The sequence below is a fragment of the Adiantum capillus-veneris genome, chromosome 29 (assembly GCF_014529385.1).
Source record: "Adiantum capillus-veneris isolate H3 chromosome 29, ASM1452938v2, whole genome shotgun sequence".
Classification (NCBI taxonomy): Eukaryota; Viridiplantae; Streptophyta; class Polypodiopsida; order Polypodiales; family Pteridaceae; genus Adiantum; species Adiantum capillus-veneris.
Window position 1 is genome coordinate 20168281 of NC_140959.1, and position 72089 is coordinate 20240369.

The 72089-nt window shown below is 42.9% G+C and overlaps 1 protein-coding gene and 2 pseudogenes across 9 annotated transcripts; 1 reads left to right on the forward strand and 2 right to left on the reverse strand.

Annotated features, from left to right (window-relative positions):
* Positions 1-17949: 17949 nt before the first annotated feature.
* On the reverse strand, positions 17950-18584 carry LOC147418858 (outer envelope pore protein 16, chloroplastic pseudogene; annotated as a pseudogene).
* Positions 18585-28562: 9978 nt separating this feature from the next.
* On the reverse strand, positions 28563-29330 carry LOC147418859 (uncharacterized; annotated as a pseudogene).
* Positions 29331-36481: 7151 nt separating this feature from the next.
* On the forward strand, positions 36482-56583 carry LOC147418860 (phospho-N-acetylmuramoyl-pentapeptide-transferase homolog). 9 transcript variants are annotated; one of them, XR_015187190.1, is made up of 7 exons: positions 36482-37021; positions 54407-54589; positions 55219-55683; positions 55756-55820; positions 56123-56230; positions 56358-56411; positions 56480-56563. XR_015187190.1 is itself a non-coding variant. In XM_086506243.1 (6 exons), coding segments are annotated over exons 1-6 (894 nt in total). In that variant the 5' UTR covers positions 36483-36895; the 3' UTR covers positions 56481-56563. The 9 variants fall into 9 exon arrangements, 7 of the variants coding, with proteins under 7 accessions (XP_086362371.1, XP_086362370.1, XP_086362369.1 ...); XR_015187189.1 differs by having other exon boundaries at positions 56358-56497; XM_086506243.1 differs by lacking the exon at positions 56123-56230 and having other exon boundaries at positions 36483-37021.
* The last annotated feature ends 15506 nt before the right edge of the window (positions 56584-72089 follow it).

Consider the following 72089-nt stretch of genomic DNA (forward strand, 5'->3'; position numbering starts at 1 on the left):
CTACCTCTCCCTCTCCCAAAAACAGAATCACTCAAGGAGGGAGTCAAGAAAGAGGTGTAAGACGTAGATGGAGAGACAAGAGTGTTGGGGTGTTTTGAGACTTGAGATTCCTCATCATCAATATTAGGCTTGATTTGCCCAACCATGCTTTTGATTCCTTTGTATCCTCCATATGTGGTTAGTAGTGTGCCGCACTCATCAAAACCAAGTTCCTGGAGGGTGTCACACATAATTGATATGTGCTGAATAAAGGCGACTTGAGCTAATACCAGCTTTTTAGCTTGTCCACCAAGCCATGAGCAAAAGAGGGAGAGATGAAACTCTTCAGCTTTGTCAGGAAAGATACTAGGCAGATTGTTGAGGGCATACCAAATGGCATGGTCAAACCAAATGATGCTCGACTCGCAAGCAGCTTTAGGATCTAAAAATCTGCATGCACACTTAAGGTAAGGTCTAAACACATTCCATACTGTTTCAGTGTAATAGTCAGCATTATTTTTACTAAAGGTCATCACACCTTTGGTTCTTGCATATAGACCTATATTCGAACTGCATATTTTGTCATCAAGGAAATTCATATTGAACGGAGCTATAATCAGATCACCTTTATCCAAGAGCTGAATTCCTTTAAGAACTTTTAGTTTGCATTCTTCAATCGTGGTAGGTGCCAGGTTGGCAAGGAAGACCCGGGTTTTCATAGAAATGGGTGCAAGAAACCCTTTATTTGGGAACAGCCAAAGTTTGTGCTCTACACCCAAGGATTCTACTTCAATCTATCGTGATGGTAAAAAAGGAAAGGCCCTAGATACCTTTGGCACCATATCTAACAGGGAAGCTTTACTAAGTGAACATAGGTCCTTCTGAAATTCTTTTACAGCTTCCAAAGCAGCGACATCCCTACAAAAGAGGCTGTTTGGTGGAGGGACTATAGAAGTAGAGAGAGAAGTAATAAAGATGGGACTAAGCTCGCAAAATTTTCTGAGGAGATTGGATAATTCATAACCCTTATACGAGAAGGAAGCTAATTCCTGCAAATTGGATTTGGAAATACCTCCCAAATTAGAGGTAAATTCCAGAAGTAAGTTGATACCATCAGATTTATTGTTAACAAGGAGAGCCAGAACCTTCATCCATTGGTCAAAAGAGATAAGCTGGACAAGTGACAGACTAGAATCCTTCGAGGCATCAAAAATTAAGGTTGAAGCCTCGCTAGCTTGAATACACTTTAACACAAGTAACGAACCAATGAAAAGGGGTTCCATAGGAAGCGTGAGCCCTTGGGAAAGGGAAACAATCTGCATAGATATCAAGAACAGTAGTTAGATTACATCATTTTGGAAGGGCTAAGTAGACCTGAAAATCTTATACAGGGTGTAACTGTTTTTTCAATTTACAGCCCTATGCAAATAGGGCCGAATCCTAAGAGAGATATAAGGAAAGGTGCTTTCTCTTTCTTTAGCAAGTCGTAATTTCTCCAAAATCAGAGCTCTTTTGCCAGGGTCAAAATAGACCTTTATTTTCTTGCAGTGAGCTTTCCAGTAACCTGGTAGACAGAAGTAATAAACTATTGAAATGACAAGAACAAAAGGTAAAATTCTAGAAAGTGAGAGTATAGAGTGGAATGGTAGGGCTAGCAACCTTTAACCAATCAGGTCAAGGGGGACCATTGAAACTGTGTGATAGCACCCCTACCTATTAGCATATAAAAAATTATATAGTAATAGGCGCTTATAGCTAGAACTAAGGTCTGAGAGAGAAAGACACAAAAGGCAATCTCTCTTATGCGTTTATTGTGTGTGTAGCAGTTCTAAATATATACAAATATATACGCAAAAAAACTTTACCAGTTTACAGACCAATTCTAAACAAATACAATGGATTTATACTATAATTTTTTTGCAGTTTTGAAAATAAATTATGTACAAGGTAGTAAAGATAACAAGTAAAACTTGGGAAACAGTCATCCCAGACTCTGGCGTGAAGTTGCTTCAAGGTAAGCGAACTGCCACCAGTCATCTACCATAAAGAACAAAATGTTGTTATCAAAGAAGGTAGCCCTCACCTCCATCCATAGCCACAAGAAAATAGTTCGTTAGCACGTGGCTGTACACAGGTGATGCTGGGCATCCCAGTTGCTATCCATGTCACAATGAAAAAACAAACCGTTCTTCTAAATGTAAAAAAATAGAGTTATAAAAATTTCCCCTTTTTTTATTTAATCCAGGAGAGTGAACTTCCTCTCAAAGCTAATATATATTGATTTAGTACCAAAAAAAGATTTTTTAAAACAAACCAAACCTTTAGCCGTATCATCATCTGAATCTCTTCCTATGCCATAATTGACATATTCTTCCCAAAAGCTAGTATCACACATAGTCGCAAAAAAAGCTAGTATCACACATAGTCGCAAAATCACACATAATTGACATATTCTTCCCAAAAGCTAGTATCACACATAGACCATCAAAAGCTAAGTAAAAATGGACCAGCACATACTCTCGAGTATGCAAATTATATCATTGGTAATCCATTAAAGTTTTACATATTATGCTAGGGACATAATTTCTATATTCTTCCGTACATCATCATGCATGTGTGGAGTCATTCCCTTATGTACTGATACAGTAAGTGAAGGTAAGTTTTAGAAACATTCATGTTTAGGATTTTAAAGTTCGTGACCCAACATATTTAAAGGTAAGATGCATCAGTAATAACAAGTTATAAACTTTGAGAGGGGATCAATCTAGTAATAAACATTAGCAGGCAAAGCAACATTCTATTTTTTTCGTTTTTTAATCGACTCCCCGCTATCCAGATGCTCATAAAATTTCAACTAAGTTTCCAAAATCCGGCTGTCCCACAATAACCAACTGGTGAATTAGTTTCGAGATTTGGCATCTCTCAGCATCAGAAAAAAGTCCCTAAAAACCAGTTGAATTCACAACCACAGAACAATAGAGTTATTTTTTATAAAATATCTATCTAATTAACAAATTATCAATTTTAAGCCTCTTCTTTTTAGCCAAAACTTTCACCTTGTACTGTTTTCAAATCTTCCAGATAACCGAAACCATAATTACCCAATAGACAAGGAGATGAAGCAAACCAGTAGGCCAAGTCATAGGGAACCTAATATCCAAGCCTGTACGCGCCATAAAGAACAGAACCATGCTGACTCTTTTTTATGAGTAAACCATTTAAGTACGATATGAGTCAATCTAAGTAAGACCTGTAAGGAAGGTCTAATACCCGGAAACAACAACCCAGCCAAAGACACACACCGAGACATTCCTCAACTTAGTGAAAGTGATCTTAAAGCATGAGTAGAAACTTTACTATCAGTATTTTAACGAAAAACTACAAAGAATGCTGGAGAAACCATTTTATACTCTTCCATATAGCATTATGCAGGTATGCATCCGTACTCCAATGTAAAGATCGAAGGTTAAATTCAAAAAAAAGCATGCTTTAGGACTTCATACAGTAGGTGACCCATCACTTTTAAGGCAAAAAGAAATCAGCCACTTAAGCTACATCCTGTAAGTAAAAAACCAACCTAAAACAAGTCTGCAAAAATTGTTTTCAAATTTCAAGCATCTGAACAAAAATCTCCACTTTTACATGGATAAGAACAGCATCAACATCCATAGAAAATTTTATCATGCCTTGTAGAAACATGGTAATCACACAGAGACACCATATTTAAGTCTCGAGCTCTGGCAGCAATTGGCTATAGTCAAAGTACACCAATTTTATCAAGTATACCAGTCGATCTACTTCTCATGCCATAGATTAAATCCAAACTTTCCAACATATATTTTTTTCAAGACTTCAAGAAATTCAAAACAAAGTTAGCCAGTCGACTAGGTGATGACGCCAACCTATACGGTATGCCAGGTCAAATATACTTTGCTCAATAAAATCCACACTCGTACAAGCTAGAAAGACCATAGTTTTTCTGCCTCTTTTCCATGAGTAAGTCTTGAGTCCAACTTAGGAAGGTCTACTACCCAGGAACAGTTACTCAGCCAAGGACAAAAAACCCCATAAATCATCGAGACATTCATCGGCTTAGTGACAAGGTCCTCCACACATAATAATGAGTACATACTATACAATTAGAATTTCATTGACAGTCTTCATAGTAAGCCAGAGAACCATTTTATATTTTTCTACACAAGGACATGCATGTAAGCAATAATACCCCTATGCTTTCACCGAAGATAGTAGGTAAAGGGCACAATCAAAATAGCTAAGCTTAGGACTTCCTAAACTTGGTGACCAAACCTATACAAGCAATATGCCCACTGTAAGTAATAAACCTAAAAAATCTATGCTTTTAATTTTGAAGCTATTTAATAGAAGAACCCATTTTGTATAAACACGAATTGCACAAACAATATCAGAAAAATTCTCCCCAGTCTTGGCCATAAGATTTAACCAATTTGAGACATCATTTTATCATCTCGACATCTGGCATCCAATAGTCAAGTCAAGGTCCAAAATTTCTTCATGAATATCAATTTAACTATATTTCTCATAACCCTAGACATAGTCGAAAATCAGTCAAATTAATCAGTTTTTAATTACTGCAATTCATCTATTGAAATCCCCATCCACACATTAGCAAAAACTGTCCAGCTCACAAATTTGTTTAAAGATTCAAGAGAACATCAAATAACCTGTAGACTTGATGACGATGAACCCATCACTACTTTCTAAGTTTTTTTTGGCATGATGAGGAAACAACAGCAAACCAAAATTGAACGCACAATAGTGGTTACAGAACACAATGCCAAGTGAGCAAAAGTACTCACCTTCAAAGGTATTTATAGGTGATGATGCTACTCCCTAGCAGAAGGGGCCCGAAATCAGCCTCGTATACCTCCCATCGAGGTCAGCATTCAAGACCCTCTAACCGGGGATTATACACAGCACAAGATCCAGATGCGAGAGGTCAGCGCAGAGATCACATCGCACAGTTTTTGGTCGCTACTACTCTCATATTATGCAGAGGAAAACGTGCGACAGTAGCTTACACAGAATGCTTTGCAGCGGTTTTTATCAGACACTACATAATATAGGCATCAACGATTAGGGTGTACAAAGGATAATTTACCCCAATGTAAAATGAGGATAAAAAGCTAAATAATTTCAAAGGCGTACAAACCATTATTATGAGTCATATATGCTTTATTTAAAAAGTAAGAAGATAGCAAGGTATTCTTGAACGGTCGAAACTCGGCCGACATATTTACAAACACACTACTTCTCCCAGCATTGGGTGGAAAAAACCATCAGTACCTCATAATACCAATATTTCTCATGCGACTATAGTCAGAAAGCCATTTAAATTGGACAATTACGAGAGTAGACAATTTGCCAATCACTACCAAGTGAGATAATGTGAGGGAGTAAATTATTTTGGGAATTTCTAAGCAATAACCATTGAGTGCATGTATCAATGTAGGTCTATAAAAGACGGCCATTTTTTTTAAAAGTGAGTGCACAGAATCTGCCATAAGTAGCTTTCTAAGAGTTTTACATCCACCATCTAATATTGTTATCAGGTGTGTCATACATAATTATATGCTATGACTTCTAATGACGATCAGGTTTTAGCTATATCCATTGCACATCTTTAGCGGTCAAGTGAGTCTACTAAGAGAGCAACCCTACTCCGTTATGAACGTCATTTATTTCCGCAATTAGGAACATCAGTTACACAGACTAAGTGGTGGACATATAAGGATAGAGTGACGCGGGTGACTCTTTGGGGTCGAGAGCATTTTAAGAACAATATCTGTCTCGTGATGGTGGCAGAAGGCATGGGCTTAGGGGCACAATATTATTATGTAGAACATTCAATGAAGCGAGGTTTTTTAGAATGGTTATATTTACTGGCCCAGTTTCTTCCACCACAAAAGATTTTTTTGTATTGTAGTTATGGACAGCCACTCCGAAGGTATTTTAATTGCACTCCATGCACTATGGAGTATGGTGTGGTCTTGCCAACCTGTATCTTACCTCTGACTGAGCATCCAAACACCTGTTATTACTGTGATAGTTGTTTTTGCGATCATGTAATGGATGGTTTACTAGACATGTAAGGGTGAAGAAAGGAAGGGGTTTTACTTATAAAAATCATACTTTTTCAGTCTAATTAAAGTGGCAAAGTAAGAAAAAAGACACATGTAGTTGTGTGTGTGTGTGTGTGTGTGTGTGTGTGTGTGTGTGTGTGTGTGTGTGTGTGTGTGTGTGTGTGTGTGTGTGTGTGAGAGAGAGAGAGAGAGAGAGAGAGAGAGAGAGAGCTGCTTCAAAGAAAATTTTCTCATGATTCCCACGCCCCACATGCTTTGAGCTTCAACAATTAACATGAGAGATATGCTCCCCGCCTAGTACACTACATTTTGTTGCCAATGCATGTCAAAATTAATAAGTGAAACGCTCAGTCCTAGGCCGTGGTAGACCTAGGCTAGGTCGCACACAAACATGATTCTACATCGCGTGAGGACATCCAATCATGATCTAAATCAAGGGGAGGGTCAATTTTACACTTGCTTACACATCCATAAATTCAAAATCCAATTTTGGGTCATTAGGAAAACCCTGTAACAAAAAGTTGCATTTTTTTCTTGTTGCCAAAATGGAACCAAAATTAACCAGTAGCTTCCAAATAGCAAGACAATCATTTGGACTCACAAAGGGGCCCTTTAAGGAGTTTGACTTTACCTCTCTCTACCAAAACGGGCGCATGGATAAATTTTTGCAAACAAACTCCAAAGTTGGCGGAGGTTTGACAGTTAGAATGTCCTCTTCAAGCTCTATCTACTGATATATAGCACGCCATGAGATTCCTCATATTTTAGAAGATTCTTTTTTTGATTCACTATATAAGAATCTTCTAAAATATGAGGAATCTCATGGCGTGCTATATATCAGTAGATAGAGCTTGAAGAGGACATTCTAACTGTCAAACCTCCGCCAACTTTGGAGTTTGTTTGCAAAAATTTATCCATGCGCCCGTTTTGGTAGAGAGAGGTAAAGTCAAACTCCTTAAAGGGCCCCTTTGTGAGTCCAAATTTTGCCTAATGGAACTTTTGTGAAGGAACTTTTATAGGGTGGTTGATCAACAAGGGTTTTCAATGAAAAAACTTCCGTAATCCGGAAGTTTCTAAATCGTTTAAAATCAATAATGGGGTGGCAGAATGGGAGAAGAAATTGAAGACGGCTTCTTAAGACATTCCCAAATTAGTTGGCAATGATGCATTGAGCCACATGAGGGCAAATGATCAGTTACAGAGTCAAGAAATCCTTTTTGAGAACATAGTGGGCTTATGGTCTACTTGACTACAGGCTAAATGGTGTGATAGCCTAAAAATGTTTAAACAAGTGTATAAATGTGTATGAATCAATGCATGGTTGAGTGTGCTAGATAGGAATAAGTCGTGTTTTTCTCTCTCAAACATGCATCACTGAGTATTGTGTATTATGAATCTATCATTCATGTTTCCCTTGGAATGAAAAAAAAACCCTAGAGGAGATCCTATGATTGGGGAGTCACTACATCCCTCTATGGCAGTTATGAAAAGAAATATCTAGGCATCTCACTATTCAGTCAAAAACATCACAAACAATGTTTTCACTACTTGTTTAAAAGACCCAAAAACAAGATAGACATAGATAAAAGGAGTGGCATTCTTTTCTCAAAACACTGATCAAGGAATATTTATTGTGTTGATACTATTGAGGTTCAAAATCTTGTAGTTTTGCACACATTAGTGTACTCAATCTATTTATGGTTCTAGAAAAAACAAAATTTTGAATGGTTCTACTTGCATGAACTCAAGAGGATGAGAAGCTTCATATAGTTTTATAACATTGAATTCTCTTTTAGATTTCTCAAAATAATTTCACATTCAAAATAATAAATTATGGAGTTGTAATTTTCCTTGTTTGGTACAATGCCATATGCCTAATGAAAATATATTGAGCTCTCATACACCAAACCTTAGTGAGTACATATTTATAGCAAAATAGAAGTGATGGCATTTTTGTAGATGCCCCCTTATTGAATCTATTCCAAAAAAATCAAGCCACCTTGGTCAAGCCTTGCTAGTTTATCCTCTTATAACTTTGGTCCACAAGACTACATCAAGAGAGAAATCCTCTCTTGACGTTCAATCAAAGTAGAAAATTAGTAATTGCATGCATAAAGCATGTTCAAAAAAAGCATTGCATTTCAGTAAATGCCCTCTATCAAAATCCATTCAAAATAGTCAGTGGAGCCCTTCTAGAGATAGCCCTTGCTAGGTATATTTTTTTATAAGTTCAGTCTAATAGAATATCTTGCACAATCCATGCTGCATAAACTCGCCTCTGAATTGAATTCTAAAACTTGATCTCACTGCTCAACCATTTTGGTTGAACACTTTTCATATGACGTGCAGAGTGTAGCAGCTCCCACGTGCACCCATGCACAATCAATATGTGAGCCATGTAACCCATGCATTGTTGTTAAAGGCTATAAGCACATGGTTAGATTTCTCATAATGCCCACCTCACAAGAGAATGTTGATGGGTTCCTTATGTTTCTCAATCAATGCATTATGTTGATGAATGACTCTCTCATCAAGTACTTACAGTATATCTATGCCAACACTATATATTGGATTCAAGAGGCATGTATGTGTAAGCTTCAATGATTGAGCCCCAAGGTGTCCACTATGTATAAGATATCACATGCATTCAAAGCCACTTTTAAAAAACCGTATGTAACTTCTTTTAAAAACTTTTTATAACCCCTTTGTAAATTTCTAGCAAATTGATAAATCCCTTGTATTAAATAAACACACTAAGCAAGGTGAAAAGTGAAGCTTTAATTCACATTGGCCTACCATAGCAAACTCTACCTTAGTTTTAGAGGAGCATGGAGATGTTGGAATGGAAAGGTATTGATGGAACTTGAGATTATACCAATCAGCTTGGTTGAAATCTCTCAAACCCGTGAATGAAAGATGCAAAGTTAATGAACATAGCTTCAAACGATGTTGTTTTCAATCTAAGTTACAATTGTATCTCTTCATATCTATAAAACAAGAACAAAAGATGTAAAGTTAAAGGATATAGCTCCAAAAAATGTGAGTTTTAGTCTTAAGTACAATTGCATGCTATTCCAAGACAAAGAATCCACTTCTCTTGGAATTACCAAGAATGAGTTTTACCAAGAGCACAAACTTCCCATTTACAGATTTTCTTTCAATCATCTAAACACACGCAGTACTCCTTTTTAAACTCCTCTTTTTCTTGAGAAGGAATGCACAAATGGTATAAATATCAAATTTCAAGAAAAGAAGACACTTGAAATAGATTTCAATAGCTCCACAATGTAGCTTTTCAATCTTCTAGTTCGCTCTCATTATTTATACCCCTCTTCCCCTATTGGAGCTTGGCAGGGGATGCCACAGCTTAAATTTCAATCTAAAGTAGAAAGAAAGAAGCACTCTCCCACTAATGATGTACAAAAAAGAATTGGGATTTGTTATCGTTTTAAAAAGAAGAATTGTGAGCAGCAATGGAACACAAATTAGGTAACCGCATACCACCTATCAAAAGTGCAGCTCACAGATTCAACCAGCTTTGATAGAAAATGATACATAAAGTTGTTAATAAGCTAGTCCAAGAGCACATCCCAATGAGTGTGTATGCCATAAGATGGCATTCTCAGCATTGCATTGATTGATATGTATGCCAACTATGGTGCCCCCAAGGAAATAGGAGTCATTTTTAATGGGCATCCAATCCCAATGTCTCGTGAAGTGTGTTGATTGTAGGTATTCCCAGCACGGTTGTGGCAAGGAATCTCTTGGCTATTTTAACCAATCACAAAGAGAAGGATTTTCTCAAACACTTATGCCTACACATTTAAGGCATGTAACCTTCTACAACATATTCACATATCTGAAAGAATTCACAATCAATTTGCATGGCGCGTTGAGCAATCCATTAGGAAAAAGGTAGAGCCATGGAAATCTTACAGTGGACCTAAGGACACTAAAAGATAGACTTGGCAAAGTTAGGTGAGGAGCCCAAGCCGATATATATTGCTATTGATCTATCTCTTGATGAGGAAGAGTTATTGATCAAGATCCTTAAGTAAGGATTTATTTGATTGGTCTATCTTATAGGGACTTGAAGGGGGTTGATCTTGCAATTTATCAGCACAAAATTGTTCTTAATCCAGATGCTAAGCCAAGAAAACAACACCCATATACTTACATTGAAATCTTTCAAAGAAGATTAAGGAAGAGATTGATAAGTTGAATGAAGCCAAGCAAACAATGCCCATATACTTACATTGTAAGCTTTACAAAGAAGATTAAGGAAGAGATTGATAAGTTGAATGAATTTGAGTTCATATATGCGATAGAGTACACTAATTGGGTATCTCTAATTGATGTAGTACCCAAAAAGAATGGTAAGTTAAGAGTGTGCATGAATCTCAAAAAAATGAACTATCCTCTTTCCATTAGAGATCATGTCTTGGAACAAGTGGCTAGTAAGAAATCATATAGCTTCTTAGACAACTTTTTTAGGTTATAACCAATTGTCTATTAAACCAAAAGATCAATATAAGACAGCTTTTGCAACCAAGTGGGGGATTTTTGCATATTGTGTGGGTTGATAAATGCACTTGCCTTCCAAAGACTGCTTTTAGGGAAAATTTATGCGTATTTTAAGGAATCTATATGGATTATTTGTGTGTACATTCAATATTGTGTGAAGACCATATAGGACATCTACAAAAATTATTTGAGAAATGTCACACCTAAGGAACCTTCCCCCTAACTTAAAGAAGTGTGTTAAATCATGGTTAGGCAAGGGAAGATCCTAGGATATATTGTGCTAGCAAATGGAATATCCATGAATATGGATAAAATCAAGGTGATTGTGAAAATGCCACGTCCATAATGAGCTAGAGAAGTTCAATTGCTTATAGAACATTGTGGTTCTTACAAAAATCTTATCTACATGTATGCGGTAATTTCCAAACATCTTTATAGTTTGATAGTGGCTATTGATTGGAACAAAGACTGTGAGAGACCAAATTCATATTCACACCAATCCTAAGTCACTTGATTGGAATAAGATCTTCCATGTGCATGTTGATGCTTCTGCTTTTACCATTGGATGTATAGGCAACTTAGATAAGGCAATAAGATCTTCCATGAGCATGTTGATGCCTCTACTTTTTCCATTGGATGTATACTGGAACAACCTAGAGAAGAAAATATGGACTTCCTAATTTTCTATGTCAATTGCCAATTAAATAGTGATAAACAAAATTGGGCATCCATTGAAAGGAAAGGATTGTGAATGATCTGTCTAGTGAAGTAATTCATGAATTCCCTCCTTGCCAATCGATTCATTTTCTTTGTTGATCATCGATTCATTTTCTTTGTTGATCATCAAACATTGTTGTATCTTGTTAGCAAGCCATGAAACATAGACAAGAGTGTGATAATTCATCATTTTACTAGAATTTGATTTTACATTTGTGGTAGATAAAGTAATACCCATCAAAGAGCTGATCACCCTCGGGGGGTTCACCGTTTAGTACCCCCCTATAAAACATGCATTCGCGGAGTATTAAAAAAACCCCTCTTTTAACATGTATGAATGAATAAAATGACCCCTTATTTTAGGAATTTCTTTCAAAATTGAGTATAAAAACCCCTTATTTCAATGTATCTTTGTTAAATTGCCTAGTTATTTTGCATATTAAAACCCCTCCTTTCGAACTCACGTTATACATTAACATGATTACATAGTGCACCCTGCGAGTGATCACCTTTCTAGACTTGTCCACTGTGATAAGGGCCTAAGGGAGTTGAAGATAATTTTACGGATGCATCTCTTAAAAATTGAGATGGTACCTAGATGGAGTGAGAGAATAATTCCAATTTTAACCATAGGATCGCTGGAAATGTATCAGGAAAGAATGGATTATAGAAAACTAATTAATCATTTCCAACTACTTAGTGAGAGATTGTATCGCAAAGTCTCTAATGGAATATTGAGGTTATGTATAGAAGCCTCTCATATCCCTTTATACTTAAGAGAAGCACATGTCACTATGGGTTTTGTGCACCATGGGAAGAACTAGACCTAGTAGAATTTAATCAAAATGTGAGTTTTCTAATCTAGCATGAAGTTTTATGCCCACATGTATGTGAAAAAATTCATTCTATGTTTAGCTAGACCCCTTGTAGAGCTACATTGTTTCAAGTAACCATACTACCTCATTGGAGCGGCTACATTGTAAATTGTTTGTTTAATGGAATTGGCCTATTAACTTCAGCGTAGCGGAAATTAGAGAGAGTACTTTTGAGAAATTACTTTGTGAGCATAGCGGGTGAGCATATTTGAAGATAGCAACATAAACATAGCATTTATTTAACTTGGCATGAACAATACTTTTGCAAGAGAGAGAATTTAGAGAACATGACAAAATTGAGAACCAGATTTATGTGGAGCCGGTCCCCCATCCAATAGGCATTTGTATTATATTTCTCCCATCAAGAGAGACTTGTTACAATACAATCTTTGTGTTCCTTGTGACCTAGGTGATGCAATGAATATGGAAAGCTTTATGCATCACGAGCATAACATAAACTTTGTGGAAAGAATTAACTATTCCAAGCCTCAGTCCCAAGACCTCAAACACCTTCGAAGGTGGAGAGAGCCAGCAGGGAATGAGGGTAGGGAAGAGGAAGAAGAAACATTGCATAGGAGAAAGAACTAGTTCCTCACTTATCATCACTTTTCTTGCTAGCATACATAATAGCATAGTAATGAAGATGGAGAAGATGGCAAGCTTAAGCATTAAATCATGGCTCTTGGTTGGATTTTCATTCCATAGCCAAGAGTGTTGGTGTAGGCTCTCAACCTCTACTTGCTTGGAGAAGGAGAGGGAGCTCTTGCACTTTGCACAATACACAATGAGGGTATGTGTATGTGTGTAGGAGAGTATACCCCCCCAAGCATGCCCCTAGCTTCCTTGGTCGACCCCCCCTTGTAGCTCATGCTTGAAGTTCATTGGACCCCTCCAGGCCTAGCCAATCACAAGCAGGAGGTAAATCAAGTAACAAGGGTAGCCTTGGGACAAGTGTCCCCCTTTCCCCTTTGAGAGAGAGGACTTGATAAATGTAAGAACAATTAATTAAATCTTCCAAATTATCATTGGACCCCTTGGGTGGCTAACCAATAGGCTTCAGGCACACCATGAGGGCAGCATGAGGAGGAACTTGATAAATGTCCTTTTTTCTTTCTTGGTACCAAGCTTGCCTTGAGTGAGTGTGTGGGTGTTCTCTCTCATCCCCCCTCCTGTAGGGCTCTCTCCCTTCATGTAGGGATTAGTGTTGACTTTTACATACCTCAAGCCACTCAACTTTGGACCCGGTTTCCACCACAAGCTTGGCCCTTAAGCCCCTCAAGCTTGGGCCAGGTTCCTACCTTAAGTACAAACCCTAGCATCTCAAGCAGGACAAGAACCTCAAGTATCTCAATCATCAAGCACGTCAAACACCTCAAGCACCTTAGTCATCAAGCATGTCAAGCACCTCAAGAACCTTAAGCTTGGGTCGGCTTCCCACCTCAAGCTCAACCTTATCTTACCTAAGGTCAAAGGACTTTTACACTAACTATTGGAGGTCTTCAATGAATCTAGCCCTAAGTTCTTCATTCTCCATTGGTTATCCATGCACTTTGATAGACCATCTCTCATTTGGTCCCCATTACCGTTGGCCCCGTGTTGAGATAGATATATAAGCACATGTCTATATCCTACCCCTTGTTCCCGTTTATTCTCCCACATTAAATGATCGGTTTAATATGAGAAAATCATTTGGGTTGGTTAGGTATTAGATTTTATGACAGTTTGATTGAATTTCCATAAAAATAGCTATCTATTCCAAAAAATACTAAATATAGTAGGTGTGTGCATCTGAAACCTTAAGTCATTGTCCTCAAGCGCATACTTCAATAACAATTTTTAGAATCAAATTTTGATAACCTATGCTCACCTAGCACAATTAAATCCTTGTCCTAATGTTACTAGAGTTCATTTATAATTATAAGGTTTGTGTGTGTATGCATGTGCATGGGCATGTATGTGCATGTATATGGATGCCCATAGGATGACCCATGGCCATGGACCCATCTCTTTTGGTAAGAATGGCTCTAAGCATGGGCCACATGAGGTATAACACCCTAAGTTGGTATAGAAGACTTAGGAAATGGTCACTTGACACCATTATTAGCAAGTAATGAGTTCTAGGACACCTCTACAACTTAGAAATAGCAATAGGGGGCGCCCTTGGGAGGTATGGGAAAGCTTGGTAAGGTTGGGACTCCAAAACTGTATAAAAGGAATCTTTTCTCACTCATTTGGACACACACTTGGGAGAAGGCAGCTCTACTGTTGTGGTAAACAACTTGTTGACTACCACATGAAAGCTTTGAGAGATAAATAACTATTACGGCATAAGCCTCAATTACTATTTCAAGCAAGGCACTATTCCCACACTTGGGTACCCTCGCCCCTGCAGCACGGTGCTCGTCAAGCATAATAATCGGACAATCGATTAGCAGATCAAGCATTGGTGAATTTCCAGATTGCAAGTGCTAAATTGGCAAGGCGTGTTTGTGACATATCAAGCATATTGAATATGGCATCAAAAGTCGACAAGTTCAATGAATTGGGCTTCCATACTTGGCAGATCAAAGCTAAAGGCTATTTGATGCGCAAAAACTTATGGAACGTAGTCAAGCCTCTCGCAGCCGACAAATCCGGCACATCCGCTGCAGTTACAAGGGCATTATCTGTTGAGCTAAAAAGGAAAGACGAACAAGCTTTTGGTATCATTCTAACCTCCTTAGAAGACGATTTTATTCATTATTTGGACGATGTTGATTCTTCAAGTGCTGCCTGGATAGAGTTAGAGAAGCTTTTTGGTGCCAAAGCTAAGTATTCAAAAATGAGTTTAAAAATGGAATTATATTCCATCCGCATGCGTGAAGATGAAAACATTGCAGCTTTAGCCAATAGACTGAAGAGTATTAGAACTCAACTTGTTTATATCGAAGCTTCAGTACCAGAAGAAGATCTCATAGCCATTTTGTTAAACAGTTTGACTGACAAATTTCATCAGATTGTTACTGTTTTAAAAGAGAGAGATCCGCTGCCCTCCTTGGATGGTATCATCAATTCATTGCAGGAAGAAGAACGCAGGGTACCTAGTACCAATTCTACTATCATTCCCATTGCATATACAGTCTCGAATGCCGTATCCCCCACCAATTCTTCTGATACTTCCAATGCATATGCAGTCACTAAATGTGCTGCTACAGCAGCTTCATCTCGACCATTCAATGGAACCAGAACTTGTTCCATTTGTGGGCGCAACAATCATCAGACGAAAGACTGTTTCAAGAAGAATCCTTGTGTTCACTATGGTAAAACAAATCATCCATCAAATAAGTGCTTTCAAAAGGGTAAAACTCAAATTCATGTGGTTGAGGGAGACATTGAATCTCCAATATATTCTGTTGATGAGGAAATTAATTAGATCAACTCTTTTCATGTTGTTTAGTCAAAATAAATAGTACGGGTTATAGACACTGCCACAAAAATAAGTGGTAAGACCTCCCAATTTTTATCAGTTCTCGGCCCTTTTTTGTTGCACTCTCATGAGGTTACTGGGTACGCCATAAACCCAAGGTTTGGCAGTGAACCAAAAACTCCATTTTTGGTAGCCACATATTTGGCCTACACCCTATCTGTTCAAGGGGGGGGGGGGGTTAGTGATATAGCACCAGGTTATGGATACACCACAAATCCTTGGTTGTGAGAAAACCTAAAACTCACGGTTGACGAGTACACCAAAAACTCGAGGTATCATGAGTTGCTTGTCCAGTTCGGGCTTGAGGGGGGGATTGTTGGGTTCAAGCCCTTATTGGTCAGCTTATTGGTCAGCCCATGAGAACAAGTCTTAAGGCATGCAAGTATAGACCATTAGTTAGTTGAGTTTGCATGTGGAAAAAGGTGAGGTAAACAAAGGTGAACACCGCAAGTATCATTGTGACTAACACTAGAGAGAAGCAAAAAAAAGATTTCCTATTCCAAAATTTTAAAATATAAAGTAATAATAGATAATAGTACTAATCATATCTATGAGAGCGATATAGTTATCTCACATAGGACAATATAGTGAGCGAAATGTATGTTTGCACAACCTACACATAGGTGGACTAAAAGAAACTCGTCCTTCTTAACAAGTAAAGGGCTAGGGTGCAAAGGAGAGATGAGCCTTGGAGGAGAGGACATTTCCAATTGTGATAACTTTTTCTTCTTCTTCTTCTTCCTCTCTCTCTCTCTCTCTCTCTCTCTCTCTCTCTCTCTCTCTCTCTCTCTCTCTCTCTCTACGCGCACACGCGTGTTGTGTGTGTGTGTGGCAATCTCAAGAATAAGTGATGTCTTTCACAACACTTCCACATGCTCAAAAAGCAAGGTTTTTACTGATGAGAGAAACTTTGATTGCTTGCATGGATTTACTTGCAATTTTTTCATGGAGTTCTTGACTGCAATGGAAAGGATGAGAGAGAGACATGATAGAGTAGCACGATGTTGCTATAAGGCACGTTTTGCATATTGGGCTTGGAAGAGTTTTGCTATCACTAGCAAGATTTGTTTGTTAGTTGAAATGCTATCATTACAAACTCAACCCTGCCAAGTTTTTCAGAGTTGAGAAACTGGTTCCTCTCTCTCTCTCTCTCTCTCTCTCTCTCTCTCTCTCTCATGTCTAGACAGAAAACAGAAAACGACAGCAAACTTGCCAAAATTGTTCAAGTCATTAGAAATGCCACCTTTTGCTATGTACCTTAAAAGACGTATTGAAAATGACGCTAAACCCTGCCTAGTGAAGCTTCTGAATATACCAAACGACAACGGGATACCATGCACATATTTGTAGTTCGACCGTTGGCCGACGTTGCCACCGTCTGCAAAGGGGAGGGTAGTGCCATGCACGGGAGGGAGGTGTTGAGGGCACTTTCGCTGCATGTATTGAACGGTGCAGACAGCTGCATCTACTAATGGAGACGATGCTCGAGTTCATTTATAAGGGGTGGACCCCAACTCTTGTATGTAGTCGGGGCGGGCATCATCCTTGTAGCGTGCGCAATGCTACTTCTGCAAGGGAAAGGTGTTGAGGGCACTTTCATTGTGTGCATTGATTTGTGCAAACTCCTTTGATCGGCATCATCCTTGTTGCATGTGCAATGCATGGCACGCACCTTGAGAACGAGTCTGATGGTAATCGAAAAACTGTAGGGAAAATTACCAAATAATTTGAGGAAATTCCCAAAATACCCCTCAAATTTCAAAAATTCCCAAAATACCCCCGATATTTTGTCATAAATTCCCAAAGTGCCCTTCAAATTTTCCAAAATTCCCAAAATACCCCTGGTTGTGAGAGTAAATTTCTCGAAAAATAAAATTGTTTGTGGGTCTTCACAAGAAGAATGATTGTCTATCGTACAAGATGCTAAAACTACAATTTGAGTTGGTTATGTAGACTTTGGAGATGGATTACTTCATTATTTTTAGACATAATTGCCTTTTTTGCGATGGAAATTGGTGACAAGTTACATGCTGAGCACTCAAAAACGGATCGCAATTGTCAAAAACGAATGAAGATTAGAAAATCTTGAACAATCCAACGAAAATAGATACAAGGGTATTTTGGGAATTTTTGAAATTTGAGGGGTATTTTGGGAATTTCCTCAAATTAGAGGGATATTTTGGTAATTTTCCCAAAAATGTATCTCTCAGCTCTCTCTCTCTCTCTCTCTCTCTCTCTCTCTCTCTCTTTTGTCCTTCACAAAGACCAAAACTCAATTACAGATGAAAGCTTGGTCATAGGCTCGTTGCTTATCCAGAATGCAAGCGAAATTTCTATGTGCATATTGCCAATTGTGCACATGCTCTTTAGGTGATATGGCGAAGAAACTCTGACGCAGTAGCGATAGCTGCTCCAGTGATGGCCTCCCTTAGCACCGAGTCTTGCTTCACATTGCTTTCCGTTAGAGAGAATGCAGCACCTGTAAGTGCACCACCCAACAAGGCATTTTTCCAGTCATGTGTGCCCCTTGCTTCTTGCATGGCGTATGTCATTCCGGAGTAAACTCCAGCTACCAAGCCCCATTGCACCGCTTCTTTCCCCGCCATGTTCTCAAGAGAGTGTTTGTTGGTCTCCTCTTGCAAGAGCATCTTGGGTAGCAGCATGCAAAACCCCAACCCCTCCAACTTTGACGAAGCCGTCGACAACACGGTTGAGGAGCGGATGGCCCAAGTCTACGAGGAACTCTGCGTTGTCCTTGTCAATGCTTGCGTAAACTCTGGAATCACTCATCTTTACAAGCACACGATTGATCTCCTGTCCCTGCTAATGAAGCCAAACCAGTGCTCTCTCTCTCTCTCTCTCTCTCTCTCTCTCTCTCTCTCTGATCGCTGCCGAGGTCAAAGGCGGTGTTGTCGCTGCTCTACTGAGCAATAGCGCGTAGGGGAGATCGACTGCCCTTCTTCCTTGTGACAGCAGAAGCTGTGGAAGAGAAAGGCATGGCCGTGTCTTGTCCACATCTGCAAAGAGGCCCTTGGACGCTATTCGACCCCCCACCTCCGTCATAGCCTGTTGCATCCTTCCCTCCAGCCCTCCCCTTGATTTTTGACCCAAGCTACGAGGAGGGTGACGAGCTAGCATGAGCAACGGTTCGATATTTCACAACCTTGCGGAGTCAACATCTCAAGCTGCTCAAAGCTCTCTCGCAACCTGCAAATTTTCAGTCTCTTTCTCTCTCTAGCCATCCACGCCGGCGTGGACGGCTATAGAGAGTATTTTTCTCTCTATATCTCTTCTATGGTGTGAAAATATCTCCCTCCACGCAACCTAAAACTGCAATGCAAATTCTCACTATCTTTCTCTCTCTAGCCATCCGCGCAGACGCGGATGGCTACAGCCAGATTTTTTTCCTTTGATGTTCTTCTATGGTGTGAAAATATCTCCCTCCTTTTTCTCTCTCTAACCATCCATGCAACCTAAAACTGCAATGCAAATTCTCACTCTAGCCATCTGCGCCGGCGTGGATGGCTACAGCCTTATGTTTTTCTTTGATGTTCTTCTATGGTGTGAAAATCTTTAACCATTTACGCAATAGAAAACTCACCTAAATGCAACACAAATTCTTCATTTTTTTTTCTTTGGCGTTGTTCTAAGGGTGGCTTTACAAACAAGCGGCGCCCCTCCCCGCACTAGATGGCAATGGACGACACAAAAAGTTGCAAGCCGAATGAATGGGCGACGACATGCTCACATAAGACGGACATCCCTTCAAAAGACAACGTGAAAAGCTATTGGGTGGGTTGGTTAGACCAATTGACGCGTGGACATGACCTCACCGGATCAAATCTCTCGCATTCACTTTGCTAAAAAGCTGCAATGTCAACACGCACATTCTTTGGGTGGGGAGGTCACCCATAATTCCTGCATAGACGGGCATGACTAGACTGCCACATGAGTGCCAACCTATGGCCATGGCTACAGTGTGTGAATCCCCTTCGGACGGCCATTCCAAAGTGGCGTCCTTTTGTTGGTTCTCAGTGTTGTCCACCTCCACATGATCGGATGTTTGTGAAAACACACTAAAAAGTTCTAAAAATCTCTCCCTCCTTTTTCTCTCCCTAACCATCCATGCAATCTGAAACTTACCTAAGGTAGCGTTCAAATTGCACATGTGCGAACGCTTTTCGCTGAGTTGGACCAACCAAATGAGACACCCTTGGAGTAGTTATTCACACTGCACACATCCTTGCTTCCCATGGTTCGAGCTGGCATGCTGATTGGTGTTCGAGTGCGTGTAGGAGCATTCCGAGGGGGTAAAGTTGCCCATGGCTCGAAGACATCCTTCTCAACCAATCGGGTAGAGAGAAAACCTGACACAATGTGCTTTTTCTCGGCAAGTCAACCGCTTGTGAGCTATGGTGTGTGAACCAGATGTTGGACTTTAGCATCCTCTTCTTCAATACCGCCTTGAGCAGTCTGAATGCAACCTAAATGCAAAGTAAATTCTCATTCTCTTTCACTCTCTAGCCATCCGTGCCGGCGAGGATGGCTACAGACATATATTTTTTTCATGGCACTCCTCTAACCATCCACGCTGGCGAAGATGGCTAGAGACATATTTTTTAATGCGCTCATGCTCTTGTAATCTCTTCTTTTCTCTAGCCATCCACGCCAAAGCGGAGCGCTAGAGAGAGATTCATGTTCCATCAATTAAGTGCTCTACTCCTCCAAACGAGTGCTTTAACAAAAATAATTTGAAAATACTTACAAATTTTAGAGCAATTCAATACAAAAACCTTCAAGTATAGTCAATTTACGACTAATAATTATTATATGTAAGTTGAATTTTTTTAGCACTACTCTCAACATACCATTTTATCGGCATTGTTATGAGACAACCAAGATTTATGACAAAATCTAATGTCTTAACTAGGTGGCTTTTAGGTCTAAGAAAAATTTGACATTGCAATCTAGGATGGGTGAGGAATGGCACTTTTGTGAATCCCCCCCATTCTCTCTCTCCCTCCCTCTCTCTCTCTCTCTCTCTCTCTCTCTCTCTCTCCCCCCCCCCCCCCCCCCCCCCCCTCCCCAACAATTAGCATTGAAACCCATGCAAATAGAGGGATTCTTCATCACTCTAACTTATGTTCAATGCTCCTAAGGCACATTTTTTTAGACAAATAAAAAAATTAGGATATTGAATAACAATGAAAACATCTAAATTTTGGTTGTCTGAAGGTTTAGAATTTAAACTTGCAACAATCATGATTAAATGTTGGCATTGTCACACTTTGTCTTGACAATAGTGCATACAAAAATCACTTTTATGATATATTTATAAGGACCACAATCTAGGAAAATCAGCTCAACTATCAATAAAAAGACTATAGCTCTTTAAAAACAGTTTTGATCAAATACAATTTCAAGTAATGAAATTTATTCAAGTGACGGTAACCTTACTTTTTCAACATAAGGCTCTCGGTTCAGCCACTAGCTGAGCATTGTTTGTATGTGGGTGATAGGTTGGGGGATGCCCAATATTTTAACAATCCACTTTTATAGAAAGAATGGAATTGGCTCATATTGTAGCCATGTCATTGTACATCCCTAAGCGCCATATTTGGCAATCAATGTGTAAACAAAATAAATAATAGCAAGCCCCCATGAGGTCATAAAGGGAAGGAGGTAGTAATATATGAGTGGTAACTATAAAAATCATGGTACCACTATGCCCAATAATCCCTAATGTTGATGTAGCAATAGCCATGGTTAATGAGGTCCCTACGGTAAGGTATACCCATCATCTATTATACCATTATTTATGTGATGTATCTATAGTGGTTTTGACTATTACACAATGGGGAATGTTCTTCCAAGCCCACAATCATGGAAGATATAAGGGATGGAATAGATAAACCTTGATTGGATTTGCTTTTTTCATAATGTACCCTATCTGAGTCCCTACCTTGTTTGCTCAATTTAGGGCTCGCTCGAAAAATCTCGCTCGGGGTTTGGGATTCCTCATTGAATATCCATTGATCGCGAACAGGGCTTGCTTGGCAAAGATAACCACAGAAGATAACGTCTAGACCACCGAAGGGTCCGTTGTGTTCGTGCTTTATAGCTCGGAGTCTTGTGTCAATAATGCGTAGTAGTATGTTGCCTATCAAGGAAGCCTCATTAAAGATAACTAGTTTGAGGTTTGTGTATGCTTGGGATAGTTCATTGAGAGTATCATTGGAAAGAGGGACCGTCTCGTTTAGCATCAATGGGAGGTGCAATGTAGAGTGAATTGTTGTGCCACCAAGATTAAAAGCTACATTGCTTGTATACGCCATCAACAATGTTGTTGGAAGTTCAATGTTGCCTTGTATCAAAGGTGCATAATGCCGAACTAGGCCTTGGATGATCGCATGCAAAGTAAAGGTTTTTCCTGTTCCGGCACCCCCTGTTAAGAAAAGGTGGATTGTGTCATTGGGACATAGTCTCTTTCTTGTCATGATATCATTCTAAAGATGTAGTTGCTCTATATTCAAACTCATGACAATTGAGTGATATTCTTCATTTGGCATTCCAAGGAGTCTAGATGATGTTGGTAGTTGAGTGGTATGATGCATTGCACTTGGTAGGTCAAGATCAAGCTCATAAGTGAATTGTTCTTGTTGTGTTTCTTGTGAGGAGATAGAGCATGATGTTGATGATTCTTGATTGTTGATTCCTAGCTTTGTGAAAGGTTTCATGTTTTGTGCAATTGTAGCAATGTTAGACTCATATCTTTCTCTCCAAATTGCTGTCAAAGGATCGAACGCATATTTATCACTTGTGAATGGCAGAAATAGTAGACATAGTTGATGATAATGCCTCTCATTGTGAGCCTCTTCACTGAAGTTTGTATATCTGATGATGCAGGGCTTCCTGCACTTGTGGTGTGTCCCTTGTGAGATAATATAGTTGCTTGCATACTCTACCAAAAGCAAAGATTTCCTATGCTAGTTGGTCTCTTTGTGTACTTCGTCACGAGGTCATCAAAGAATATGTATGTGTCATCAGGATGAAGTGTTTGCAAGGAAGTCTTCCTCTTTAACAATAGTGTCCTTTGGGTTTGGAAGTCTGCATTGACGAAGATCTATTGTCTCCTTATGCTATGCAATGGGAGAGATAGTGAAATGTATGCTGCTTGTTGAGCTGTGATTTCTTGAGCATTGATCAAGGCACCTCCAATTTTCTTAAGACGTTTCATTGCAGGAAGACTCTCTTTCTTGCACTTGTCCAGGATTTTGTTAATTGCTTTGCTTGAAGTTGAATCTGTTTTTGTCATGTATGATGTGCAGTATGCATCAGCTCCATGAGGGCTGAAAATAAACTGAATATCAACATTGCCACCCCACAAAATGCACAATGTTTTGTTGAAATTGTTTGTGTGTATATCTTTTGGTTGTCTTTTGAGCAAAAGTGTGGGTTCAGAGAGCGATATCGAGAGTGTCTCAAGATACATTTCTTCATCACTATTCAAAGAGGATAACCAATCATTAAAACTCATTTCAGGGCAATGCGGTAAAGCTGCAAGTTGGCTTTTGAGTTGTTTCTTGTGTGCAAAAAGCATGGATTTCCTTTCTTCACGTGGTCGTATCGGACGCAAGATAGTCGTTTGCCTTGCAGGTGGTCTTGGAAATCCAAAACGGCAATGCTTCTTTCTTTTTTTGCATGTCCTTCGATGAGAATGGATTTGTACTTTTTGTAGGTCAACACCCAATTCATCTTTGTCACTTGAGATGTATTTATCAAGAAAACCAACGACTTCTTCATCATCAAAAATCCCAAGCTTTGGAGAATTGTCAATCCAAATTAATCCATGGTCATACTGGCTTCCCCTATGTTGAAATTCAGTGACGAAGAAGAAATCCATGATTTGGCCAAGTATTTTTGAATTTCATTTCAATTCCTTCTTGAGTGTTTTGAATCTATGGACATAGTGTCGAGCTATAGTGATAGGATATGCCTCACTAATGCATGAATAAAGTGTACAGTAGTTTGAAAATTAAATTCGTTGATTTGCAAATTGAGCATAGCAAGACATTCGTGCAATGGCTTCCATCTTTGCTCCGCACATGATAGAGTGACAAAAAAAAGTATGTTGGCCTACTTGTCGAATCATGGCAAACACATTGCACTTGAGCTTGGCTTTGTAATCTGATGACGTTCGCAATGATTCAAAGTCATGATATCCTAGTTGGGATGATAGTACTTGCTCGATGCTAGTGTTGTTTTGGACATCTTTTGCGCATAATTGTCTGCCTTGTAATTTTCCCTTGGGTAGACGCACCCATATAGAGCCAAGCACCTTGCCAATGATAATCTTCATCACTTTGAAGAACAAATTTTCAATATCCAAGGCGAAGCGCCTATCTTTGTTTTTGAGTTCCCATTGCACCACTTTCAAGTATTTTTTCTTCGCAAGGTCCGCGTAGTCTCTTTTTTTCCCAAAGAACAAAGTTGGGAATGATAATTCCTCACAATCGGCATCATCAAACAAGCTCAAAGGACTAAATCCTTCACAAGGTGCAACACTATGTACGTGTGCATTATGATCGATGACTTGTTGTGAGGAATAGATGCCATGGGCAAAGGTGTCTGAATGCTTATTCACCAAATCATCAACCTCATCTTCTTCATGCAATACTACATCTGGACTCATATGAAAACTAGAAACCCAAGCTTCATTGATGGAGGCTTTGTGCTCTACGTAGAAAGGGGTGCAAATCAAAACTTTCAATGCTTGGAGCACATAAAAGGGACGAACACCACCGCTAAGATATGCATGGGCATACTCAAGCTTACGCTTAATCTCCACAAGGACTGTAGCATGCTCACTACTAAAACGTGGCAAGATTGCTTGAATTCTTGTTAAGTCAGCCATGACATTAATGACACTCCCTCGCATTCCGTATTGGCCTTCGTAATCGAGCTCTCGAATTTGCGTAAAAGGAATGCAAAGCGACATAAGACGTTTCTCAATTCCATTTAATAATGCGATGCTTGCAATACTATCATTGAATAGAGAATGTGGATAAATGCAAAATAGTGGATTTCTTTGAGTTTTTAAGCTTTGTTTGCAAGAAAAACAAACTCTTTTGTCTACAACAGTGTTAAATGTCTGCAATCCCACCAAGGTTTCAAGAAAAGATGCTTCGAATAAAGTCAAACGTTGCAAATTCTTTTGGAACATAAGGCTTCCAAAACTTAAACATGGATGTGAAGGAGTGTCCAATATTTCTTCCACGTAATTTTGTTTCTTTGATCTCTTTTATGATGGATGCACAACATTGTCTTCATGCAAAATTTTTCGTATAGAGTAAACTTTGTTTTGAATTTGTTTCAAAGTGTAAGAAGAAGAGACTTGTGATTGAAATTGAGAAGCTATATGCAATGTAGTCTCATTTGGAAAAGTCCTCACAACATCAAGCAAGCTAGTAGCAAGATCTTTAGGCCAAAAACAACGCTTATGCTTCTTGAGCAAAGTTGATTGTGGAAAAACAATCAAACCACCTTGACAAATGAAGACCAACAAGCCACGAGACGAGGAAGAAGAAGCAACACAAGTATTAGCATTGAAGGAATGTTGATGATTTTGTTCTTGAAACACATGGAGAATACATTGTAACTCCAACACATGGCAAGCTAGAGTGATCAAATTGATTAATAACAACACAGAATTAGTTCTTGTACTCATGCGTTGGCACACTAAAGATTCAAGAGTTTCGTCCTCAACATTACAAACACTACGCTCATCATTCCACAATTTCAACCACACACTTAAGATCTTAGAGTCTTGGGAACGAATTTTTGCAACAATATGCTTGGCCAATATATCCTCTAGTGTACTAATAGAGATATCTACATCACACACAAACAACAATGCCCTTAAAACATCTTGGTTGCAGAAAGATTTCTTCAAAAAACTTGAGTCAATTGTAGAGTGCATACCATTTATACAAAAAGTAGTTTTCTCGTAAGAGATAATCCCGCCATAATGACTAGATACAAAAGGATATTGCAGCAAAATATGACCTTGCTAGACAAGTGCAAGGCACATTAGCCAAAGGTACTTGGCAAAGAGGGAAACTAAGCTAGTCTCTTTTTATTCCGCTTTAAAGCTTGTTACATAACCTTGTGCATCTATTGAGAAGTGTCTAGCTCTCTTCATTTCCACCAAGGAAGCTTTCAAACTCACTAGATCAGTTTCATACATGTGCAGGAAAGAAGAGGATAGTCGAAGTACTTGATCAACAATCTTTCCATGCAAAGTGACTGCAATACCTTTACAATCACGGGGAACCAACTTTGCTTGAAGAGCAGGAACTTTCAAGATTTCAACAGATTTGTTACATGCAAAACAATAAATATGCATTGGTCCTCCAAGGTAATCAACTTGAAGAAAGACACCGGAAGGTAAACAACAAGGAACCTTTGGTTGTAATCTTCCATGGTTTCTGTGGCAAGCATTTTCAAGTTATCCCATTCTGTTAGACGCTCTACTTTGAACACGGAGGTCATGTAGCTTTGGGCAAAATATTCTTGAAAGCCTGCCAAGTCCTTGGAGCATGCAGCTGGGTAGCTATTGAACTACACCACTACATTATCTTTGAGAAATCAAGCAGCTCAAGAGATCTTTGATTCTTCTGTGTACTTCCCCAAGGAATAGATGTTGTCAAACTCTTGCAGTACCTGCAAGGCTTTCTTTCTATCTTTCACTCCAAACAAAGTGAAATGTTATTGTAATTCCCCATCCTTGAAATCCTTGGGTTAATTTGGTGCAACTCTAGGATGAGGATAAAAACATACAGACTCTAACCATCGTATCCGGGTGGGGGTAGGGGAAGTGGTGGCAACCGCAGTAGAGGAGGCGATTGCATTGGGTACATGTTACGAGATTGAACCAAGGGTTTGAGATTTGGCGGCTGACTTGGGTAGATTTGCATACTCCACATAAATACTCCAGTCCAACGCTATTGACGTTGATAACCTTGAGAGAACCGAAACCCTGAAAAGAGCCTAAAAGGATCTCACAATGCACAAGCAACCTCAACCACTTACTAATAAGAAATCATTGTCTTTCCAAATCCCATGTTGGTAATTTGCTTTACACGGATATCTTTGAAGAGCAACTTTAGTTGGTGAGGCAAAGGCAGCAAAATAGTATAATCCACGACAGATAAGGTGTTGGAAAATTGCTTGAAGACATTTATATTGTGAGCCAGGCAATCATAAAATCCATTCTCTTTGACTTCATTGGAAATATGGTAAAAGTCAGCCCCTTGCGAGGGCACAAACAAAAACTGTAGCAACAACAAAGAGTAAAAACATAATGAGTGGGCTCAAAGCTACATAAAAAAGCTTACCGTTGCTCTATCAACATCGGCAAAACCATCAGCAGTAATAAGTCTAGTGCCACTACTACCATCACTTTTGGCCATGTTCTCCACCTTGATAATAGTGAACGCTACACTAGGCACATCGTCTTCAAGTGTAGAAGTCCATGTTACAACAAGATCTCTTATCTTATGCTCGGGAAATAGAGTATGAACAAAGTCGAAGGAAGAAGACTTCAGAATAGATGTAGTTGCATCAGCATAGAGAACAAGCTGACAAGTGCCTCCATCATTAGGGTTCTTCTTCCTTACAACAGGCCCTCAATACGTAAAAAATCATCCACCACAAAAGTGTTAACAAATTGATCTATGTAATTTTTCGTCACAAGAAAATGATAGTATGATTTGCAACCTTGTCCACAAGATTGGCCTTCAAAAATCAGATATAGTTCGCTTTTTGGATTTTATATGTGCCATACTTTGCAAGCACCTTTCCAACAAAGACGAAATGATAATTTATAGCATCTGAAAGTTCAGATATAATAAGCTCAGGCGTAGATTGACTCAATGCCAATTGAGAACCAAAGGAGTCAACTATCAATCTTGACTCTTCTTTAATAGGTGCTAAACCCAACAAACATTTCACAACACCGAAAGGAGTGGCAATACCAGAAGAGCCAAGCGTTATACGCCCTATGACGCATTGCAAATGTTAACATCTTAAAACAAAAACACATTTATAAAGCCACAAAAACAAGAAACAAAGCTAACCTCTAGCTGTAGCCATCCCTCTTGCAATACTAAGGGCCTTATGAACAGATTTTGGAGAAGTTTTCTTTAATTTTGATTTAGGACTAAGCTTTTCACATGGCGAGTTTGGAGAATATAATAAACTACTCGATAAGCTTTCTGACACAACTTCATGCAAGTTTTCGTTGCTAGGAGCTGCACTTAAGAGGAAACGAGATAAAGAGTAACTTCACCATTCATGTTCGAATCCATAAGAACTTAGAGATAGAGAGTATTGCATCCACTTTGATAAAAGTGGCAATCTATAAAGTGTAGGATATTGTACTAGAGAAACTAAAGAGGGAGTACTAAGCTCAGTAAGAGTAGAGCTCAAATCTGAGAAGCTTCAACAGAGTGATGCTTCTTCACATATCTCTAAGAATTGTTCATACTCTATTTCCCGAGCATTGCATATAATTACAACACAAAGGTAAAATCATTTTTCTTTTTCTTTCTTAACATTTAAGAAAGAAGCCGTAGAGGCATAAATTTCCAACATGGCTTGTTCACACTTGATCCACATGCTCATCCAGTCCAAATAATACTTAAATATGATTATATCATGGAGCGAAGTTGCATCATAGAATGTGGAACTCTCCGCCTAAAATTTAAGCACCCCTTTTGACTCGATAAGCAAAATTAACTTCTTGAAGAGAGATTAAAGCACAAAACTTAAAACATGAACAATAGTAAGGCTTGGAGCCATACTTAAACTCCACAATCATTACATGTTAATCAACCCCATCCACAACATAACAAATCCGAAGACGTTAATGCCTAGTAGCTTCAAACTAATCATCCTGAGATAATAATTTAAGATGAACTCCGCCTACAACTCTAGGCTAATAAAACTGCATCCCACATCCATAGCTGTATATTCTAAAAAAGACATCAAGGATTAGAAGGGACAACAGCAAAACAAAGATCCAAGAAAAGAGGACTCATCATTGCATACCAAAATGGTTGACTGGTAGAGACGTTGATTGCTTGCCGAGAGATGCGACACACAGCACGACCAGGTCTACAGAGTAGGCCAAAATCCGCCATAGACCGACAAACATGACAACAAAACAGAGCAATACATCACCGCAGGAGAGCTGCACAACAACGAAGACGGCCCGATCCACCACAGATCGACGGAGAGGATGACAATGCAGCATAACAACACCCAGAACAGGAGCAGCACAACAGATGAGTGTCCAAGATCCGCTACATATCGGTGAAGGGGACGACTAAACAGAGCAGCACAACCCCAATGTACAGAGCAACACGACACCAAGGCACAACCCACATCAGCGCAACAAGACAACACCGAAGATAGGAGCAGTGCAACTGATGAGCGTCGAAGATGCGCTATAGATCGGCGAAGGAGACGACTAAATAGAGCAGCACAACCCCAAAGTACAGAGCAGCTCAGCACTAAGGCACGACCCAAATCTGACATGGACCAGCGAACGACGACCAAGAGACAGCACCACACAAACCCCAGCATCGTACCCGCAAAGCAGAAAAGTAGAGCACAAGCGCAGCCTAGATCTGCCATAGATCAGCGAGCAAGACAACAAAATAGAGCACTACAAGACCTCACAGAGGCAAGCCACACACAACTCCGAAACAGGTCCAACAACCCCATAGACTGGCGAGTGGAACCACACAACCTACACGCTACCCATCCTTCAACAAACACTTGGCAGAAGCAGAGGACAGCAGAGCACAAGCGCAGCCTAGAACAGCCACAGATCGGTGAGGAGGACAACAAAGCGGAGCACCACAAGACCGCGCAGAGGCAGGCCACGCACAGCATCGAAACAAGTTCAAGAAATGCCATAGACCGGCGGCTTGAACCACGCAACCTGCACGCTACCCACCGTGCAACACAAAGACTTGCTAGGGTTTCATTATTCCTATAGGTAATGAGAGCATCCTCCACGGAGCTCAAGGAGTCTCCACTCCAAAAGGAAGAAGAAAGAAAGCGCTCCACTCATTATATGATGTCTCACCAACCCCATTTAAACCTTCCAGCTTGCAACAACTAGTCTTGACTAGACACCTAACCCATCATCTCGAGAACCACTCAAAAGACACCCAACCCATCCTCTCAAGAACCACTCAAAAACATATAGACTATTTTTATTATTTACTTTTATCTCTTAAAATACATGTGACATTTTTCACTAGCAAAAAGGGAACACATCACTATGGCCTTAGCCCTTTGGGCAGGCCAAAAGTAGGTTGACAAAGGTGTATTACTTTTTCCATATTAAATGTAAAGTCAAACACCTCCTATTTACAACATAAAAAATGAACTTCTTAATAATTCTCTCTCTCTCTCTCTCTCTCTCTCTCTCTCTCTCTCTCTCTCTCTCTCTCTCTCTCTCTCTCTCTCTCTCTCTCTCTCTCTCTGTGAGAGGCAGGGGAGCTTGGCTACCCATTGCGATTTCCACGTTGCCTTTCTCAGATCAAATCCTTTTGCATCGCCTCGCTTCCAACTCATGGCTTCCATCCCAACTATTCCTTTAGTCGATTATATGCTGCGGTTCCTAGGCCATTGCTTCACAAAAGCAGATCCACATGCAGACTCCAGAGTACAACTTTTTTTGGTGTTGCTTGTTTCTTTATTTCATGAATGCTCCTTTCATTTTGGCATATATATGTGCCAAGTGGCATAGCTTTATAGCCTACCTGGCATTCCCCACCTAAAATGGTATTACACAATCAAGATAAATGAGAATTCCCTACTGAGGGGTCCTACTCGGAGACTTAAAAGAAATTCTATTTCTTTTAAGATTCTTCCCTTTATTCTCGACGACTTTGGTCTGTCTGCCCCCGGCCACCCTCTCCTCGCGCTGCCTCATGGCCTCTGCGCTTGCGCCACAAGAGAAGCCCCCTGCCTCGTGGCCCCTGCGTCCTGTGCTACAAGAGAAGCCTCTATTCCTTCTCGCCTCTGCCCGAGCTAACTTATGGCTTTGCAACAAAAACGGCCAGACATACTGGGTGCACTACGCGACAGAGGGAGAGGGAGAGAGACATCGAGAGAGAGCTGTGAGATGTCCCAGGAAGAAGGCTTGCTCTCGCTCCTGCAGATTGCTCCCGAGAGGTGTCATCGGAGAGAGACTTGTAGAGGGAGAAGAGAGAGAGAAGAACCCCTGTAGACGCCGACTGCCATAATAGAGAGAGAGAGAGAGAGAGAGAGAGAGAGAGAGAGAGAGAGAGAGAGAGAGAGAGAGAGAGAGAGAGAGAGAGAGATAGATAGATAGATAGTTCTATTATCGTCCTGGGAGGTCAAATATGACCTATGGGACCAAATGAACATGTCACGTGGTGTGAGTGGAGTTCATAAGTGACTCTCGATGCTCAAAAATGGCTGAAATGAGCGTCGCAATAGAGAGTCCACATCGTGGTTGGGAGAGGAATGTATGTAGGGAGAGATCATGGCTGAATATATGGGGAAAAGAGGACCTAATGTGGTCAAAAGCTGAGCACTCAAGTAGTGTGTGGTACTCACTCTCTCGCACTTGACGAGGGCATAAGGTGCAAAGTCGATGACACTCCTCGCCAGTGCCCCAACGTCTTGTCTCGCAGCGTAGAGAATGGGAGCTAAGACGAATGGAGGCAATGGTGCGGATCGCACTCAATGGGATGGGCTCAAGGATGTAGGAATGGGTTCGGTTACCTTGTTCCGAGAAGAAGAGAGATTTGTAGTTTGGGGCAACGTGTGTGGTGTAATGGCTGAAGCGAGAACCTCCGGATTTCTCCCAAGCCGTGATACATTGGCGTTGTAAGAAGGCCTCATTAACTTGGGAGTCGATCGACGCATCCTTGACCAAGTGACATGCATCCCATCTTCCAAACCATTTCTTGATATCAAGCATCCACCCCGAACTTAGTATTTTGCTCTTGCATGTCTTTTGAACCATTTGACTTGCTTCATATGCGATTCTAGGAAGTCGATGCAAAGGGCTACGTTGTGTCTTACGCATGTACTCCACAACCCTTTGCATGCCCAAGACCTCAATGGGAAGCAATCCGGACTCAAGAAGTAAGAGCATGTAGGGTGTTTGTGTCTTGACTTGGAGAAAGTTGGTGAGAAAACGCTTTTGGACATTCTCAAACTCTTTCCAAGTAGACTTCCTGATGCTTCCACCCCACACCTCCACTCCATAAAGAAGCACCGGTGTCACCAATGTGTCAAAGAGGTACTTTTTGAGAGCCCAACACTTGATATCTCCTGCATTGCACATGTTCTCAAATGCATAATAGGCCCTCTTTCCGGCTTCCAAGCGACGCATTGCACAATCCTTCCATTTATGATTGGATGGAACCTCAAGGCCAAGGTACTTGAAGTGATCTACCACTTCAAGTTTCTCATTGTTATATACAATGCATGGATTTTCATCATTGAGGGTCTTTACAAGCATAACCTTGGTTTTGGATCCATTCACGATCAGCCCGCTATGTAGGCAAAAGCGTTCCAAGACACTCATAAGCTTTTGTGCATCTTCTAAGGTATGTGCCAAGAGCACTACATCATCGGCATAAAGCAAAAGCATGATCACCGCATTTCCAATCTTAACCTCTTCTATGCCTTCTTGCTGCATAAAGTCAAGAACCATGCATTCCAATTCATCAATGAGTAGCCCAAAGAGGGTTGGGGAAAGTGGGCATCCTTGTTTGACACCAATAGTGCTTGCAAAAAATTCTGAAATTCCATCTCCCATACGTAATCGACATATCACTTTTTGGTAGATGCGAAAGACTGCATGCATAAATTCTCTCGACACTTGAAGGCTTTGCATACGTCTCCAAAGATTTCCTCGCGGTACCATGTCAAAAGCTTTCTTGAAATCCACAAAGCAACAATAAAACTTTTTTCCTTTCAATCGAGACGCTTCCATAAGAACTCGAAGAGTGACAAGGTGATCAATAGTGCTATGATGCTTTCGAAAACCTGCTTGGCCAAGTGCACGTTTGCCATTCTTTTCAGCCCATTCACTTATCTTCATCTTCATGATACATCCAAATAACTTTGCCATTAAAGAACCAACCATTATAGTGCGATAGTTGTTCACATTGTTTACATCTCCTCCTTTGTGCAAAGGTGTGATCCAATTTGCACTCCAATCATGAGGCATGCCATACTGAAGTGCAAGGTTAAACATATCGCATATCCAATATCGTGTTTTCTTGCTTGTCCATTTAATCATTTCAGCCTTGACACCTTGAAGGTCACCTGCCTTACGAGTAGCAAGTTTCTCAAGCGCGCGGCATACATCTTCAATGGTAAAGAAGGGAGACATAAACGGAAGGGAGCTACAACACTCCATCTTATCAACATTGGGTTGCTCATAGAGATTCTTACAATGCATATACATATCCTCAAGAGTCAAGTCACCAAAGCTCTCAACGCGCTTGCCTTTTAGATTTTGCCAAAACTTGCCACATGCATGTGCTTTCTCTTGTGCTAAAAGAAGTTGTTTTTCGACTTCCCACCTTCTCCTCTTCTTTTGAACAAGTGCTTTGTATGTGTGTGAACATTCCAAGTAAACTTCCTTGTCTTTGATTGCATCCAATCTTAGCAAGTGTTTTCGGGCTTGACTACATTCCATGTCAAACCATTTCTTCTTGGTGCTACCCTTCTTAGACCTTTTGTAAGACATGTGTTTCACCGAAAAGCATTCCTTCGCACAAGAGAAAATTACTTCTTTGAAAACTTTCCACTTGCATTCTAATGTTGGGCTCTCTTGATGCTCTATCATGCTTAACATTTGGTCCACCATATCAGCATATATAAGTGCTCGTTTGAAGTCTAGACGTAGGTACAAATGATTCACATCATGATTGGAGGCTACATGCTCGGGCCGTTTACCACACTTGAGGTCAATACATAACATCCTATGATCCGATTCCGGATTCCATTCACCAAGTGTAAAGCTTTGTATGCATTCTAGAGTGGTTTCCGAGAACAACATATAGTCAATCACACTAGCACCGTTGTGCTTTCTACATGTAAAGTCATTGGTGCCTTGCCATAGAGATACACCATTTGCAATGAGCATTACGGTACTATTGCACATATGTAGAAGTGACTTTCCATAGTGATCCACTTCTTTTGCATCATTAGAACTTCGATTATACATGTATGAGTCATCCATTCTTCTTGAGACATGCGGCATGTCTACTTGTTGTGTGTCGTGTTGTAGCATATTTGTGCGAGCATTCATGTCTCCAAAAACAATGACTTCACCTTGATCCTTGTAATGAGAAATGTCTTCCTCTAGTTCAACAAAGGGCTGATCTCTATCCATATTCAAGCAAGCATAAAAGTTGGAGTCATAGTGAGGAATGTAGCAACCGGCCACAAACATGACTTGACCATTTGGTGGGCTGATTTTAAGCCATAAGTAGCGTTTATACTTATCTTCTTTGACAATGGAAACATCTTTCAAACCCTTTTTGGTCATACATGCTACGCCTCCTTGGCCTCTTCGTTGCTTTGCATTTTTGGCCCACATCAAAGAATGCACATCGTATTTGTCAAATCCAAGAATTCGTTGCGCATCATGCTCCCATGTTTCGACAAGAAGTATCACATCGGAGTCATTGGTAAGCTCATCAATGCCAATTCCCGCATTCCATGGATACCCGTTACAATTCCAAAAGCTTATTCGCAAGCGTGAGTTGGTCTCATAGATCATGTGTCCCTATTTGTTGGGTGGACTTGCATCCTCCTTAAGTGGCTTTTCTTCTTGAGGTGATACCTTAACCTTCTTGCTTCTTTCCTCATATGCTTTGCGACGTACATTTTGTTGCATAAGAGTGCGATCCTCATATACATTACAACCTGTTCCTTTGAGGTAGATCCAACCATTGTCAAGGATGATCTTTCTCTTTACCTCATCAGCCATGGTACATACAATAGGTCTTTCTCCCGAGCGAGGGACTCCTTGTTTTCCAACTCGATGTGCACCATAAGCCATGATTCCTGACATGCCAAAGTGTGTAGCAAAAAACTCTTCAATAGCAACTGCAAGAGATTGGGGTGTTTCCATGCTTTCCTCCTTGATTCCACGAATGACGATGTTCTTTGAGCGTTTTTGTCGTTCGTGCAATTCTTGAGTGTCCACATTCTCTACATTCTTTGCTTGGACAACGGCTTGTGTGATAGGAGATGTAGAAACCACATTATCTTTACATATATCAGCCCATGATTTGGATGCATTTCTCATCTCACATACATCATGTCGTATTGTATCTATTGTTTCCTCTTTCAATACATGATCACTCTCAACTTTGCTCAAGCGCTCTTTCAATACATTCATGTCAACAAGAGAGAGAGAGAGAGAGAGAGAGAGAGAGAGAGAGAGAGAGAGATGGCCTACTCCCCTCTTCCCTCTCAATCTCTCACCCCTCCCTTTCCCTCTTATAAACTTAATGACCCATTTTTTGATTTTTCATCGTTAGGTACCCCCTACTGGCAGGTTGCTAAGTACCCTAGTAGCCCATTAAGTTTTAGCCCTTTTCCTCTTATAAACTTAATGACCCATTTTTTTATTTTTCATCATTGACTCTACTGGCACGTTGCTAGGTACCCCAGTAGCCCTTTCCCTCTTATAAACTTAATGACCCATTTTTTTGTTTTTTCATCATTGGGTACCCGCTAGTGGCAGGTTGCTAGGTACCCCAGTAGCCCTTTCCCTCTTATAAACTTAATGACCCATTTTTTGATTTTACTGGCAAGTTGCTAGGTACCCCATTAGCCCTTTCCCTCTTATAAACTTAATGACTCATTTTTTGATTTTACTGGCAGGTTGCTAGGTATTCCAGTAGGCCTTTCCCTCTTATAAACTTAATGACCCATTTTTTGATTTTATTGGCAGGTTGCTAGGTACCCCCTAATGGTAGATTGCTATGTTATTCTATTCATTTCCAAGATGCTTCCGTATTCTCTACTTTCCTCTAGGCTCTCAAGGAACTCAAGGTACATTTACCCTTACAAAAAGGAGAAACAGGTGTTGAACCCGCACCTTCATGCGCTTAATCATCTTCGTACTTCCATCGTAACCACTACACTAGCGACACTCTGCTGCTGCAGATGGATACACTTTGTAACAAAAAAAGTTGTAGCTCTGTCTCTACCGTGCAGACGCTGCGCATCCCTTCTCAGCTGCTTAGTCCCCTTTTCGTCGCCTTCATCAAGAAGCTACTGAAGTACAAAAACTCTCTCTCTCTCTCTCTCTATCTCTCTCTCTCTCTCTCTCTCTCTCTCTCTCTCTGCGCATGCGGGCATGCGCAAGACGTGCGCACCCCTTCTCAGTTGCTCAGTCCCCTTTTTTGTCGCCTTCAACAGGAAGCTACTGAAGCACAAACTCTCTCTCTCTCTCTCTCTCTCTCTCTCTGCGCATGCAGGCATGCGCAGGACTCTCGTAATTTGTTACGAGCCTGCATCACCTCTTCCCTTTCCTTCGCGTTCGCGAGAGGATCTTCCCTTATTCTCTCTAATAAACCAATAAAAATGTTATTCTCTCTAATAAACCATAAAAAATGATTGGGTATCCCATACTACTACTCATCCCTGGGTCGCAACCTTGGAACCCACCCTCTAAAAGTGAATGTAAGAATCGAGCTCTTACAAAGTGGAGGCTTGCTCTCTTGAGATATTCCCATGACCAACTCACCATCCATGCTCTCACACCCTGCTGCGCACCCCATTTATTGCTCCTCTCCCATTCCTCTGCTCGTCGCCCTCTAGCTCTACGCGCATGCTACCGGTGTGCCTCTTGCGACGCCTGCATCTGCTCTATGCCTTCTGCGATACCCGCCATCTGCCATTCGCCTTTGCCACATCTCATTTGATTCTCCTCCTTTTTCTATTTTCTACAATTGGGTACCCGCTTGGTTTCGATGGGTTACTCTTGCAACTAGCCCCAATGAGTACCATTGTTTGAATGGTGAAACATCTAGGCTCTGTTCCTGTCTTGTCCCTCGACACGACAGGACAGAAGCGGAATTTTCCATGGAGGCAGGCATACCTTAGTAGCAGTCAAGTGCTCCACGCCGATGAGTGTGGGTAGTAGTTGCGGGTGTTTGGCTGCGAAGCAGAGTGGTTCGGCTATTACATTGCAAAGTGTAGGTCGGCTGCCCATTGTCAGCTCCTCTCCGAGGCCCAGATATCTTATTTCCCAGGTATTTAGTTGTTTGAGAGAGAGAGAGAGAGAGAGAGAGAGAGAGAGAGCATAAGTAAAACCTGTGTAATTAACATGCCATGTTTTCATTGGACATCAAACAGAAAAGCATAAATGCAACCTGAAGGTACAAATTTATGTTGCAGGTGGACTTACAAAGCTCGGACAGCTAGGCTCTTAAGTTTACTGAAGTGTAAAGAGTAACATATGAGAGAGAGAGAGAGAGAGAGAGAGAGAGAGAGAGAGAGAGAGAGATCAGCACGGTGAGACCTGGAAATAGTGGATTGATTTTCCATTGTGACGAACAACTCCCCATCTTAAGCAACCACTACTTCCAACTACTTAAGGTTTACATAACTGTAGGTGCTCTTGTTTTCCGTCTTGGTTGGAAACCTTTAACACGCTACACATACTCTTGTTTGCCACCCAATTTCCAAACATCCTGAGCATTGTACTGCCGGCCTCCCTCGTGCAATGTAGAGGAAACTGCTTGGAGAGGCTCCCTAGTCTTGCTTGAGCCAAGCATGCAGCAAACCGTGCAAGCAGAAGGCTCTAGATCGAGTCACAGTGTTTGTATCCATGGAGGAGTGGAAGTTTCTTATCCTGGCAAAACTATGGTAAAAGCTGTTAGGCAGGTTTGCTTTCTTTGTTTAGTTGTTGTTTTGTTTCCTTTTAGCTTGCAATTCGTGCTCTGTTATCTGTGTGTGTGTGAGAGAGTATATGTGAGTTGGGTGTGTGTGTGACATGTAAAGAGCTGGTTTTGAATGCTTTCTTTTCTTTATACTCTTATCAACTGACTTTGGGGTGAGTGAGTATGTTTTGATATGTTTGTGTTTGGGTGGGTGCGTAGGTGTGAGTGAAGCTTATTTTTAGAGTATGTCTCTTTCGTTTGATTTTCTTAGTTTCTAATCTGCTGTTCTTTGATTCGTTGTGCTTCACATTGGTTTCGTTTGTTGGCTTGCTGCTCTGCCCTTGATTCGCTCTACTAGGTTTCTACATCAGGTTCCCAAGCCGTTGTCCCCCGAGCCTTTTTCACCATCTTTCTAGAGTTCTCTCCCCAGCTTTGGTCTTCAAAAGCCACCTTCAGCAAGTGGACTGGTTTCTACTTGGCTGATAGCTCTTTGTCAGCTCCAATGCAGTGCTCTTCTCACAGATGTGAGCATCTAATTTATTATGGAAGCTTCTAAAAGGAAGAATCTGGAAGGTTCTAGAAACATTTAGAAGGTTCTACAAGCATTTAGAAGATTCTAAAAGGGTCTAAAAGCATCTTTAAAAGTTTCTAAAAGTAGCTGAAAGAATTTAGACAGTTCTAGAAAGAGCTAGAAGCTTCAGGAAAAATCTAAAAGGTAATAGAAGGTAGAACCTAAAAGGTTCATAACCTCCTTAAGCTTTAGTATGAATAGAGGTCTTGGGCTACAAAGCTCCTCAGTCTTGCCAACACCAGTTGTGAAGCACTTGTGAGACAAGACCTCTTCTAGCTCTCATCTTGCACTCGAGTCTTATTCTTGCAATCAAGCCTTGTAAGCTCTTCTAGCTCTCATCTTACAATCAAGCCTTACCCTTGCACTCAAGCCTTATCCTTGCAAACAAGCCTTGTAATCAAGTTTTCTTAATCAAGATTCAATGTTGCAATCAAACACTAAGCTCTTGTGCTCTCTCCTCTAGCTCAAGGCAGCGGATGGGCCCAAGCCTTATATCAGTTTGGCAAGACCACTCTTTCATTGTAATGAGCAATGGAAGTGCTTTATGGTCATGACTTAGGATGAGTGGTTAGTGCGTACTCAAGGTTCCTTTGATTTCATGAGAGATGTGCAATAGTCTAGATAGAGAAGAGAGATTGTGAGTGAAAGTTCTGTGGGTGATAGAGAGAGAGAGAAGAAGACTAACACCGGATGGGGTCCCAAACCCCTCTTCAAGGATCCCCAACTCTATTGCTAGAGAGGTATTTGCTTTAGATTGCACAAATGTTGATACAACGGTCCTAGATGCTAAGATATTGATGGGATCTTGCTACGGATGATCTAAAAGGCTAAGGGCTCAAAATGCAAAACGCTAGTGGATTTGATCTGGATTTGCAAAGTGATGAGGCTATGGGCTCATCTGCTATTGCCGATGTTGAGGGTGTTGATGACGATGTCGGAAATGGGCTGAAACTTGAAAACGTTGGCTAATCTTGGATGCTAAAGTGAGATCTGATGTCGCTAGGCTGATCTGGCACTTGGCTGAAAACGCCGAAAATGTTGATGCAAAAATGCTGTTTGGGTGTGCTGGTTATTGGTAAAAACACTAAGGGACGGGAGGCTGATGGAGAAGGAAATGCTAGATCATGGCTGAGGGTTCTAGGGCGCCATTAGGCCTTGGAGTGCTGGGTATTGAGTCTATCATGGGCTATCGACTTATTGCTAAAGGAGGGGTCTCCTATATAGGGCATAAAAGATGGGTCAAAAGATTGCTAGAAGGCAAGTTTTACATCCCAGGACTCCATGAATGCATGTCACTTATTTATAAGTTTATAAACTCACTTATAAGAGATGCTTCACATCTAGAAAGCTACATAGGCTTGGTACTATACTAGACTTTAGGAACACTCCCTAGTGCCCACGCCTAGCAGATATTGGGTGTGCTCATGTGCAATTGGAGGGCATGCAACTACTCTAAAGTGTTTGGACCTGCACGTCCTACGTATAGGCTCACAAGGATGCCATAGCACTTCCTAGGTTGTCCTCAACCCTAAAAGTAGGAGTTAGCTTGTCCACATGCACATAGGGTTAGATATGCACGTGACATTGATTTTGCTTGGACATGGATTTGTACTGAAAGGTGTTGTGACCACCTTGCAAAACTTGTACAACCGATTCAAGAGCTATATGAGAGCAATGCCTGATTGTAAGCGGAGCAACCACGCTCATTAAGTCTAGTGGTGCAAGAACTTCAATGCCAGGTCCAAGAATTATACCACAGCCTAGGCGTCCCTTCAGTGAGTCCGCTACAACAAAGAAAGGAGCCCAAAGTTAGCCTACCTGACATTTTTTTGATGGGATGAGATCAAAGTTCAGAGGCTTCCTCCAACAAGTGAGGCTGCTCATATATATGCAACCAGAGTGCTACTCTGATGGTGCTTGCCATTTGGTCTCGTTGGCACACTTCTTTCATCTATGGTCCTCTTTGTTTACACCCCTGCTTGAAAAGGACTCTCTTCTACTCTATAACTTTCAACTTTGAGACTTCTGTAAAAGAGTTCTCAGCAACCTTCGGAGAAGTAGATAGGGAAAGAGTTATTGTGTAATGTGCAACGGGAGTGATTGATGGTAAATGCTCAGGATGAGTGCTCAATGCATACTCAATGTTCCTTTTATTGCATGAGAGAGTTCCTTTTACTTTATGTGAGAGATGCGCAATAGATTGGAGTGAGAAGAGAATGATATTGTGAGTGAAGGTTCTGTGAGTGATAGAGAGAGAGAAGAAGACTAACATGGGATGGGGTCCCAAACCCCGTTGCAAGGGTCCCGCTCTCTATCGCTAGAGAGGTGTTTGCTATATTTTGCACAAATGCTAATACAAAATCTAGATGCTGTGAGGTTGATGGGATCTTGTGGTAAGTGCTTGGATCTGCGAGGCTAAGGGTTGAAAATGCAAAGTGCTAAGTTGATTCCGTTGTTGAAGCAGGCGATGGGCTGATGGCTGAAAAACGATGGGCTGATGGCTGAAAAATGCTTAAGGTGGTGAGTAGAGAGGAAACGCCAATGCTGTTGGATACTTGTACTACGGGGTACAGATTAGGGTTGAAGAGGTGACCCTCTATATAGGTCCTAAATGCTCGGTCAAGCCGCCTTATGGCTGGTGGACATCGAGGACTTCATAAATAATGCCACATGTCAATTATTAGTAAGTTCAAAACTACTAATAAGAGTTGCTTCCTATGCAGAGGCCTCCCTAAGGCAGGTACTAGTGTTGGGGTAAGCCTAACTTGTGGCTCATATGGAAAAGCCCTCTAGCCACCTACGGAAGGATAGATGATGAGATTGTCCAGTGACAAGAGGATGCAACCTCTCTAGCTAATGATTGTAAAGCACTAAGCCTATTTAAAAGGCTATTCTCTAATGAGTCAATTGCACTTTTGAGTTCTTTCATTTGTGTCTATACTCTACCATAATGCTCTTGCACTTGGCATAGCCTAACCCTAATCTCCGTCTCTCTAACCATGGTTGAGCTAAGGCTCCATCCTCCATAGCCTAACTCACATCATGGGCGCTTAGTGTTAAGCACACACTTCACAACAAGTGATATTAGAGCCTATGGTTACTCCTAGGCTATTAATTAGCATTGTCTAAGCTCTTTAGGTTAATTACTCTACTAATTTACCTCCCAATTTCTCTGTATGGGTATGTTTTTGGTGAAGTCCAATGAGCCACTACCCGCCATAGCTTAATTGGAGTCGATTAAGAGATTTCTAGACATTTAATAATCTTGTATGTGTGTGCAATTTTTCAATTAGTGTGCATTTTGCGTTCATTAGCATAACTCTCATTGTAGTGTTCATTTGCTTTTGCACCTTGTGTGTGTGCAAAGGATTTCTTGAGGCCATTTCATAGAGCCCCTAAGTGCAAAAATATCTCAAGCTTTGGGTCCTTAATTGCGTGTTTAATCTCTCCGTTTTCAGCTCACTGCACAACTGTTTTTCTTGCTAATTTCTATCTTTTTACTTATGAGTTTGATTTTATGGAGCGTCTTGTCCTTGCTAACACTTGCCCAATATTTTTGCACAAGTTATGCAATGTAAGACGCTTTGTAGATGATCTTTTGGTCCCTGACGTTCCTTCTTTTCAAGATTTTATGTACTTGAATTCGAGTTCTGTAGGCGGAGGAATTTATCCCAAGGAGTTTTGTGAACTTAACTGTACCACAAATAGTGATTGTTGTGCCTTTTTAGACCTTAAGATTTTTTAGACTCCCTTGGGATTCGAAGTAGATATCTATGATAAGCGCCTTGAACGAGAATATGCCAATCTAAATATCATCCGTATGCCTCACATTTCTTCGAAGATTTCTCTTTAGCTAAGTACGGTGTCATTTGCTCTGAACTATTTAGATTTTCTCGTCTTTGTTCTAGTAAATCTGCTTTTGTTGCTCAATCTTGCCATCTTATTATTTTACTAGTTGAAAAAGGATACTCATTCAAAAGAATCATGAAAAACGTTCGTTCATTTTTGCATCGTAGTAAGTTTATTTTTAATGTTTCTTCCTTTAAAATGTTCAAGATAATCAGTAGTAAATTCAATAGAAGTGGGGAGCTAAAAGCCGACTTATTGTTTGACTTAATAACACCTTATGTTGTTGTTTTGATCTTTAGCGCTTCTAGTATTTTTACTATAGTTTGACAAATGCTAGCCTTTATCATGGCTGAGTATGCCCATCACCTCCGGAGGGTGATAGAAACTCAACTCGTTGGTTTTGTAGAGTACGTTCAAAGCATGAATGACCTTTATATAAACCTGCACCTACTCTTGGGCACTGACGATGTGAGTAGGGATGTCATAGCTGTTGTCCAAGCTATGCATGTAAAGGTGATAATCTTATTCTTCTCTGTTTGGACACGCAACAAAGTTGAGATCACATATTGTCAAGTTTGGTTCTTTGCTCTTCGTAGGTTTGTAATAGTATTCATTTTTCGATTTCGTATTTAGCTTACCCGAGGACTTAAAAATGTGTTTCTTTAAGTTGTTGTGTGAAGTTTGATTTCTAGGATTATGTTTTTAAGATGTCTTATGCTTTTTTGCTTAAAGTTGAGTACTTGTTTTAAGCCAAGTAAGTTGCGTCAACTTATTTTACACATGCCTTTTCTAAAAACATTTTTAAGTTTTTTTTTTTCCCCAAGAAAAAGATCCTTCTATTAGTTACTGAAACTGCCCATAGGGCTACAACCACCTCTTCAAGAGAGGGCTACAACAACCATGGAGGGAGACTCTCCCAATGAAAAAGCCAGCATATGTACAATGGGGCTAAATCAAGAAATGGGGGGAGGGAAAAGACACACAGGTGGTCGGTAGTGCCATCGGAGTACACCCTGGACCATGGTGTAGAAAGGCCCAGGACGCCAGAGTCAAAGGAAAGCCTCTCTGCGCTCCTGCATGCGGTTGGAGTTGCCCTGTAGTCCCTCGAGTTGTCCTCTGAGAGTGTGGATCAGTTCTAGCCAAAAATCGCGAACAGTCTCTGCTGGTGGCACAGGGCGAGCCTCAAAGATGCGGAAGCAACGGGCCTGCCAACACTCCTGTCTCTCACTGCACCACTCCTGTGGAGTAAGCTGTGTGGCAGGTTGGAGTGTAGGTCGCTCCTCCTGCATCACTATCATCCTGCCGGTGGAAGATAGCTCAAATTGAAGTGCCGGGCCCGTGAGGGTGGAACAAGCCGCTGCTCCCCAAGTGTACTGACGAGCCGTGGAGAGAGCAGGCATCGGCCGAAGAACTCGTAGCCACACATGCTGGGCCGAGGGGCAGTCCCAAAGACAGTGACGTTGACTCTCCACAAGATGGTCACAAGCTGCACATGCGGCCGAGAGACGACTATGCGCTAACCAGCTCCCAACTGTTGTAGCTCTGTGTGCGACCAGCCACTGAAACAAGGTGACTCGCCTCGGTTGTCTGAAGTCCCACAACCTCTCCCAGAAGGCTGCCAAGAACTCAGCTGTGAGACCCTCCTCCTGCCAATGAGGTGTTGCAGCGGGGTGGGCCTCCCTCTGTGCTGCAAGTATATGACGTCCCAGTCGAACAGTGTACTGGTCTGCAGAAGAGAAAGGGTCCCTCCAGAGCCACTCACCAGGATCCCACTGTACTCGTGCCAGTGGACAACACTCCCAAGCCCACAGCCTCAGTGTCCAGTCTCAAGAGCTGCTGGGTCAGGATCGATGACACAAGTCCTCCCACAGATGCCCACTACTCGGATCCTCTGAAAACAGCACTGCCACCTGCGGGGCCTCTACTGCAACTCGCTGTAGGCGTCCCCCACCCTGAAGCTCAAAGAAGAGGGCTGGAACAGTCTTTGAGCAGGCCCTGACTGAGATGAGAACCTCCAGTCGTGTGAAGGCTCCCATCCACCTGGGTGCTACTGGCTCGAGAGGCGTGAGCCACTTAGCTGGAACTGCCTCTAAGATGTCTTGACACATGCTTTGCACCCCTCTCATGCCCTGTAGTTGGAGACCATGCACCTCCTCTGACAAGCCTGTAAACTCTAACCAGTCACCTAGAGAGCGCGTTGGACCCGTCGCCATGGGGCCCCAGGAAACATGAGGCCGACTACCAACCAAGTGGCCTCTCTGAGTGCTAACTGTGGGGTTCCAGACAAGGGGTTGCTGTAGGCGCTCCTCCGTGCAAGTAGGCTGTCTCTGCTCCAGGCCTCGTCGCAAGAGCTCCCAAGATCGAAGCAAACTCACAGCGAAGCGGTCCTCCAATCTCCTGTTCAAACCAACTCTGTGCATCTCTGTGAAGATCCATCTGGTCGAAGGTTGCCAGGGGCCTCCTGCCTGAGGCACCCTAGCACGAAGCCGTTGTAGCAAGAACTCCTTCCAAGGCTCCTGACATGGAAGGAGTCCTCTGACGATGAACTTCCCAAGAAGGGCTGTGCTGTGCTGTGCTGTGCTGTGCTGGGTCAATGATCCCAAGCCCTCTTTGTGAACAAGGAAGAGTGATGACCTGCCAAGCCACTTTGGCTCGGGCTACCTGAGTGTCATGTCCTGACCAAAGGAAGTTCCTGATCAGCCTCTCTACCTGGCTGATACAAGAACTCGAGAAGATCCAGCAAGAAGTAATGTACCACATAGTCGCCAACAACATCTGGTTGGCCATACTACTTTGCCAGCCAAAGAAAGTCGTGCTGAGCTCCAATGTAACAACTTCCTCCTGGGGGAGCAATCTCTTGCTCGGGAGACAAGTCCAAACCAACCTGACAGCCCAAGTACCGAACTGCAGTCCCTGGGGGGATCCACCTAAAACCCTCTCCTGGCATCCAATCGGGCACAGGAGCACTACCAACCGAGAAAGCCACTGTCTTTCTCCAGTTGATCAGTGCGCCCGATGCACAACAGAAGGTCTCCAGAGCCTGCTCACACTTGTGAAGGTTGGCCTCCTGGCCATCTAAGTACAAGGCTGAGTCGTCGGCAAACTCAGTGTCCTGCAGCTCATCTCCCCGAATAGGGAGTGCTAAGCCCCGTAGACCAACCTGCTGCGACACCAAAAACCTACTCATCGCCTCCGCATAGAATAGAAAGAGGAAGGGGGCAAGAGGACAGCCCTGTCTGACCGAACGTGTGAGCATGAAGCGATCACCTCTACCTCCTGCCAAAAGCACCTGACTGTGAGCCTGTCTGTACAAAACTGACACCCCTCTGATCCAAGCATCCTAGAAGCCCATCTTGCATAAAGTGCCCTCTAGAAAGTCCCGATCAACTCTGTCGTATGCCTTCTCAAAATCGAGAAGAAGAATCACTAGGTCCTCACCACGGAGCCGTGCTAGGGCAGAAGCCTCCCAAAAAGTAAAGATGTTGTCAAGGATACTGCGTTCCTTGACAAAGCCTGTCTGAGTCCCATGTATAAGGCTCTCTAGAAGTGGTTGAATCCTCAAGCTCAGAGCCTTGGCAAGAATTTTGTAGGTTGAGTTGAGGATGGTGATGGGGTGCCACTGTCGAATCTCATCCAAGGAGCCACCCTCCTTGGGAATGAGGTAGATCAGGCCCTCACTCATGCTGTCAGGCATCACTCCTGTGTGCAAAATGTACTGAAAAGCATTACAGAGATCTGGACCGAGCAAGTCCCAGTACTCCAAGAAAAAACTGGGAGTCAGTCCATCCTCACCTGGGCAGCTACCACGGGGGAGGGCCCTAAGAGCCGTGTGCAACTCCTCAAGCTGAAGTGGCATCTCAAGCCTCTGACGCATCTCCTCAGTCACAAGACAAGGCATCTGTGCCCAAACCTGCTCCCTGCATGCATCCTGACGCTCTGACTGGGGCTCTATAGATAGTAACTCACGGTAAAAGTCAGTAGCAACTGCACGCATATCCTCGGGCTCAGAAGCAATTGGCCCGTCGGGCCTCCGCAATTGACTGACCTTGGCATGCGAATGCCGAGGCCCCACTGCCTCAAAGAAAGCACCAGGCACTCTGTCGCCCACCTGGGTCCATTGAGATGCCTGTCGATGGAATGCAAACTCATGTCGCCTCTCCTCTGTGCTAACAAGCTCCTCTCGAGCCTGCTGTAGCTGCTCCTCCAACCAAGGACTGTCTGGATGCTGCTCCTACATCCTCCGTAACGAAGCAATGCCCCGTTTGAGACGCTGCTCCTCCTCTCTCGCTGCAGCCCGACGAGCCAAAGACTCTTGGAGAAAGAAACGGCTAATCTGAGCTAATCTTGAGGCCACTCTGTCAGCAGGAGAATCCTGCCTGTCCAAGCTCTTTGTCCATAGAGCCTCTACTCGCTCTCTGACTGCAGAGTCCAACAAGACCCTCTCTGGGCTGCGAAGCATCGTGCTCCCACTCCTCTGCCTATCTGCCACTGTGAGGATCACTGGTGCATGGTCCGAGTAGGAAGTCCCTGCCAGAATGCCAATTGTCCCTCCCAAGTCTCTGAAATGGTCACTAGTGTAGAAGCGATCTATCCGCGATAGATTCACTCCTCCCACTTTGCGGTTCGAACGAGAGGAGGCAAGGCTGTTTGGGGGCCTCACAAAACTAGAGTGCTGCCAAACATTCGAGACCCTCAGAGTCATACAAAACCTCTCCCAAGCTGCCAACTCAACTCCATGCACAGTAGCATGGCTACCACCAATCGTGTCAGAAGGGTCCTCCAACATGTTGAAGTCCCCTCCTATGCACCAGTGTTCTACCTGCGGCAGAGACTCAACTATCTGTGACCAAAACTCTGCTCGAGCACTCGCCACATTGGGCGCATAGATGTTCAGGAAGCCCACAAGGCAACCCTGAATCTGCATAGTAATCCACTGAGCCCTGCCTGGCACAATAATCCCTCTGCCCACAATGTTCTGTTGCAAAGAGTCCGCAATAGTCATACATACTCCACCTTGGATGCCTCTAGGTCCAAAAGCAGCTGACCAAAAAGTATCATATTGTCCACGCAAGAGCTGACCACAACGTCTAATGCGGCTCTCACACAGATGGTGCTCCTGAAGCATAAGGAGATCAATCTCTCCTCCCACAAGGCAGCGTTGAAGCTCCTGGCGCAGTCGGCCCCGTTGACGCTGAAATTGGGGCCCACCTAGTCCTTGGACGTTCCATGAGACGATCCTCATGGGGAGCGAGAGAGAACAGATGCTGCTGCAACAGCTAGACGAGCTATCTTCGAGGCTGGCTTGGATGGGGAGTAATCCGCATCCGAACGTCCTCTAGATAGGCGTGACTGCAACGAGTGCCGGGCCCAAGCCCAAGTAGTGCGAGCCGTACATAAAGCAACCTCCTCTGTCCAGGAGTCCTCATGAATGTATACATAGCATGGCAAGCACTGTGTATCGGCAAAGAAGTAAACCACAGTGTGTCTACATCTTGCTGTATCTGGAGGTGTCACCGCAAACTTGGCCAATGGCCACAAAGTCTGCAGCATATCTGTAACTCCTAGTTCTTCCATGTGGTGAGAGAACTCTAGGACGTGTGTGTGCAACCATCCCAACACTGAGTGGAGAGTCCACTCAGTCTGGTCCCTACTGCAAAGGGGAAAGGAGAAGCCAACTGCTAAGTCCAAGGCCTCTGTCCCCCTAGTTGCAAGGAACATAACATAGACCCTGAAGCAGGCTGCCTCATGGTCTGCTGAGGGGTCACCGAGAAAACGGGTAAAGTCGTAGTCGAAGAAGTCCCATCGGCGCCGGATGTCAATGCTCGTCAGACCGCGAGGGATAGCTGCAAGGGGAGACGTCTGTACCTGCAGAGGAGGCTGCAGAGGAGGCCGCAAGAAAGGTTGTCCCTCTCTCGCCAAGCGACTCGTGGCAAAGGCGCTGCCAAGAGATCTCCTAGCAGCCGGAGAAGGCCCTGCCCCCTGGGTCGACTGTGGAACTGAAGCGGGAGGGGGGGGGAGCGGTGGAGAAGAGGGCCGGGGGGCAGCGGCAAAGGTAGAGGGGCGGGGGGAAGAGGCGGCGGGAGCGGGAGGCGGGGGGGGGGGGGGGGGGGGGGGGAGGATGATGAGGAGGGGGGGAACTCTGGGGGGGGGGGAGGGGCTGTCGAAGGTGAAGCTGGGTGGGGGCTGGAGCAGGGACCTCATCCTTCTCAAGAGGACCAAACCGGTGTCGCGTGGGAACCCACTACTGCTGAGTAGGCGCCTGAGGACCACTCTGAGTGCCAGGCTATCGCTGTGGCCCCTGTCGTCGTCGATCACGGGCCTGCTGCCATCCCTTCTCCGCTGGAGCCTCAGGCTCAGAGGGTGGCTCTGCATGTGTGCGCTGTGCCTCTGTCTGTGTCTGCTGGCCAGCCCTTGCCGGCTGGGGCCGAGTCTGTGGTGTAGGTGGAGGCCTCCTCCGTGGATAGGCCTTCGCTAGATGGTCCATCTGTCGACAAATGAAGCACTGGTTCGGGAGGCCCGAATACTCCACACTCTCTCTAAACCAACCCCCACTCACCTGAGACAGAAGAATAACCTTCGGGAGCGTGTGAGTGTCTCTGACCAAAATGCGAACTGAGGGAATGCCAGCCGCCTTGGTATGCAGCTACTGAGGCTGCCGTGCGAGATGTCTCCAGGACAGTCCCAATGGCTGAGCCGATCCTGCAAAACCATGTCTCCAGTGTCGAAAACGGGCTCGAGCTGCTCGGATGGTCAAAGGACTCATGGCGATAACCTTGGACGCCATCTCGGAGGTCTCAAACTCGACTTGATAGTAGCCTCGTTCGAGTATCGTACGTCCAAGATCTTGCCCACCTCTACGAGAAGGCGGGCTTGGAGAAGGAAGGTCACACAGTTCTCCTTTGCTGGGTCGGGTGCCGAGAATCTTGCAGATGACAGAAGTCGCCTGCAAACGCTCTACCTCTGCGGCTAGGCTTGCTTGCTCTGTCGGTGAAAGAGCAAGTTGAATGGTGGGCTCAGCGGAGTCGGGCGAGGGGGCTTCGGAGGAGTCCCTCTGGGGCGGAGCATGAGCCTCTATTTGTGTCTGCTGCTCTGTAGGAAAAGGGAGGGCGAGAAGGCTAACGCTTGAGAACTCGGCAAGAAGAATCCAAATGTGAATTCACTGCAAGGCAATTCAAGCGAGGCCTTCGGGGCGGCGGGGAGGGGGGGCCCGAAAATGCGCAAAGGGTTGGGGGAGGGGCGTGAGGATAAGGGGGACCAGAATGGCGGGGATAGCGGACAACGAACGAGAGGGGGGCAACGGGCGGGACTGCACGCTGGCTGGATTGCGCGCTGGCTGGGTGCAGGCTTAGCAACACTCGCGGGGCAGACAACGCTCAGGCAGGGGGGCAGCGGGCAGCGCGAGGGCGAAGGGGGGGAGAGGAGAGCGATGGCGAGGGGGGGAGGCAGGAGCAGGCGGGGGGGAGGGGAGGAGCGCGCGGGAGCAGCGACGAGCATTCTCACATTTTTAAGTTAATAATGTCTTGTTTTATCTACTTTTGTTTCATAGCAAACTAAGTGATTTAGTTTGTTTGTTTGTTTTTGTTTTTCTTTTCTTGTGTCCCTTGCTTTTATAGTTTTATGAGTGCTTTATTCCCTCTTATAATTCGTGAGTCGAGACTATTCTGAACTTATGAAGGTATATATGAGATTGTCTATCAAGCATCTGCATTTCCGTTGTAATTTCCCACAATTGATAGGTTTAGGTCAAAAAGTCAAGATTCGATCTTACATTTTGCATGTGTTTGATAAACAGTTTGGCACTCCATCACTTTGTTCATCTGCATTGCATGCATAATCCTTTAGGAAGAATAGTCTTTTTCGAGTTACTCTACATAGAATGGGTATGATTATGATTTTGTGTTGGAAATGGTTTCAGGAATTTTCCTCCTCAGAGATTCTTGAAAAAGGTGGATCCAGGTACGTCCATAGACGCAGTTGAAGCATTGAAGCCGTCACATATCACTTCACTTTGGCACGGCCCAAAGAAGCAAGCATTGCAGACCTTCATGAAGTTCAAGTATCACTCGACCCATACACCAGAGTGGGCTGGCGAAGAGTTCTTCGCAGGATTCTAGGCATTGTTGGTGCTCTCCCTCGACGCGATACAGCTTGGTACCAGTACCTCACTTTGAAAAGGAGGGGATGTCACGTGTACATCTAACCCTATGTGCATGTAGATAAGCTATCTCAAGTCTAGGGTTCAGGTCGGCTTAGGAAGTGTTTTGGCACCTTTGTGAGCGTGTGTACAGGCTGTGCATGTCCAGACACTTAAGAGTAGTCGCATATCCTCTGGTTGCACATAGCATGATCATCAACATGACATTCAATATGTCACAATTTGATGACGTGGCTCCCCCTGGTGTGCCCACAGTTTGACGTGGCTGTCCACTGGACACACACAATGGAAATGGTGACGTGGCGGCTGCCTGCTGGCTGTAGCGTAAATCACGGACCTGCCACGTGGCACTGTGTACGGACGCAAACCAGCGCTCAGCTTTTGGGCGATGCTTTTTTGCTACACAATAGAATTTTCTTTATTCTACATAAGCTGGAGAAGAGAGAAAGAGCCTTAATTGTTTAAGGTGCTTTATTTTGAAAGCCTTTAGAGGCAAATTTTATGGGGACCTTTTTAAAAGAAGCTTTTGGGGCTCTGCTTTTGGTATCCCTTGTACTCTTTAAATACGTGAGTAGGCCTCTCACAACTCAGAGCATTTGGATGCAGAGTCTGAGTGTGAGCGCCTGTCCGCACTCTTGTACTTTGAACTCAGATTAATACAAAAAGAAATACCGAAAGGGGCGCCAGTCTTTGGGGCCAATAACTCTAGGCACGGAACTCCGGCGGGCCAATGTCGAATAAATTGTGATCTGTGAACTGTTTTGAAGTGGTTATTTGGTGTTGTCGCGGTGTGTCCAAGTCAGCACGACCGATTTCTCTTCTATGGGAAATCCGATCCCAATTTTTTTCCGCGGCACCTATGGCTTCAGGCAAAGATCAGTCGGCTCTCTCTGCATCCGGAGATGCGGGAAGGGATCACAACGAAGATTCCGGGAAGGAGTATGGCTTGCCTCGGCCTACTCAGGCGGAGCGTCAACGATTGATCGGCGACGCAACAAAGATGATGCTTAATTTTGCCAAGGACCAAAAAATGGCAAAATATATGAGCAAGACCTCTTTGGAGGAGGTGCACACGCAGTGGCAGAAAACCACACCACCACCCCCAAAACCCGCTCTCAAGAAATCTCCTGCTCCCAAGAAGTATTCAGAGAAGGAATTAGAAGAGGTGATTGATGCACGGATTGCTCAGCTTTTTGACGCGCATAGCAAAGCTAAAAAGCACGGCAAAAAGCAGAAGAAAGGCACTGACTTCCCGGGTTATTTGGGTCGTCAGTCTACTTTTGAAAAGGCAAGAAAGCAGAAGAAGCGTGTTTGAATTGAAGGAGTACCCAGTTCTTCTTCTTCTTCTTCTGACAGTTCTTCTAGCTCATCTGACTCGAGCGAAGAAGACGAAAAAGGCAAAAAGCGAAGCAAGAAGCAACGCTTCGGAAAGGGCAAGAAAAAGACAAAGAAGTCTAAATCTCGCCCCGTGAGTGACAGTTCTACAGAGGACTCGTCTACTGATTGTTCAGACTCTGATGACAACTACTTTTACGCAAACAAGAAGCATTTAAAAAACCAACCAATATGACTTTCTCGAAGATAAAAGCAAGAAAGTCCAAGAGTTTAAGGAAGGTGGACAATCAATTAAATTTGACACGTTTTTTTGGTTATAGAGATATGCTTCGAAGGCTTTGTCTTTTGTACAGTAGTTTGACATCGCTTTCGCGGGAGGGCGTTACTCAGAGCACTCTAAGATTCGCAGAGCTGCCTCTTACTTTAAGGGGAATGCTTGAACTTGGTGGTCCACGCTTCTATTAAGCAAGACTGCGCCAGTTAAATGGCTAAAATTCAAGAGGCTTTTATTTCTTCTTGGTTGACTCAAGAGTATGAACGTGATATACGAACTACTTGGAACCATCTTTGGATGACCAAGAAGAATATAGTGGATGCTTATTGCGAGAGATTCTGGAGCTCTTTTCTACCCGCCTCTTCATTTAAGAAGATCTCGTTCAAGGAACAGATTGAGCGGTTTACCTTGGGTCTACCTACAGAGATCGAGATCACTGCTTGGAAAAGAAGTCAGCTTCTATCCAGGAGTTGACGAGTCATGCGAAACGGGGTTTTGCCATCCACTCTGGCAGTCTGACCTACCCCACCGATGAGATCATGACACAAAGAGCCGAACAGACTTCGACAAATGAAAGTAGAAAGAGAAAGAGCAACCCAGAGAAGAAAGATGCAGGACCCAAGCTTACTCCTCAGGAGAGAGCTCGCTTCATCAGGGAAGGGAAGTGCTTCGGATACGGGGAAACTGGACATATCTCCGCGAAGTGCCCTAAAAAGGCACAGAAAGAACAGAACGACAAGGACGACGGAAGGCCTGAGAGTTCGAGAGCAGCTGAGGAACGTGGAAGAAAAGGCAAGATGAAAACAGGACTGGTTCCAGATTGCGTGGGTACCGATCCTAGCATGGTGGACGAGAGTATAGAACTTTGCCAAGCTTGGGGCAAAGTGAAAGACCAAGAAGCCCTGATCTTCTTTGATGGATGAGCCAAGGCAAACTTCATTTCACCGGAATTGGTGGCGCGGCTCGAGATCACTTCCGATCGGATGGGACCACTTGCGGAGGCAGTCCTAGCGGCACCCGGCAGGGATGTAGCCATTACACCTGTCATTGGCAAACTTTGGTTGCATTGTCAGGGGTATTTGGGGCATGAGGACTTTTACATAATGCCTTTGGAAGGTTGTGGTGTTCTCTTGGGAATTCCTTGGTACCACAAGAACAATGCCGTGGTCGATTATCGGGCGAGGAAAGCGACATTGACTAAGAGAAGGGCAGAACCATTGTACTCGATATAAAACTTAAGGGCGAGTTTGTCCCTATTGTATCGGCTTCGGGCATTTCTAAATTAATGAAATCCAGTCTGTTTGTTTACTCGATCTTTTTGAAAGAGTTGAGTGATGAGGAGAGGACAAATATGTTTGAACTTGATAAAGAACGCCAAGATTTTCTCCACTCTCATGCCGATGCTTCTCAGAGGGCCTGTCAGGCGAGTTACCACGTGCTCGTCCTGAAGATCATACCATTGATCTGATACCTGGAAGCATGCCACCGAACCGGCCACCTTACCGTGTGAGCCGAGCTCAGAACAAAGAGATTATGAACCAAGTGAAAGACCTCTTGGAAAAGGGTCTTGTCCAGCCTAGTACTTCACCGTATTGCTCTCCAGTGTTGTTGGTTTTGAAGAAAGACAGATCTTGGAGAATGTGCATCGATTATAGAGCTCTCAACAAAATCACCATCAAGAACAAATTTCCGATTCCTAGGATTGATGATATACTCGACAGATTACAGGGATCCTCGTGCTTTAGTAGGATTGATTTGAAGAGTGGATATCATCAAATCCGAATCGCACCGGGAGACGTCTGCAAGACGGCCTTTCGGACGACTTTTGGGTTATTTGAGTTTTTGGTGATGCCTTTTTGCCTAACCAATGCTCCTGCGACAGTTAACCGGTTGATGGACAGGATTTTTCGAGAGTACAGGCTATTTGTTGGCACTTTCTTTGACGATATCATTGTTTTCTCCAAGAATGAGGCAGAACATAGAGATCATTTGCTTCAGGTCTTTCAGGCATTACGAGATCACAAGTTAGTGATTAATGCAAAGAAAAGTGAATTTTTCCTACCAAAGATGCACCTGTGAGAACCTGGCTGGCTTTGAATTAAGAGCTGCCTGTGCAAACTTGAGCCATAACGTGCAGATTTGCTCATGTACAGAGCTGCCTCTGTGTTCTCTGGATTGCTGTGGCTGTTTCTGCATTGTACTGCCAGTGCCGCAGTTTGAATTTCTTGGAGTTCTACTGCCCAACCTGACTTGGGGTTGCCTGCCTTAGCTGAAGGTTGTGCGAGTTACCTTGCCGGCACACCAGCGAGAACGTCTATCTTGCTAGGAACAGTTGCTGCCCACTACTTTGACAAGAACTGCTTGACCTCCTGGATATCGTCATCGCCTATGTGAAAGTTTGAAGGAGGTTCGATAATTTATGGAAAATGAAGTATGTATATAAGAACCATCTTGGTGGTTGTTTGATGAGCACTTGTGTTTAAATGGCGGTTCTCTCATTGAAATGATAGCTGAACTTTTGTTCAAGCTACCTTTTTGTTATAAAGCTAACTGCAGGTCATTATAATGCAGGGAAGGGATTCTATTTGCAGAAGAATAAGGTGTAACTCCAACAAGAGTTTTGATGATAACGAGGATGGCAAAGCATGCAACAAGTTTGCGTTTTCTTTGAATTCAGCTACAGGTGCTTCAAAAAACAAGTGTCTTGAAATCACTTCAAGCATATTTTTGCAACCTTCGATCCTTTTTCAGTTGGTGAGTCATCATCTCCATATTTTTTACTCTCTTGGAGCAAGAGTTTGAGAATGGCATCATGGTGATTGCGACAGGTTTATGAGGTCATGTTGATGTGGCATTGCTCGAAACAGCCCTTGGAAAAGCACACATTTAAATTTATATCAACTACGGCCATGCGTTCATTTAGATTTTCTTTACAATGTTTGGCAACCCAATTCATGTAGAACAGAAGACTGCTGCTGAGAATCGTATGCAGACGCTTTAACATCTACAACTCTTTTATGGCATATTCATCACTCGAGGACTAATCCATCCTTGGAAAATTTGTGAGACCAACCTTGCTCAAGCAAGAATTGATCTCTCTGATACCCTCAAGTTTACAACCTTTTTAGCAGTTTTAATGTGACCGGACTGGCAAATTATTCCCCTTAAAGCTGACATTAATGGTCTATATGGATATAGACCGCGGTAGTTTATCTGAGAGCCATGAAAAATATTTTTTTGCCATTTGAATGAATGGGTTATAGGCTTGGTCAAGTATTTTGCTAGATAAACTACGAGCTGGCTTGAGTGTTTCAAATTTTTTATAATTTTGCACGTTTAAATTGCAAGTCAAATACTGTCCTGAAGTTCTGTTATTATGGCAGGTTAAAGAAACGGTCTGTTCTGCACTTTTTATTTTTCTGGTTGGAGTAGTATTACTTTTGGACTCAGCCAAGCTTCTCAAGTCAGAACAGTTCACCAAATTACAACTTCATGAAATTGTTGTGGCGAGCCATACACTTCCATTCTTGGTTTCAGCAGTTACAGCAACAATTCTTGGCTGGGGGTGTATTCCTTTTCTTAGAAGGTTGAAAGCTTACCAAATTTTCAGGATAGAAGGTCCTTCCACTCATTTTTCCAAGGTTGGTACTCCAACGATGGGAGGCTTGTATTTCATACCTGTTGGAGTTACTGTAGCTGCAGTAGCTACGCGTGCCTCTTCAGCACATTTTAGTGTACTGGTGGCTGCAACTTTTGCATACGGTGCTATTGGACTTCTTGATGACATTTTAGGTCTGATGAGGAAGCACAATTATGGACTTCCTGGGTGGTGCAAGTTATTTTTGCAGGTAACAAAATAGGTTTATATGGCTGTGGCATTGTTACGACTCCCCAATACTAATTTATTGAGCTTCCCACAGGTGATTACTGGATTTTGGTTTTGTTATTGGCTTGAATCTACAAATTTACCTACACCATGTCGAGAGTGAGATTTTTGCCTTGGGGTCAATTTTACAATGTTTTCTCAATTCTTCAGCTCATGGAAACTCCTAAAAAGTATCGGTTTGTTTTGGTGCCAAATTACGGTGCTTCAACCAGCACTCTTGAATGTGGCTTTTATGGTCCTAAAATTAAAGCATCAGTTGTGTCTTGAATTTCTATTTGAAAGATAATAATGCATACCGTACAAAAGTTGTGGTTCTATTTTCAGACAGATAGGGTGCTCTTTGGCGTTCATAAAAATGAAAGAAGTCTCACTTTGTGACCTTCTTTTTAAATATATCTCAGACATATATGGCGAAATAGCATGGGATTCTAGAAACTTTGAGAATGCAGTTGTAATCATGGACGAGCAAGCCTGTAAATGTGATTTCTATTAAATTATGGATATCAGAAGTGAGAAAATAACTTTCCTTTTTTCTTGTATTTAAAAAGATGCTCATTGACAGACATCTCAATTATTCATAATACATTTCGTTGGTAATTTTCAAGTAACCCTTCATTCTGTGGTACGACTCTGCAGGAAAGCACTTGTCCTATTTCCAAGGCCTTTGCCTCATTTGAATTTTGGTAGTTGGTATGTACCATTCACATCATTCTGCTTTGCATCCATGAGCAATGGTGTGAATTTAACCGATGGTTTAGATGGGCTTGCCGCGGGTACAGCTGCTGCTGCATTTCTAGGCATGAGCTTGGCTCTCTCGCAGGTCTATCCAGGTAATTCACTTTAATGTCTATGTATGTGTGTATGTGCTTGCAGAGTGTATGCCCTGCTTTTGCTGCTAGCCATGAATGAGTTCGTTGTGTGTTTGTCCTGGTGTCTGTCTTTGGGCTTCTGCTTGCTTTGAGGTGGATGTGCCTAGCCCATGGTGTTTCGGGTGTCGGCTGCCTTGCCTTGCTTAACTTATGGGATCTTATGCTGCAATTGGAGCTTGTAGTGACAGCAGCTGGCCACCTTTGTTTCATTGTTCGTCTTCGGTTTGTTTTTGGTTTTTCTTCTCTCTTTCTTTCTTTTTCTTGTTGCGGTGGGGCAGTGGCTCTCTACCAGGTTTTCTACAGAAAAGTCCCTCACGGTATGCTTCCCTAGTTCGTCAGTGACGTCCTAGGCAAGCTTCTCCCTTGACAGTCCTTGCACTCCTTAGTACTTGCCTTTTTCTCTAGGTTCGTGCCACCGTTAAGGGCGTCTGCCTCAGAGATTGGATTGATTTGATGCAGGTAATTGGCCCTTTGCACGTGGGATTTTGCCAATTTGGCTTGGCACACTCTTGCACGATCACTGATCTCCATGCGCATTCACTCCACGGCTTTTTGCCACTTGCAGGGGGCTTTGCATTTATATACTTGGCCTCGGATGATGAGACACTTCATAACCACCTGGTCTGTTGATGTTCATTCTTTTGCGGATCTGGAACATACTTGCTTCTTGATTTGCTGCTTCATCTGAGGCATGCAGTGAGGTTATTGTAAGGTTCGTGGACTTCGTCCTAGAGTCACCAAGGAGCGTATCCCTGATCTATTGGGCATCCTAGGTGGCATACAACATGTGGAGCATGGCCAAAAGTGGCCTAAGTCGTGGTACTACCCATGGGGGGGCTTTTTAGGCATAGTAAACCCATTTTGGAGTAGTTTGAGTCACCCGAAAATGCCTTAGAGAGGTGGATCCGAAAATCTAAGCTTCCTCTTTAGTTCTGGAAGATGCCTCTCTTGTGCTATTTAAGCACCCCATGTAATCCTCTTTTAAGCTAATCTAGTGTGCATTTGAGTCTACACTTTCTCGCTCTCTGTTGCTTTGAGTAATTAATCTTGTGATTATCATATTACTAACATGAATGCTGCTTTCTAATCTCCCTTAACTTTTCAATTGGTATCAAAGCCATTAGCATGATTAGTATTTTCTAATCATCAAAGATCCTTAATCTCTCTCCTTGTTTGCCTAGATCATGATTAGTGCTTCACTAGGTAATGTGAGCATGCTCTTGGGTATTAGTCCCTTGAGCCACTACTCTCTTGGCTAGTAGAAAACTGATGCTTGATTAATAATCATATTAGACTCTCATTGCATTGTAATTAGTGCAATTTTTTTTTATTTTGTGCACATTATTTCTCTTAAGTCGAGCATTATTTTGCATCATAACTTGTGTTTGGAGAAATCTTGTAACTAGGCCTTTCATTCAAGCCCTACTACCTAGAGATCATTAAGATCCTCAATTAGATTGGCAAAGGTTGGGTCTAATCTCTATTTTTTTGAACCTAGCTTGGATCACAGATTTTCGGAATTCTTGATACACGTGAACCTCTTGGTCAAGTGGTTGGTGTTATCACCCTAATCTTAGGTTGTGAGGCCGTATGATCAAGCCTCTGGCGGTGTGAATCTTGGATGTGTTTGCTATACTTTAAGAAAAATTCAATTTTACAGCTAGCCAGCAAATGCCGTTGCCAAAGGGTGCTTTTTAGGCATCATAAACCCATTTTGGAGTGGTTTGAGTCACCTAAAAATGCCCTAGAAAGGTGGTCCAAAAAACTAACCATCTTTAGTTCATGCATGTGGCAAGTGGAAGATGCCTCTCTTGGGCTATTTAACCACCCCATGTAATGTCTCTTTTAAGCTAATCTAGTGTGCATTTGAGTCTACTCTCACTCTCTCTCTCTCTCTCTCTCTCTCTCTCTCTCTCTCTACCACCGCAGAGCTCGTTGGGTTACACCAGTGACATACTGATCGACCGAGCGACTGAGCTCGGGAGATCCAGACGCCCACGACTGTGGAGGACTACACAGCATCGACGGAGGCTGCATCAGAGGATTCGGGTCACTTTGGCTCGACACGCACGACGCCCGGTCAGACTGTTGACCATGGAGGAGATTGATGAGATCCGCCAGCGACCGATGCTGGATCTCTTGTGATCTAGCTATCCGAGCTAGCTGTTTAGCTGCTTAGTCCACACCTAGCAGTTTAGGATTCCATAGTATTTTATTTTGTCATTTTGTCATTCTGTCATTTTGTCATCTTGTTACTCTGACTTTGTATCAGATCCACCACATTGTAACTTTCTGGTCTCATAGGTCACTTCGGCCTTTTGAAGACGTTAATATAACATTTCATTTCATTTCTCTCTTTTGAGTAATTAATCTAGTAATTATCATATTACTAACATGAATGCTACACTCTCTAATATCCCTTAACCTTTCAATTGTATTTCTATGAAGGTGTGCTTTACAGAGGCGGTAGAGAGATTTGCATGCCTATAACAAACTTGGACACCCCAAGTCAAGATTCTATCGCGACACAGCAAAGATTCTCTTCAAAACACTTCACAAATTTAACACTCGACACGGCCCGGCGTAGTTCCAGCCCAAGAGAGATTGGCCCCAAAGATTGGCGCCCCTTTAGAGGGGGGTATGTTACAAATTGATGACGTGGCAGTGCAACCCGAACACAGCAGTGATGACGTGGTTGATTGTATGGACGCCCCGAAAAATATGCTGACTGGCTGACTGTACAGACGCCCGGAAAACGTGCTGACTGGCTGAGGTGGTAGCGTACAAATTTTCTGCGTTTTATGTTGGTTGTTGACATGGCCTGGCTGTACGAATTTCCGCATTCAACGCTGTTGCTTTTTGTGGCAGATTTTAACCAAGTTGCTTTTGGGGGAACATTGCTTTTAAGTTTCAATGCTTTTGTGTCTTTGCTCTGATACGAGTGTAACAAACTTGGACACCCCAAGTCAAGATTCTGTCGTGATACAACAGAGATTCACTTCAAAACACTTCACAAATTTAAGAGTTGACACGACTTGGCATAGTTCCGTGCCAAGAAAGATTGGCCGCAAAGACTGGCGCCCCTTTTGGTATTTCTTTTATATTAATCTTTGAGCAAAGTACAACTACCCTCCGGTGCTCGCTCTCAGACTTTGCGTCGAGATCTTCTGAGAAGTGAGCCCCCTTAGGTCACTTATAAAGATTACAAGGGTTGCTAAAAGCAGAGCCCTAAAAGCATTGAAACTTAAAAGCAATGTTCCCCCAAAAGCAACTTGGTTAAAATCTGCCACAAAAAGCAGCAATGTTGAATGCGAAAATCCGTATAGCTAGGCCACGTCAGCAGCCAGTCTAAAATGCGGAAAATCCTTATGCTGCCACGTCAATCAGTCAACACGTTTTCTGGGCGTCTGTACAGTCAGCTACGTCATCACTGCTGTGTCCGGGTTGCACTGCCACGTCATCAATTTGTGACATACCCCCCTCTTGAAAGAATTGTAATTTCTCTCGATTATGCTTGCAAAACAGACAGAGGCCATAACTGTCTTCGTAGATACTGACTCGTAGTACCGATGCACTAGACACGACACATCTAGCCCTTGTACAAAGACAATAGTCACATCACAGGACATCACTCGACATCATAGGACATCACATGACAAATCACATAAAAATTCATTCCAAGTCTCAAACCATGACTGCCAGCAACGTATTTAGTAATCGCATCTAGATCCATTCCGGACCTCATTGATGCCCGATTAACTAATCCTTATTGCGATCATGTCTATAGAGATTTATGAGACCGAAATGATGCAGTCATTTCGTCTTTCAGTTCCTGCACTCAAGCAAGTCAAGCGAGAGAGTACAAATCAATCATATTGAATTTCGGGAATTCCGTTTCATAAAGTCATACAACAGAATACTATTAGGCCATCAATATCCCTGGAACCCAAAGTGGACATCAGTGACCTTATATAATCGAGGTAATCTGTTGACAAAGGAGCGGAGTGACCCCCCTCTTGTCCAAACCCGTTGCACCAGATTCAACCTTGCTCAGTTCGGGGTTCTATCGGAGTAGACTATGCTAAACCGTATGCTTCAAGGTAAAGTTCCAAAATCTGAGGAGTATCTGCTAGGTCCTCCTCCATCCACTTCGCATCTAATGCCGGATAGTTCTTGAATTTAACTAAGAACGGCCAAGTTACTTCACCTTTCATCTTTCTTTCCTTGTGTGCCAAAATCTGTTCAGGAACGAGTATCTCCTCGCTCTCTTCCACTTCGGGTTGCTCATCAGGCTCCCTATCAACTGGCACCTCACCTTTAAAAGGTTTCAAGAGACTCACATGGAATGCATTGTGAATCTTCCAAGTATCGGGCAGCTTGAGTTGAAAGGAGACATCATTTATCTTTTCTTTAATCTGGAAAGGACCATAATACCTCATGCTAAGCTTTGAAAAAAGTCGCTCCTTTCTCTTTCGTTTCCTTAGGCGTGCCTTCTCAATACGTAAGAGCACCCAATCGTCTTCCTTTAATTTCAAATCTCGTCGATGTCGATCTGCTGCCTTCTTATGTTGTTCTTGAGATTTCTCTAAAGCCTCCCGAACCTTGGTAAAAGCAGTGTCCAAGTCCCTTGTGTATTGGTCCGCTTAAAAAATCTTGTCTTTAGTGCTGAGAAAGGGTGGAACCTTCTGAGCACCTTCAATTATCTCAAATGGCGCCTTCCCCATCGAAGAGTGGACCGTGTTATTATAGGCAAATTCCACCAAAGGCAATTTTTTTTCCATTGAGTCTTCTCATCAGAGATGTAAGACTTCAATAAATTGAGAACAACTAAATTTGCAATCTCAGATTGCCCATCTGTCTGCGGGTGGAATAATGACGAGAATTGCAAGCGCGTGCCAATGTTCTCCCAAGTAGCCCTCCAAAACAAACTTGTGAATCGGGGATCTCTGTCGGAGACTATTGTCTCAGGCATGCCATGTAATCGAAATATCTGTGCAATGAACAGTCTTGCTAAATTGTTCGGCTTGATTGTTTTCTTCATTGGAATGAAGTGAGCTTGCTTGCTAAATCTGTCAATGACAGTCCAAATGCCATCTTGCCCACTCTGTGTCTTCGGGAGATCAAAGATGAATTCCATTGCTATACTTTCCCAGGGGCGAGTGGGAACGGGTAAAGGCTGTATTAATCCCTGTGCCTTATGCTTGTCAAACTTGACCTTCTGGCATACTAAACAACTGCGAACGAAGTTGTCCACATCCTTCTTGAGTCTTGGCCAAAAGAAATAACGCTCCACACCTTTCAAGGTGGTGTGAATGCCGCGGTGACCCGTAAAAGGTAGACATTGGCACTGAGTCAAAAGCTTTTCTTCAACGGTTGTGTAACACACAACATCGTTTTCTTCATCAAGTAGTCAATCTTGTATGGAATACCTTGGCACTATCTCTCCATTTTGTATCCGAGTGAAAACATCGGAAAAATCCGGATCGGTGGTGTACTGATCAACCATATCCTTGAAGCTTCTATGATGGATCACAGAAATAGCCAAGACGAGGGGCTTTGGAGACAATGCATTTGCCACCAAGTTTTTCTGTCCTTGAACATGGATAATCTGGAAGTGAAACTGTGACAAGATGTTAGCCCACCGCATCTGTTTTCCTGAAAGCTGTTTTTGTGACAAGAAGTAGCGTAAACTCTGATGATCAATAAAGACCGTGAAATCGGCTCTGAATAGGTAATGTCTCCACTGAGTAAGAGCATGGATAACTGCCAATAGCTCTTTCTCATAAATCTGTGCTACCAATTCTGGCCTTGAAAACATTATGCTTTCATAAGCAATCACAAGGCCTTCTTGCATTAAGACCGCTCCCAGACTACGACCACAAGCATCACAATAAACTTCGCTTTTGCAAGTCTGCCAAAGCCAACACTGGTCCAGTCGTCAGTTTTTTCGTAAGTGTTTGAAAAGCAATCGCCTCTGTCGGTCCCCACGAGAAAGGGACTCCTTTCTGAGTCAATATGTGCAAAGGGGAAGCTACATCTGCAAATTTCCGAATGAACCGCCGGTAGTAAGAACACAAGCCCAAGAAGCTTCTAACTTCATGAACATTCTTCAGGTCTGGCCAATCAGTGATAGTCATAATCTTGGCGGCTCCATCTGTACTCCTGCTGCTGAGACGATGTGTCCCAGAAAGTGTACCTCCCCGATAAGAAAAAATCGCTCTTTTTGGCATTGATAACTAATCTGTGATCACGCAATGCTTGAAAGACCTGTAGCAGATGGTGTCGATGTTCTGCTTCATCCTTAGAGAAAATTATAATATCATCAAAGAAAGTGCCCACAAAACTTCGATGCTCTTGGAAAATCCTTCCATCATTCGGTTGAAAGTCGCTGGAGCATTGGTAAGTCCAAAAGGCATCACCAAAAATTTGTATAAGCCAAAGCATGTCCGAAAGGTTGTCTTGTAGACATCTCCCGAAGCGATTTTGATTTGATGATATCCGCTTTTCAAATCAATCTTGTTGAAACAAGAGGATCTCCAAAGTCGGTCAAGAATATCATCGATCCTTGGAATCGGAAATCTGTTCTTGATAATGATTTTATTGAGAGCTCTATAATCAATGCACATCCTCCAAGATCCGTTTTTTTTAGTACAAGTAAAACCGGAGAGGAGTAGGATGAAGTGCTCGGCTGGGCGAGACCCTTTTGAAGATCTTTCACCCGGTTCATGATGGGCTCGTCTAACACGGTAAGGTGGCCGCTTCGATGATGTGCTTCCAGGAATCAGATCGATAGTAGGGTCCTCAGGACGAGATGGGGGTTACTCGCGTGGCAGGCCTTCAGAGAAACAATCAGCATGTGTGCAGAAAACTTGGCACTTTTTGTCTAGTTCAGACATGTTCGCTTGATGTTCATCATTCAATTCTTTCAAATAGATTGAGTAAACAAAAAGACTGGATTTCATTAATTTTGAAATGGCGGAAGTTGATAGATACAATAGGGACGGACTCGCCGTTCAATTTTACATCTAGTACAATTTTTCTGACCTTCTCGTTTGTCAAAGTCGCTTTCTTGGCCCAATATTCGATCACGGCGTTGTTCTTATGGTACCAAGGGATTCCTAGAAGGACGTCACACCCTTCCAATGGCATGATGTAAAAGTCCTCGTGCCCTAAATACCCCTGCCAATGCAAATGAAGTTTGCCAATGATAGGCGTAATGGCCATTGCCTACATCCCGTCCGGGCGCCGCTAGAACTGCCTCCGCCGGTGGCCCTATATTGTCGGGCGTAATCTCGAGCCGCGCCGCCAATTCAGGTGAAATGAAGCTGCCTTTGGCTCCTCCATAAAAAAAGATAAGGGCTTTCTCATCTTTCACTTTGCCCCGAACTTGCAAAGTTCTGTACCTTTATCTATCTGACTTGGGTCGGTTCCCATGCAATTTGGTACCAGTCGTGCTTTCATCTTGCCTTTTCTGCCACGTTGCTCTGTTGCTCTAGAACTCTCTGGCCTGTCTTCAGTCTGTCCTTGTGGTGCCTTGTTGGGGCACTTTGCGGAGATGTGCCCTTGTTCCATGCAACCAAAACACTTTCCCTCTTTGAGATAGTTAGCCCTTTCTCTCAATTGGGGTCGTGTATCTTTCTTTTCTTGGGGGTTCTTTTCTTGGTAGGTCAAATTCTCTGAATGTATCGCGAACCCCCGTTTTGCATGATCCATTATTTTTGAATAGAATCCGACTTTTGTTCAAGGTAGTAATCTCGGATCTCCGCAAGGAGTCCGCAACAAAACCGCTCAATCTGTTCTTTAAAGGTGACCTTAAACGAAGAGATCGGTAGAAAAGATTCCCAAAACCTCTCACAATATGCGTCCAAAGAATCTCCCTTGGTCATTCGAAGATGGTTCCAAGTGGTTCTTACATCTCGTGCATACTCCCGGGTCAACCGAGAAGAAATAAAGAGCCGTTTGGATATCAACCACTTGACTGGGGCTTCTTTCCTCAGAAGAAGAGTGGATCATTGTGTTCGAGCATTTCCTTTTAAAAATGATGCAGCCCTCCTGATTTTGGAGTGCTCTGAGTAATGCCCTCCAGAGAAGGCTATGTCAAACTGTTGGATGAAGGCCAAAGCCCTCGGAGCATCTCAAAATCCAGAAAAGGATTCAAATTTTATTGACTGTCCACCCTCTTTAAATTCCTTGGTCTTCTTGCTCTTATCTTCGAGGAAGTGGTATTGGTTGGCTCTGTAAAAGTGCTTCTTCGTTGCATAAAACATGTGGTCGTCGGAGTTCGAGCTGGCAGAGGATGACTCCTCCGTAGAGCTATCAGAAACTGGTCGGAATATGAGCTTCTTTGCCTTTTTCTTGTTCTTTCCAAAGCTTTGCTTTTTGCTTCGCTTCTTGCCCTTTCCGTCCTCCTCACTCGAGTCGGAAGAGGTAGAAGAACTGTCAGAAGAAGAACTGGGTACTTCTTCAAAACGCACACCCTTCTTCTGCTTTCTTGCAGATGCAAAAGAAGATTGACGGCCCAAGTAACCGGGGTAGTCAGTTCCCTGCTTGTGCTTCTTCAATTGCTTTTTCGATTGATTCTTCGTGTCCAAAAGCTGACCGATCTGGGTCTGAACCACCTTTTGAATTTCTTCTTCTGTAAACATCCTCGAAGTAGGAGGTTTCTTGATTGCCGGTTTGATTCGGTGGCTTTGTGCCACTGAGTAGTGATGGCGAGAGGGGGGGGCACAGTAGTAGCGAGATCGACAGTAGAGCATCCGGGTGAACTTCACTTCCCAATTATGTAATCTTTCGATGGGAAAGACAACATTTATAATCTTTCATTATTTCTTTGATACATGGGTTTTGTATACAAAGGCTGATGGCAAGTATGACAACTTGGCTCCGTACATACCTCTTCTTGTTCTTTGCTAAGGCGATGTCTGCCTTCTTTTCATGTTCAAAGGGACCATGTGGCATGAGTTGTTAGATCAAGGTAAATTGATTACACTATTATCTTCTCTCATTATTTCATGTCAATTTTTGATATTTTGTGCTAGCGATGCCGGTGGCATAAATCTTGGTCGTCCATAGTCTTTCTAGATACCATCACTTTTGAGTGGAAAGGGGTGCTACACTCATAGAGGATTGTGGTTACAAGCAGACCGAACGAGTGCCTTAGATCATGAGATGGCGCACTTGGTGAGGGATTGCCCTAGAGGGAGACAACAGAGACAGATTGGTCGGAGGAGACAACCCTCACAACCACAACATAGAGTAGCAAAACCTCGCGTAGAGTGAGCAACAGGAGAGTGTTGAGCAACAACACAATGTAGAGCAGACACAAAGACGGAGACAGAGACACAGACATAGACACACAGGTAGACAGGGACAGGCACCGCCTATCCTGGTTTACAAAAGGGTAGTGAGGCAGAGGTTGGCAACCGCCCCCTTCTTATCAGCTAAATGTACCTACCACCCGTACACTCTTTCTTCCTAATCAATATAGGGAGAGAAAGTGAGAGAGTTGACCACTCTCTCACTTTCCTCTCCACTAACCCAACTGTGTGTGTATCATCTCCTCCCCCCTTCTCTTCTCCCCTCTCTTGCATGCTTCCTCACACGCACACTCCACCCCTATCAATTGGTATCAGAGCACGGGCGGATCCCAGCTACACACCGCGCATACAATCCTCCCTATCGAGGATGGAACCCATGAGAGATTGAGAGCTCTGTAGACAGTTGGGGAGCTTGGCAAGCATCACACAATAGAACCGAGCAAGCATTGCAATCAATTGAGTTTCAAAAGCTTGAAGAAAAGGAAACTTGTGAGTCGAAGGAATAGCAAGCCCATTTGGAGAGATTTGCAGAGCAATAGAAGCGGTGCTGGCTGCAAACGAGTAGAGTTGAGGAGCTCATCAACAAGTAAAGCTCAAAAAACTGAGCAAAGAATCGAAGCATTAAGAGGATTGTAAGAGCTTGCAATCAAAGCAAATTGGGAATTGGGGGCGCAGTCAAAGGTCGGATTTGTGTAGGCAAGCAGGAGCATGTAAATTTGGCAGCGCTGTGGGAGTAAAGCAAGGAAACAAGCAAGAGGTTCGACTTGATGAGCTCGGAAGCAGGTGAATAAAAAGCCAGGCCCATGAACAACAATACATCTTGATCCAATTGAGAGCAGGGCCGCCCCAAACATCTACTCTCCCCTTGACTGCCGTGAGAGCAGAAGCTCAGCATCAAGCTTGAGAGCGTTCAGTAGAGCTGTAGCAGAGCGTTGGCAAAGGGCAACACACACACACACACACTCACAAGGTAGCGCTCCATGCAGTCGGCATTCCACACACACACAAGCCTCGTCATGCTCTGGCTCTTCAAATCTTGCAGAGATCGAGGGAAATTGATAAAACAAAATTCGATATTTTTATGTAAATCTTTTAACACAAACTTTTGTGTGTGCAAGGGTAGGTTCACACATCCCCCTCCCCTTTTCCAACCTTCGACCCCGTTCTCACACACTCCGATTCTCCGGGAGAGAACTTGATTGAAGCAGTACTGAGATGAGGACAGCTTGAGAAACAACTGAGAGACCTTCAATACGTCTTGGAGACAACTTGTGAAAGAGAGTGCGAGCATGAGAGAGTGAGAGCTTGAGATAGAGAGCGAGCGAGCGAGAGAGAGGTAGAGAGCGAGTGTTTTTTTGGCGTGCGCTAACGCGCGCACACAGGCGGTGAGTATGCCCGTACATCACCCGGCATCGGCCCATTTCTTCGATTTCTTCTCGACTTCGAATTTCAGCGACCAGACATCGGTTTCGACACCAATCCGACTCGGCCTCTACGACTCGACACCGGCTTCGAGGATAGACGTCTATGGCTATTCGGCTAGCCACTCTCGTTCGGCGGCGAGAGACGACATCGACATCGGCGATTACAGCCGTTTCGACACCAACTCTCACGTTTCAGCATCGGCTCACGTTACTACCAATACAGGCGGATTTTTCGACATCCGACCTGACACCGGTTTCACGCGGATGACATTTTTCCGCGATTGACAATTGTACTTGCCATGTGCACGGGTGAGGTGCCTCTAGCATAGAGGAGTGACACTCGGCATTGGCACAGAGCGCACCGATCGCGCTGTACGACACAGTTTTTCGACTACGACACATTTGGCGGCTATTTGACTAGCATATTTCGGCGGTAGAAATCGGCACATACCTACAACGACACAAAGGTTACAGGTTACTGGGGGCTTTTGAGCCTATTCACACACAGATTCTCCAGGTTTCCAGACACAGCACTTTCACAGGCGATTTTGCAGTCACTTCGACAGCAGATTCTTTGCGGATAGATGCGTTGACAGATGCATCTTTTGTTTGTGCACATCTAGTGCTATTGAGCTCTTTTAAGAGCAGATATCTCTGCAAGGATCACTTATATTGCATGCCGCAGTTCTTGACGCTTGTTTGAGCGCGGCTCACTCATGTACGTTGAGTTGCAGACATTGCCATTGTACTATGTGTGGAACCATTTTTGGCTATTTTGGCAGTTTTTCCCGGCCATTTTTAAGACTCGGACCGGAAGAGCCCTTTGTGAGACTGTGGCTAGTCTATTTGTGTCTGCATTAGCCTTTGGAGGGTCGATAGCGTGAGGATTTCTTTGAGTTGGGGTGTACTCGAATGTCGAGACACAGGTAGTTGGAGTGCCCTCCTTTACGGTACCCTCTCCATAGGATATGTATCTGAACGGTTTTTTTGTGTGCTTTTGACGGCGAGTTGGTGGTCACACAGCAGTGGTTTTGTGCAGTAGATGCCCAGTTAGTGCAGTTGGCACATTTATGCGTCTTTTGAGTTGAGTTTTGACTCCTTATACAAAGGAGACTGTGCCCGATTTCCTTCCTACGAGTCGTAACTTCCATTGTTGGCACCTTTTGACCCTATTTCGGTTGAGATTTTGACTCTCGATATAAAGGTTACTCTGTCCAAATTTTTGCAGCATCTCGCCATAGTTTGGCACCCCTTGAACCCTCTTGTCAGCGATGGCTTCTTCATCAGAAAAGGAGGAGTATTTCATTCGCAAGTTCGATGGCAGCAACTTCACCATGTGGCAAGAGCGCATGAAAGGTGCTTTGACAAACAAAGGCCTATCAGAACCGTTGAAAGAGCGTGTAGAGGATGATGACTATACGCAAGCTCATTGGGAGCTTTTGGATGCGAGAGCCATGGTTACGATACGTCTACATCTAGCCGAGTCAGTGTTCTTCACTATCATAGGGAAGACAACAACCAAGGAACTTTGGGATAGCTTATGTTTAACATGGAAGAGCAAAAGTGCATCCAACAAAGTTTTTCTCATGAAAAAGCTTATAAAGCTCAACATGAAAGAAGGTAGCATAGTTTCTGGTCACTTAAATGAGTTCAACTCTTTGTTCAGTCAGTTGACATCTCAGGAATTTAAGGAGTTTGACGACGAACTCAAGTCTATATTCTTGTTATGCTCTCTACTCAGTTCATGGGACATCTTTTGCACAGCCATTAGCAATTCGGCTCCAAATGGCGAATTAGTGTTCAATGATGTCACAAATGCGTTGCTCATTGAAGAAATTCGACGTAAATCTCTCGACGGTGCTAGTCATGGAGATGCATATATGGCTGACAGTTCAACGAAGGCAAGAGGCCGTGACAGTAACAAATACAAAAGCAAAAGTAGAGAGCGAAATCCTCGTAGTCCTAGCAGACACAGGAACTCAAGTAGAGATCGTAGTGCCAGAAATGTGAAGTGTTACTATTGCCATAAGAAGGGCCATTACAAAAAGGATTGTCGCAGTTTCCTAAGTGATAAGAAAAACATGCAAAAAGATAATTCTGGCAAAGGCAAAAGTACGGTAAAGATTGAGGAGCTCAATGTGGTTGAGTCTCCCATACCTACCACTGCAGTAGAGGATGCTCCTGCTTTTGTGATGAATATTATGCCAACAGAGATTCATGTAGAGGTGACAGCAGATCCCTCAGATGTTCTCATTTTCACTTCAGATCTCACTCTAGATGCTTTGGTTGCACATGATGAGGGTTATGCACAGAATTGGATTCTTAATTTTGGTGCAAGTTTTCATGTCACACCGCATAGAGAGTGGTTTTCCTCTTATACATCCATGCATGGCATAGTCTAGCTTGGTAATTCCTATGAGCTTGACATTATTGGCATTGGTGATGTGAAACTTTAGATGCATAATGGCACTACTTTTATGTCGCAGAATGTCAGACATGTGCCCAAGCTTACAAAGAGCTTTCTTTGTATAGGGCAATTGGATGATCTTGGCTACACTGCAGTTTTTGATAGTCGTTCTTGGCTGATCCGCAAGAACAACCTTGTCATGATAAAAGGTTGTAAAAACGGATCTCTGTACGCTATGTTTGTTTCGAGTGTCGACGAACACTCTATCTCTGTTGTTGAGCTGCTGTCTACTGAGTTGTGGCATAGCTGGCTAGGGCATATTAGCCTACTTACCTTTGTTAAATTACACGGACTTTCCATTCTGTGAACATTGTCTATACGGAAAACATATTTGGTTGACATCCTCGCCATTCAACAAGAAACTAGGCAAACCCCTAGACTTAGTTCACAGTGATTTGTGTGGTCCAATGCCACATAAAACTCTAGGGGGAACAAACTACTTTCTCACGTTCATAGATGATTCTTCCAGAAGGTGTGGGTGTATCTCCTTAAGCGTAAGGATCTTTTCTACGTTCCAGAAATTCCTCGCCATGGTTGAGAACCAATCAGAAAAAAAGCTCAAAGCTTTTCGCACGGACAATGGCGGAGAATACGTCTCCACGCCTGCAAAAAATGGAATAGCTGAAAGAATGAATCGCACGATTCAAGAGCGAGTTATCTCTATGATGTCTATGGGGAAGCTTACTCCAGAGTTTTGGGGGGAAGTTGTTCTGACAGTAGTGCACATCATCAACAAGTCACCTAGTTCTCCTTTGAATTTCAAAATTCTAGAGAAATTATGGACCGAGAAAACGCCAAGCTATGAGTATTTACGTGTATTTGGATGTGAGGCATATGCACATGTGCCCAAAGAACTTCGTTGCAAGTTAGGTCCCAGGTTACACAAATGCATTTTTATCGGCTATGGTGCAAATGGAGAGATGAGCTATCGTCTCTGGGACCCAGAATCCCGCAAAGTCATTCGTAGCTCACACGTGATTTTCAATGAATCAAAAATACACAAGAAGCCCATTAAAGAAGTTGAGTACAGACGCGTTTGTTTTGAGGATGTAGCCTCCGAACCAACTCAATTCATTAGTGGTGCATCTAATCCACAAGTGCAAGATACTACTATTACTTTGGAGAGAGCAGAGTCCAGCAGTCAGGTATTGAGACGCTCTGTAAGAGTATCACATGCATCCGAGCGGTTTGAGCCAGGTATACACCACATTTTGGTCATTGATAGTGGAGAGCCAACTTGCTACAAAGAAGCTATACAAATGGACGATAGCGTTAAGTGGGAGCAAGCTATGCAATGAGAATACAATTCGATTGTGGCTAATGAGGCATGAGGTTTGGTTGAATTACCAAAAGGAAAAATTGTTTTACCTTGCAAGTGGGTATACAAGAAGAAGTATACAGTGGAAGGTCCCGAGCCTAGGTACAAGGCTCGTCTAGTTGCCAAGGGTTTCAAGTAGCAAAAAGGAGTGGATTTCGATGAGAATCTCTCTCCAGTAGTCAAGATGACTACACTTCGCACTTTTCTTGGCTTGGTTGCTATCCCAGGACATGGAACTTGTCCAAATGGACGTGAACACATCATTTCTTCACGGGGATCTAGATGAAGATGTCTACATGAAACAACCAGAGGGTTTCGTATGTGAAACCCAAAACCCAACGAGGATAGAATTGGTTTGAATTGCTTTGTAGACTTAAAAAGGCACTTTATGACCTCAAGCAAGATTCAAGGTAGTGGTATCAAAAATTCGACAAATTCATGCAGTCTCAAGGTTACATAAGAAGTCAAGAGGATCACTGCTTATACACAAAAAGGCTGAATGATGGTTCTTTAATCATCTTGATCTTGTATGTAGATGATATGCTTATCGAAGGCAGATCAATTGATGAGATCAATCAATTAAAAAAGTTGCTAAGCACTGAGTTTTCCATGAAAGATTTTGAAAATGCCTATCACTTTCTTGGTATGCAAATCAAGAGAGAGAGAGGCAACGTAGAATTCTTGAATCATCTCAAGAAAAGTACATCCACAAAGTCTTGCAATGTTTTAGTATGCAGGGGGGGAAGTCACGGAGTATCCCAATGCAAGCATACTCCAAACTTAGCAAGGAAGTCTCTCCCAAGATAGTGGCTGAGAAAGAGGAAATGGCGAAAGTGCCATATTCTTTAGCAGTTGACAGTTTGATGTATGCTATGGTAGCCACAAGACCAGACATTGCACATGCAATGGGACTCGTTAGTAGGTACATGGCAAACCCTGGCAAGCAGCATTGGGAAGCAGTGAAAAAAATCCT

Coding starts and splice junctions, on each gene's coding strand:
- LOC147418860 (XM_086506239.1), top strand. CDS start 36,896: ATGAGTGTGGGTAGTAGTTGCGGGTGTTTGGCTGCGAAGCAGAGTGGT. Junction 37,022..54,406: donor CCAGATATCTTATTTCCCAG/GTATTTAGTTGT, acceptor ATTATAATGCAG/GGAAGGGATTCTATTTGCAG. Junction 54,590..55,218: donor CTTCGATCCTTTTTCAGTTG/GTGAGTCATCAT, acceptor TTATTATGGCAG/GTTAAAGAAACGGTCTGTTC.